The sequence below is a fragment of the Rhagoletis pomonella genome, unplaced genomic scaffold, assembly GCF_013731165.1.
Source record: "Rhagoletis pomonella isolate Grant_MI unplaced genomic scaffold, Rhpom_1.0 Rhpom_scaffold_00010, whole genome shotgun sequence".
Lineage (NCBI taxonomy): Eukaryota > Metazoa > Arthropoda > Insecta > Diptera > Tephritidae > Rhagoletis > Rhagoletis pomonella.
In genome coordinates this window covers 19,285,182-19,354,154 of record NW_023458564.1, presented here as the reverse complement: position 1 = coordinate 19,354,154, position 68,973 = coordinate 19,285,182, and the positions used below count along the sequence as shown (strand labels likewise).

The following is a 68,973-nucleotide window of genomic DNA, read 5'->3' as shown; positions in this document are numbered from 1 at the left end:
TGATAACAAACAATGCATTCAGGGAGCTTCCAAATACACATAAAACGAATGTTATTATACAACTGCCACAAGTTGAACAGAAGTGTAAGACAGTTGGTCAAAATCATTAATGAGTTTCGCACGCCAACGACACGACATAAACAAATTTAATGAATTTATCTATGAACTTAGCTTGTGCGGGAGCGGGAGTAAGTGCGACTTAATATTTATGTACATATATTCCATATATGTAAATTATCAACGACTTGATGATGAGCTTTACCTGAAGAGGCTTAATGAACTTCGGTAATTTGCAAACCCCCTTAACTTATGACCATACATACCTTTGAAACCCTCATAACATAAATATGGGAGGCATACAAATAATATGTCTGAGCATTTTTAAGTTTTGACAAAACGCCCTTGGTGAATGTACGCACACTGTGCATATCAGTGTTGCCGCGAATCATTTTTAGTGGTAGCCAAATTCATTTGAAAACAGGGCTAGAAAAGAGCTAAAAAAAGTCGGGTTTGCTAAAAATGGTAGCTAAAATTTTTTACTTACATATACATATTTATATAAGTATACACGTAAACATTTTCAGTAAGTAATGGTATAAAAAAGCAATGAACTCTGAAAAAAGCTAATATTTTATCCAACCAAAAACCTTTTTGTATTAAAGGTGAAATATACAACACCAGCTTGTTGGCTCCATCAAGTGATTGTTCCATCAGGCTCGAAGCATATATATCTTACCAGCATGCTGGTACAATATTCATTGCTTTACAAATGAGGTCGAGGAAAGATCGAAATTATTAGAGCCGAAATTTCATAATTTTTCTACCACTTTGTTAAATATTGTTTTTTTTTTTTTTTAAATTCACAACTGCAATATCGGGAACTTAATCTTCCACAAACACGGCTTTGACTCATATAGTGCAAGAAATTTCCGCTGAAATATGGGGTATGTTACATGGTCAATCGACTTGATGGGCCATTTAACAAATTAAGCATATTAAAGGCCGTAAAGTTATCTATTTCAAACTATAGTTAAATCGTTAATAGATAAGTTAACGGTCCTAAAACTTTTACAGTGTTTACATATGTATAAAAACGTATGTACATATCAGTCTTTCTTAGTTTAAAAATTCATCTCTTACATAAAAGAAAAAAATTGAGATCAAATTAAGCATATACAACTTTTTCATGCCAAGTATGAATGAATTCTCCAAAGGGCTAAAAAAAGGCTAGGGGCAATTTTAAATTTACGTCGCCGAAAGCAAAAAAAAATATGTGGTAGCTAAATCTAGCCACCAAAGGGCTAAAATGGTAACACTAGTGCATATCCCTGCAGAGAAAACATGAACTAGTGAAACAAATCTCTAATTCCGGACCAGTCCGATAATAACTAGATCTCCACCATTTTAAAATCAGCGAAATGCGGTTCTTAAAAAAATATTTTATATCACTTTTTAAAACTACATATCGCTAGGGAAAAGTTGCTGCTAAGTCCACTTCTTCTAAAAATAATATTTTTTAGCCAGAAGACAGTAAACTTTTAAAGGGGTCGTTTTTCAAAAGATTGAACTACCTTTTTTATTTCTAATATTTCTTTCAGTGATACGCAAATTTGCTAAGCTTAAAATAGTCACAACGAGTCCCAAAGAATAAACAAATACATTTCTATATCTAAGGTGACGAATTTAGAGCTGGCTTGGAACTATAGAAAAAGGGATGCAGAACGAACTACATCTTATCTGTCGAAATTAGAACTAGTTCGGAAATATCGAAAAAGATATGCCACGGGGGGCTTGTTCACTTTACATATATATGTGTGTGGCACGTTTTTCGATCAAATATGCTTTTTTTCTGCACTTCACAGATGATTTTTCATAAATTAGTAATATAAAACAAAAATTTTTGCTAAAATTATAACATCTTGGGAACTCCTGGGATCTAAACAATAATAGCGACCACCACTACAAACTCAGCTAGAGCCAAACGTATGTAAGCTTACTGGTTCGGAACTAGAGAATTTAGGACTGGTTCGGAACTATCGAAAAAGGGATGCAGCGGGGGCAATTGGAACTTCGTTGGACATCGCAATGTTAAATTACCCAGAAGATAATTTAGGTAGGCCTTCTTAAGTGAAGCCATCCTAAGAGGCCTACCCAAGAAGGGCTGAAAAAGTACTTCCTTGCATGCCTTTTAGAACGGCTTATCCATTTACAATTTACGCGAATGCATAAATTTATATTATTTAACATTACAAATGAATTCCAATAAAAATTTTAAGTTACAATAACATATTTGATTTAAACTTTAAGCAAATGGTTCAAAGATGAATGATTTTTATAAATGAAAGAAGCAACTTTAAAGAACTCTTCCAAAAGGTCTTCCCTTCTACGTCCTATAAAGCCCTTCTGGAAGGCCTTTCATGGGTAGCGAAAGAGGAAGCCCTTCAATTTGTGCCACTACATACAAAAAAGAAAGGAGAAAGGAATGTAGAGTGGAAGGCCTCTTGATTCTCAGGAAGGCCTTTCGGAAGGGTTTTTAACTCCTGAAATTATCTACTGGGTAGCTAGTTGCTAGCATGCAAATGAGAATTAACGCGCACTAGTCATGGTTCCAAATTTTCTAGTAAAGAACCAGTTCGGCACTAGTTCACTTCCTGATAGGGTTCTAATTAAATGGATGAAACCTACGTACGCACTAGGAATGTTAGTCCCGGGATCCCGGCCTTTTAAGGTCCCGAAAATCCCGGGACCCTAGCAAGTAATCCAGGGATTTTCGGGATTTGTAATTTGCACTGATGGAAATAATAGAAACTCCTTTTCTTGAACAGTATTGGCTATATTTCTTTTTTTATTTAAGAATTAATATTTTTTTATAGATGTCTAGCTCGTTGTACATATAACACCGCGCGATAGTAAATTTTAAACACAAATATCAATATATTCGCGAAACCATGGGCCAAATATAGTAAAATTGCGTTTTTAGTTTTTCACTCTGACGTCAGTAATTCAAAAATGATTTGAAAAATTCAGAGAAATGTGCTTAGAGAAGAAGTATGGGTATAAAATTAATGAGGGAATCCTGTAGAATTTAAACATATTCAAGTGTCTAGTGCAGAAGGGTTGGTAAATATTGAAAATGTCATTTTAAAATTTTATCCTTTAAATTTCGCAATATTTGTTCGAATTTCGTTCTTCTAACTTTGTCAGCTTAAAAAGTACCTATTCGTCCTGGTGAATCAAAAAATTTAATTTTCATAAATTATAAAGAAATTTCCTATTGCATTTGTTACCCATATTTTTATTCTACATTGCATTGAATTTTTGGAATTACCCATATCTTTGAAATTACAAAGTCCTTCAAAATAAATCCTGCGGTCAGAGAGAAAAAATAAAAACGCCACTGTAAATAAAAAAGAGTTTTGCTTCACATCGAAATTCGTGCTCCCTAATTTTCATTTTGACGCAGTTCAATGTTTATTCTTTTACTTTTATTTGGCTTTGCTTTTTGTTTTCGCTCAATTTAATTTTTAAATATTTTCAAAACAAAATAAAAAACCTTTGTAATTAAGTGAGCCATACAAATTTTGAACTTATTTAGAAGCAAATGTTTTTTTCCGGCTATTGGAAGTTGAATAGGTTCTCTGTAAGATACTTTGTTAAAAAAATATGTGAATATACATATGGTATGGAAAAAGGGATATTTCCAGCAGTAAACGTTTTAGTGTGGGCAACAATGATATTTTTTAAATATGGCAGATCGGAATATGCGCTCTCTGGGAAGAAAATACCTCTAATTATTGTACCATTTTCAAACCCATTTATTTATTATTTATTTCATGGTAGACGAGCTTCTTAAACAATATATAAGCAATTTTTTCGATCCAAGTTGTTGAAGAGTGATGAACAGGGAACGGATTTTAGGACCTAAAAACCTATAAAAAAGGCAAAATAAAGTAACGAAATAGGCTGGAAAAGGCAAAATAAAATAGCGAAAAAGGCAGGAAAAGGCACTAGGTATTCTAAAAAAGGCAAAAAAAGGCAAAATAAAATAGCGAAAAAGGCAAAAAGGGGGGTATTGCAAAAAAAGCAAAATAAGGCACTAAAAAAAGACAGAAAATACGAAGAACAATCAAAAAATAAATTTTTTAGAAATGTTTATATTACAAGTAAAAAGAGAAAAACTATGAATTAGTTTCATTATATGAAAAATTTGTACTTTGAATCTTTGACTATTTTATCCTTTCGAGTTTCTAACTCATAAAACTTTAATCTGTATAGTTGTAGTAACATTGAACCACAAGATGCATTTTGAAGTTTTCTGGCAGCATTTTCATTCAAATTTCGCGAAGAAAAGCCTTGAATGTACTAAATGTGCGCTCGACGTAAGGTGATACAAGTGGAGCCCAATTTAAATATGGAACGTCTGAAACGTTCATATTATCAGGAATAAGAGCGTTTTCCTCGCCCTTTACAATTTTATCCACACCCCTTATTGTCACTAAGCCTACGTTAGCTGAGAAAACGGCTTTGAATTTTTTCAACACCAGTTTGACAAGAGGTCCCTGCGCTTCTATAAGCCGCATGGGCATGTGTATATTTTTTAATCTTAAAAAAATAAAAAATTGTAAATGCTATAATCACTTTTTTAAAGGTAGAAAAGGCAAAAAAAGGCAAATATCTTAAAAAAGGCAAAAAAAAGGCAAATATCTTAAAAAAGGCAAAAAAAGGCAACATCAAATGTGTATATATGGAATCAGGGAAAGCTAAATCGTGGACATTCTTAATCGAATATACTCTATCTCTTTAGCAGAAAAAAAGGCAATTTCCATAAAATCCGTTCCCTGGTGATGAATATCTAAGTCCCGGGAATAATACGCACTTATGCAGCTAGCATAGGCAGCGTAAAATTGTTGAGAACTTGAACCAGACTTGTGATTGGCTCAGCTGGCGTTGTTAGTTATTATACCCCATCGCACTTGTGGACAAAGGTATTATATTATAATAATTACAAATTTGTTCGCATAACGGTTGCTTGTAACAGCCTAAAGGAATCGACAGATATAGACAAGTACAGATCAAAAGGCTCAGAATGCAGCAGTCGATTAAGCCTAGCCCGTCTGTCCGTCACTCCATCAGTCCACATGATAACTCGATCAAAACATGAGATATCTCCACATAGGTTGCCTATTATCCAAGGTACTAGGTTAGTGTTGAAAATAAACGAAATGCAAAAACTACAATATTTCCTCAAATACTGGATCCAAAGTAGAGAAAGTTGAAATGTGAAGTAGAATTTCGGCATACAATATGACAATTATCACTACATAAATCGGAAAGCGGTATATCGATTTCTACCAAACTTGGTGTAATTATTTCATTAAGTCTTTGTTATATTATCGGAACTGCTTGAAATCGGGAAAAATACTGGTGCTAAAAGCACGTTTACATATACATAAATATAATCTCAATCAAAATCAATCACCCCGTTTATAAAGTCAAATCTCGGATTATTAGCTTGGCAGCTTCTTGTGCTTGTTTTTCTCACAATTCAAGGAATTGCTCAAATTATTTCCTCTGCCACTGCCACTAATTTTTTCTGCTATATTGAGCAATTTAAACCAAATTTTTTTTATTAAAAAATTCCTTTACAAACCTCTTTTGCTTTCTAGCGTCCATTTTTGTTTACTTTCACGTTTGACATTTCTTCTATTATTCGCAAAAAAATCGATAGATTGGACACTGAAAATTTATCGGTTTAATCTGAGATTATTTTATTATTATAGATTAACTAGAGAGGAATGAAGATAATCTCTACATATGTACGTATATATTTACGTACTTTTATCAAGTAGTTTACAGAACAGTTAAAAAAGTACATTTGATGCCTGCGCTGGTCTTATAATTCTTAACTTCTGTTGAGTGGTATTCGTTTTATCACTTTGCAATGAATAATACAAGGTTAGATAATTATTGACAGCCGCGGTTTGAAACTCCCTTACAAAAGGTTCCATTTACGAAGGACAGAGAAAGGGGAAGAATGCAATCCCTTGTAGCGAAAATGGTAGTAGAAAATTATGCAAAATAGGCAATTAGTAGTGAAATTCCTTTTGTAAATGATAATGTATTTGCTGGAAATCTGGCATTTTAAACGAAATATTGGACGAAATATTAATATATCTGTGCGAATTACGTAATTTATGTGCTATAGAGATGTATAAAAACTGCAAAAGGACTCAAAATTAAAATAAAAGTACTGAGATTTATGTAAACATCCAATTCAAAAACAATTTATGTGTTTATCAATTAAATGTGCTTCATATCCATATACAAATAAACATATTGCATAAAAGCTTATACTTCTGTTTCACAGCTACACTTTTTCCAAGTAAATTTGCAAAGAAGCAACACGGTGCCACTGCTAAGGGAGCGGTTCGAGAGACAACTGCCATTTTATCGAACCTTGTATTATTGAATCATGGTGGTTATTGTAAATATAAATTTTGAGTGAAAAAGCTTCAATAGTTACTAAAATATCGCGTGGTTGTTGTCCGATTTTGCCAATTTTTAATACTCTCCATCCTTAGCTCAAAAGAAATACATGTACAGACAGTCGCGGCTTAGTAGATTTCTCTTTTAATTCTGAGTATTTATGTATACGTTTGTCTATATCTATCTCGATCCCTTAAGCTATTACAAACAACCGTTATGAGAACAAAGGTATAATTCCTTTGTGCACAAGTGTGATGGGGTATAAATATGAAACAATAGCTTTTCGTTCTTATTAAACAGTAGGAGTCTCAATTTACAGATCTATTCTGCTCATGAGGTGGTAGAAAATTTTTTTTTTGTTCGTAGGAGAGGGAAATGCTTTATACACTGGCCGGGGGCGCTAGTCTCTATACTACCTTCCCCGAGTGTGGGACTCCCACCGAAGCGTGTTGGGCTACCCACTAAAACCCAAACTCCCACCGCCCACGCAAGAACCCCGCAAAAATATTTTTTTAAAAGGTCGCTTACGTGTTTTTGGCGGTTAGGGCTCGATATATTTAATTAATAAAACTCATCGCATTTAAATCCAATGCAGAATAACGCTTGGTAACAAGTGCTACTTTGGACTGAGTAGGCAATTCAGGAGTAAAGTCCTCTCTGGACGTACGAAAACCACGTTCTATAGGTCACTCACCATACCCGTGCTGGTATATGGCACAGAAGCTTGGACAATGACGACATCCGATAAGGCGGCTCTTGGGGTAATCGAGAGAAAGATTTTTCAGAAGATGTACGGGCTTTTACTCGTTTGCGACGACCGCAGACGATAGAACCATGAGCTGTGTGAGCTCTGCAATGACATTAGGGCTGCCAGACGTCTCGGTTTTCCCGGACATGTCCCGGTTTTAGACTATTTGTCCCGGTGTCCCGGTCCAACCTTAAAATGTCCCGGGTTTCGTTTAAGTGTCCCGGTTTTCGATTTGATTGCACACATTTTGAATAAAAATGACCACACTGAGAGAAAAAACGCGATGTATTATTAAGAAAAATTTTATGAATTTACTGGGGGAAATAACGCATAGTAAACATGAATATTTTTTATTTGATTATCGTTTTAAAATGTTCGTATTTAAAAACCATACTTTCATACCACGAACACGTGGTTTTGAATCAAACTGAACATTTGTATGCACATTTACATGTCTGGCTGTAGCTGAGTGCACGAAGATGCTTGCCACAATTTGCTAATTTCCAGAGCGTCAGGGTTCAAATCCCATTACCGGCAGCATGTAATTTAAATATATTTTTTAACTTAATTATGAAAAAGCATCCGTTAAGTGCAAAGCCCTTCATTTTAATATTGGCGTAGGTATTTGATTTGAATATTTCTACACTGAATACTAAAATTTGTTAAATTTATTACAAGTTGGGTTGGTGCTCTTTCAGATGCGATTTTTTTTTAAATTTAGCACGTTTTGCACAAGCAATAGTTAATGATTAATATAAGTATGTACCTAAATACGTTAAAATGACATGCACAGAGTTTTACAATTACACATATTAAGCAAATGCCAGGAGTTTTGAAACAAGTTCACAGCAACGAAACAAATGACTGATATTTTAATGTTACCTTGTATTTAATTTTTTTTCTTTCCTGAAACCTAGATTACTTATAAGTACCGTGCCTTACAAAATTATTGACTCGGAGACTATTTGATCAGATCACAATTTCGAAACAGATCTTTTAGAAAAATTTTGGAAATGTAGCTTTTGAGCCAATTAGTAAAGTGCAAGTCTGAAGTTACCAGAAAATTTCGTTGATTTTTGCAATTATTTATTTTTTGCGGACAGTGTCTTCTGCATACAAAAAAATGTCGAACATAGTTTGTATGGAAGAAACTCTCAGTAAAAACAATACCAACAAGTAAGAGCAGCGCTGTCTTCGACTATGCCGAAGGCTTCATACCTTTCATGAGCATCTGAAAATTTTACTTTAACAGATTACTGCATTTGAAAAAAATTTTATATTCACAGCAGGCATAGATCTCATATATATTCACAGCAGGCATAGTATCTCCTCTAAATATATAAGAAATCATATTTAAACAATAAGAGTGATTTTCACTGCTGTGTGATCGGTATGTAAACCGGTAACACAATTTAATGGGTTTAGCTTCTTACATAAAGGAGATATATCGCAAAAACTGGTATCTGAACAATCAGTGGTATAAGAGATAAAGCTCATACAGCATACATCTTGACGATTTTCTCAGTAGACTTTGTATTATTGTTTATAAAATAGCTTAAGAAATTTATCAGTTTAAGCTGTCCTAATAAAGGAGTGTTACAGTAAAATCCCACATCTGAACAATCGGTTGCATGAGCGCAATAAACAGGTTATAGTGATCCGATCTTTGTTAATTTTACTGTAAACTTTCTGTTGATAATGAGTGAAAATAATGCGAAATTTTATGTTTTTAGCTGCATAAATGGCGGAGTTATAACGAAAGTTCTCATAACTGAACAATCAGTTGTATGGGAGATATATGTTATAGTGACTCGATCTTCGTTATTTTCACCGTAAGTATTCTGTTAATAATGATTGAAAATGGTGCGAATTTTTATGTTCCTAGCTGCATAAATGAAGAAGTTATGCCAAAAAATCTCATATCTGAACATACAGTTGTATGGTGGATATAGGTTATAGCGACCCGATCTTCGCCATTTTCACCGAAAGTATTCTTTTGAAAATGAGTGACCACAGTGCAAAATTTCATGTGCCTAGCTACTTAAATGGAGGAGTTATAACGAAAAATCTTATATCTGAACAATCAGTTGTATGAGAGCTATAGGTTATAGTAACTCGATCTTTGTAATTTTCACTCTGAATTTTCTGTTGATAATAGGTGGAAGTATTGAACAATTTCATGTTCTAGCTGCATAAATGGAGAAGTTATAACGAAAAATCTCATATCTGAACAATCAGTTGTATGGGAGCTATATGTTATAGTGGTCCGATTCTTCCGGATCCGACAAATGATTAATACATTATAAAAATACACCCACCTACCAAATTTGATCCGGATATCTCGAAAACTGAGAGACTAGATTGCATACAAACAGACGGACAGACAGACAGACAGGCAGACAGACAGACTGACAGACAGACGGACAGACGGACAGACGGACATGGCTAAATCGACTCAACTCGCCGTTCTGATCATTTAGGTATGCATTTTAATGGGTCTATCTCTTCCTATTCTGGTACTTACAAACATCGGACCAAAGTTATAATACCATTTCATGCTCATGAAAGGTATAAAAATCAACTAAATTTTTATGGGCTGCGAAACTTCATTTTCAAAATTTTTATAAAAAAGTCTGAATAGAAAGTTGTGAATTTGTATGCAAATTTATTGCATTTTCCCGAGTTTTGCACAAAGTTTGGACATTTTATTTTTATGTTTTCTGATGTATTTAGTATAAACTGTATTTTTATAAGGAACAATAAAGGTACATGCATTGTGAAAAATTCTCTGTGCTTTAGTTGTGATAAATTGTTTTGTTTTGCTGGTGTACGTTGTAATGATCTCATGTTTTTATGTTTTTGTTTTTGTTTGTCAAAATAAAATTTCACTATATCCTTTCGTACGTAATTTTTGTCGAAACGAAAGGGAAGGGAGCGAGAGGCCTTTCCCACCCTTAAGTGTCCCGGTATGGCAACAGAGATATCTGGCAGCCCTAAATGACATGGATATAGTGTAGCGAAATAAAATGCAGTGGCAACGTTGGCGTTCGTATGGACACCGAGACTCCAGCTCTAAAAGTATTCAACTCGGAACTCGCTGGTTGTAGCAGAAGAAGAGGGAAGCTCTTACTGCGATAGAAGGACAAAGTGGATAAGGACTTGGCTTCGACTGGCGTTCATTGCTCTCGCTTAGGCGGTTGCAGCGCCAAATAAGAAGAAGAATACAACTTCTAGCAATTTTTTATTGATTCATTTTTTTTGTTCTTCTTGATATGGAAATATTGTGCTTTTGAGATTGAAAACCTCGAAATATTTTATTGCATTAGTAGGTATTTTCTAGCGATTAGTAGATACTTCCTAGCAATTTCACTTGAAAAAAATTAAAAATGACTGAAAATATGACAAGAAGAGGTAAAAACTTCAGGTATTTTAGATATTCTGCAAACGCCAACTTATGTGCAAATACCGCAATCCACATCAACTGTGTTCGTAATATGTACATATATTTCTAGTTTATACAAATCCTTACCAATTGGTCTTAAATATCGCTGTCTGTTATTATTTTTAAATTTGGTTCATATGTACTTTGTTTTTCATTTGTTTCACTTTGATTTTGATGCACGCTTTTGTGAACGCTTTTTACGCGCATTTTCGAATTGTAAACAACACCAACGTGTCTGAGCGGTGCTGATTTTGTTGGTACATGCTTAGTCTTTCATGTAAGAATTGCATTGAATTTTATATGTACATATGTATGTATGCGCCAGCATTCGTGTAGAAATTAATTCAATTGCTGCGAAGCCTCTAAATTTAGGGATTTTCTCACAGCAACTCTGTTAAAACTTAAACAATCTTGCCGCGATTCTCAGCGTCAGTTCAAATGAACGAATGGTAAAACTCTTCGAAGGTGAACTAGAATTGCCTGCGATTGCATGATTTGGTGTAAAGTTGGACTCTTGCTGATGGGAGAGTTTTTCAAAAGTGTTGCAATATCTTTTGTGTTTTTTCCTCGTTAAAGCGTTCTTCATTGAAAAATAAATAAAAATAGTTTAGCTTTCGATACTTAATATGTCAAACTACTTTCCACACTACTTTTTGCTAGTTAAACTATATAGTTTTGAAAGCTGCGAGCGAGTTCAGTAATTAACTAAATAGTTAACTATTTTTTAGAATAATAAATAGTACCATGTGAACGAGCTTTGAGCGGAGTGCGTATCGAGCCCTAACCGCCAAAAAAACGTAAGCGACATTTTTTTTAAATTTTTTTTTGATGCAGAAACACATCTTGATGCTCTACACTATGAAAAGTGAACGTAAAACCACTACTGAAAAGTGTTTATTTTTCAACCAAAATCTGTGTGAATATACGCATAAGATGTTCAAGATTTGAGTTTTGAACCCGAGATGATTAAAACATACACATTAAATGTTTAAATTGCAAACATTTTGAACGTAAAAATAGATTTTCTACTAATAATACCCATTAAGTGCCCATATTGGATTAATTTTAAACATTTGATGTGTAAATTTGCACTACGCGACAAATCTGGTATGTAAGGATAAACAGGAATTGTTTAATTTTATTAACACGGTGTGCAAAGTTGCACAAATTAGGAGAGGAAACTGGTTACCTCTCTTTATATGTGTAACTTTAAACCAAAATTTTTTAGAGAAAATTTTAAAAATTTTACATATATGTAAACTGTATAATTGCGAGCACTAATGGTTTAAAACTCAACAAAAAAATTGAAATTTGTTCTACTCCACACATATGGTTAGTAAAAGTAAACAAGCAGTGTTTAATATATTTTTCACCAAAATTCTACTTCACATACTAATTTTCATAGTTTTTGCATTTTGCGAAAATGCCTTTATACAAGAAGGGGCGTGGTTATAGTCCGATTTCGCGCATTTTCAATAGCAACCTACCTTTAAGGGCAACCTACATACCAAATTTCGTTGAGATATCGAGTACGGACGGACGGACAGACAGACATGGCTTCTTCTTCTTCTTATTTGGCGCTGTAACCGCCTAAGCGATTTTGGCCGAGTCCAAAACAGCACGCCAGTCATTTCTCTTCTGTGCTAACTGACGCCAATTGAAAATGCCAAGTGAAGCCAAGTCCTTCTCCACCTGGTCTTTCCAACGCAGAGGAGGCCTTCCTCTTCCTCTGTTACCAGCATCGCGGCCCGCGTTGAATATTTTCAGAGCAGGAGCGTTTCTGTCCATCCGAACGACATGGCCAAGCCAGCGGAGCCGCTGAATTTTAATTCGCTGCACTATGTCTATATCGTTGTAAAGCTCATACAGCTCATCGTTAAATCGTCTGCGATATTCGCCATCACCAACGCGTAAAGGTCCGTAAATCTTTCGCAGAATCTTTCTCTCGAAAACTCCAAGAGCCGCCTCATCAGATGCTTTCATTGTCCATGCTTCCGCGCCATACACCAGCACAGGCATGATGAGTGACTTATAGAGTGTGATCTTTGTACTTTGATCTTTACTTCTCAATTGCCTACTCAGCCCAAAGTAGCACTTGTTGGCAAGAGTGATTCTCCGTTGGATTTCAAGGCTGACATTATTATTGGTGTTAATGCTGGTTCCCAAATAAACGAAGTCGTCTACTTTTTCAAACTTGTAACTGTCAACAGTGACGTGGGTGCCAAGACGCGTATGCTCTGACTGTTTGTGTGCTGACAGGAGATACTTCGTTTTGTTCTCGTTCACCACCAGACCCATTCGCTTTGCTTCTCTATCCAATCCCGAGAAGGCAGAACAGACGTAGCCCTTGTTTTTACCGATGATATCGATGTCGTCGGCATACGCCAGCAATTGTACGCTCTTATAAAGTATTGTGCCTGAGCGGTTCAGTTCTGCGGCTCTTATTATCTTCTCCAACATAAGATTAAAGAAATCACACGAAAGGGGGTCCCCTTGTCTGAAACCTCGTTTGGTATCAAACGGCTCGGAGAGGTCCTTCCCTATTCTGACGGAGCTGGTGGTATTGCTCAACGTCATTTTACACAGCCGTATTAGTTTCGCGGGGATACCAAATTCAGACATCGCGGCATAAAGGCAACTTCTTTTCGTGCTGTCGAAAGCGGCTTTGAAATCGACAAATAGATGGTGTGTGTCGATCCTATTCTCGCGGGTCTTTTCCAAGATTTGGCGTATTGTGAATACCTGATCTATGGTGGATTTTCCAGGCCTAAAGCCACACTGATAAGGTCCAATCAGCTCGTTGACGGTGGGCTTCAGTCTTTCGCACAATACGCTCGATAAGACCTTGTAACCTATGCTTAGAAGGCTAATTCCGCGGTAGTTGGCGCGTATGGCGGGGTCGCCTTTCTTGTGGATTGGGCAGAGCACACTTAAATTCCAGTCGCCGGGCATGCGTTCATCTGACCATATTCTGCATACGAGCTGATGCATGCACCTCATAAGCTCCTCGCCGCCGTACTTGAATAGCTCGGCTGGCAGGCCGTCAGCTCCAGCAGCTTTGTTGTTTTTCAGCCGCGTAATCGCTATTCGTACCTCGTCATAGTCAGGCGGTGGGGCAGCTACTCCATCATCATCGACTGGGGACTCGGGTTCGTCTTCCTCACTACTTTCAGCGCTGCTACCATTCAGTAGGTTATAAAAGTGTTCCCTCCACAATTTAAGTATATTCTGGACATCGGTCACTAGGTCGCCATTGTTGTTCTTACAGGAGTTCGCCCCGGTCTTGAAACCTTCCGTAAGTCGCCTAACCCTCTGGTATAATTTTCGGGCGTTCTTCCTGTCGGCCAGCATCTCAAGCTCTTCGCACTCACGTATTTCGGCCTCTCTCTTCTTATTGCGGCAAATACGTCTCGCTTCCTTCTTCAGTTCCCTATAACGGTCCCACATGGCTCGCGTTGCGCCCGATCGCAGCGTGGCCCTGTAGGCGGCATCTTTTTTCTCTGCGGCTTCTTGACATTCCTCATCGTACCAGTTGTTCTTTCGGGCTCGCTGAAATCCAACTACTTCTTCGGCGGCGGTACTTAATGATCGGGAAATGTGGTTCCACTGCTCGCGTACGTCGGATTGTTGAAGAGTGCTCTCAGAGAGCAGGTGTGTGAGTCGAGTGGCGAATAAATTGGCCGTCTGTTGTGATTGCAGCTTTTCGACGTTAAGCTTTCCTTGCATTGTTGGGCGCACATTTTTTGCTGCACAGAGGCGGGTGCGTATCTTGGCTACAACAAGATAGTGGTCCGAGTCGATGTTTGGCCCTCGGAGTGTACGTATGTCCAAAACGCTTGAAGCATGCCTTCCGTCTATCACAACATGATCGATTTGGTTTCTCGTTTTTCGATCTGGAGACAGCCATGTAGCTTGGTGGATGTTCTTATGCTGGAACCTAGTACTACATATTACCATATTTCGGGCCCCGGCGAAGTCGATCAGCCTCAGTCCGTTATCGGACGTTTCGTCGTGGAGGCTGAATTTTCCGACAGTGGCGCCAAAGATCCCTTCCTTGCCCACCTTGGCATTAAAATCGCCAAGCACGATTTTGACATGGTGTCGGGGGCAGCGCTCATATGTACGTTCCAAGCGCTCATAGAAGAGATCCTTGGACGCCTCATCCTTCTCTTCCGTCGGGGCATGGGCGCAGATGAGCGAGATGTTGAAGAATCTAGCTTTGATGCGGATTGTGGCTAGACGTTCGTCCACCGGGGTGAACGCCAGTACTCGGCGACGGAGTCTCTCTCCTACCACGAATCCAACACCGAATTTGCGCTCCTTTACGTGGCAACTGTAGTAGACGTCGCAAGGCTTCACGCTTACTTTACCTTGCCCCGTCCATCGCATTTCTTGGATGGCGGTGATGTCAGCCTTTGTCTTCCCGAGGACATCAACCAGCCGGGCAGAGGCACCTTCCCCATTAAGGGTCCGGATATTCCAGGTGCATACCCTTAAATCATAGTCCTTTATACGTTTGCCGTGGTCGTCATCAGAAAAAGGGGGTCTCATCCGAGGCTGTTTGCTTCTTTTCATTGGGCGGGGTTTTAACGTGGCGGGACCCAAACCCAGCGCACGCGAAGTTTTACGCCTTCTCACTTTAGCTCGCTCCCAAACGGGTGTTTGGTTGCTACCCAGAGGATACGTGGATATAAATATCCGGACGTTGTGAGCTGCGATTTGAACCGTACGCACAAGAATCGCTTCTGGCCACTCCCAGGTGAATGGTAGTCAAAAGTTTTCCACTTCTGCGCACGGAACCATCCTCCAGACATGGCTTAATCGATATAAATTTTCATTCCGATCATTTATATATACATTTGACTATATCTGTCTCGATTCCTTTAGGCTGTTACAAACAACCGTTATGCGAACAAAGTTATAATACCCTGTGCACAAGTGCGCTCGAGTATAACAAAAGTCCAATGCCAAAGTAGGATATACGAGTTGTATACACTATAGAAATTATAAAATTTTAGTTGAATTAATAAGTACACCCTAAGGATTTCACAATTCATTAAAATATTACTATTTTTCAAAAGTGCCAAACGGCCCTGGATATGGGTCTTTGTGTAGTTTACGTTTTTGTACCAGTTCCATTCGAGGCGTTAATTGTTGTAGAAGTGTTGTTTAATATGATTTTTAATATCGAATGGAATTAGTTAACCACCTGCAAAACTGCAAAAATTATGTGCGAAACCAATGGAAGCAAGGAAGGAGCTTACGAATTCGAGAAGTTAGAGGACATCTCAAAAGTATAGCTAAAAACTCACATGAAATTCCGAAAAGGCGTTGGCATCCTTTGTAAAAAAACGAGCTCCAACTGGAACGCTAAGGAACTATCGGTCTATGAGCGGCTCAACGCCGGCCAGATTAACATAACCTAACATTTTTGTAGGTAAATTAAGAAATTCAGGCTTTAAATTGAAATAAGGAAAACATTTCGAAAATATTGCCACGGTATATAACTAAAGAGGGATTTGTACAGTTAGGCAGTCACAGGATGGTGTTGTCTAGAAATCTTTGTCGAGAATGAGTTCAGCTCGATAAAAAATTTCCAAGCAACACCACTCTGTTACTGTGGAAAAGTACAAATCTGTACAAATTTGCAAATCGTGTGATCGCTGTTTTTGTGTTTGTATTTTTTTTGTTCATTCAAAAAACTAAATTCAAACTTTTTAATAAAACAACGAGTTAAACATGACCCTTTTAGACCTCTCTGTCTTCAAGGGATAACTTTTTTTTTTAACAAAAATGTGGAAAAATGAGCATTTAGGCTATAGTGCAACGTGAAAACGGCTCTAAGAAACACAATATGTTTTGCGAAATAAAAAAAATATTTGTTATACTACTTAGTAATCCATCATACTTGAGATATATTTCGCAATTATTGCCAATAATATGTATCAGCGAAAATTTGGGATTTATTAAGTTCGCTACTTAAGTCTTTCAATTTAGCGAGTCATTCAATTACCTCAACGATTTTTTTTTTAATTTCGGCAAATGTTATTGTCAAATTTATTGCAAAATTTGCAGTGATGTTACACTTAAAATCATTAAAGCACATTATTATTTTTTTTTCAATGGAAGCGCTCATTTTTAATAAGGTCACCAGGGCTTTGCAACAAATATTGAATCAAATGCATTCGTTGAGCACCATCATTTGGAGTCCTCAGTGAGAGAAGAGCATTGGCGAATTCTGAGCCATTTTAAAATATGCTATGCAGTTGTTTTTTGTATTTAATGTTTGCTTTGCACTATTAATTGTAGTTGCCTGATGTTGCAGTGTTCGCATCTATCAAAAGCCCCAAAGCGGATTTCAGCGATTGCTTTTTCAAGCGCGTTTGTCTTTGGCGTTTGAATTGCATGTTTTTGTCTTTTACTTTTTTCACTGTTTTCGAGTTTGAATTTGATTTTGATTTTGCTACTTCTGCTTTTTAAATTCTTGTTAGTTGCGCTTCAGCTGTTGCTGTTGTGTCTTAATAGATGTTGGCGGTGATGATGATGATGCTTTTTGGATTTTGCGCACTCATCGCTCACAGCGCATCGCTCGGTGTTGTACGCTTGGCGACTATGCTGAACATATTGGAGGTATAAAATAATATTGTTTGCGCGATTTTTTTAACTTTCGCATCTCGACTAGCGGCAGAGTCACACGTGTTAACGCGCATTCGTTCATTTCCTTCCTTTTGGCACAGTCGCGATAATTACAGGTGTAGGCGTGTTAATTGGAAAGTGCGTATGAGGGAAATATGTATTTAGTTTATTTATTCAAGTGTTTCCAATAATAAAATATGTGTATCTAGAATACATTACAAAATGAAGAGATTATTCTTCGTGTAAAATAAGAAAATACTATAAATGTTCAAAAAGGCTACGCAAATAAATAGTTGACATAATAAATATCAATATAGTGAAAGATTTTAATGGATAAAACCAAACGAACAAAGATATTCCACCTTATACGAAAAAAACATAATTTAATTCTACACAATTATTTAGTTTCCGGTAATAACGTTCTTAAAAACAATTTTTAAAATTGTCGTGCACTTCAAATTTAAATTTAAATATGTGCAGAGTAGACAACCCAACAAAAAAGTTTTTAATACATAGCAGAAATATAAATTGAATTCAAAATTAAAAAAAAAAAAACAATATTAAAATTTGTTAATACAAATCCACAAATAAAAGGAAAATTGCTACATATTAAGACTAAGACCAAAAGAAATTGTAAAAATGACTTCGACTTTTTAAGTCTCAAGTATTTAGATATAAGGGCGATTTTTCACAAAATTTGTATGCAAAGATATATGTACATAAATTGCCTCCATTACGTATTCCTAGATACTACATAGTATATGTACAGTTATCCACATAGATTCAAACTTTGAAGATTTTTTAAAATTATTCGTGGTTCACAAGTAAATCCCGGCTATTTATTGCGGCGTTTCGGCAATTTGTATGCATATACATAATACGTGCATAGATAAATTGTGTTTTATTTTTCCTCTCATTTTCCTTGTTCTGGTCGTTGTAGATAACTGAATTGCATTCAAAACAAATTACGTATACGCTCCATGCTACATTTTGCGTAGTTGAAATACAAGTACATAGCCCAGTATTAGCATAAACACTAACTGCACGATGGCTATGAAAACAAAATCAACACCACCAACAACAGAGATGACTCAGAAGCAACAAAAAGAACAAAACTCCACAAAATATTCACATCGGCGGCATCTTCATTTGGATACATCGCTGCTACAGCTACACGCCGTTGCAATTTCGACGTTTTTTATTATTTTCGGATTACTTTGTGCTGCGATTTGTGTCAGTGGGGTAAGTGTACTTTAAATAAGCGAGCAAATATATGAACATGTGCAATACTTGCATATATCTACATATGTAAATATATGTACATGAGTATATACATACATATACTCACGTACATGTTTCAACCAATTGTTGCATGCAACTAGCCATACCACCCTACGCTCTTGCAGTTTCGGCGCATTATAGCGTCTCTTGGCTTTGGCGTGCATTCATGTGAAAGTGAGGGCGCGCATCCATCGCCATCGCAATGCTATTTCAGCAGATCAGCACATCACAATCACCTTCCACATCCACTTTTTGCCATCATCTGCTCTGCGCCTATCCGTCCCTTTGTGATGATCAAAATTATGTACGTGTGTTTGTTTGTATTAAAGTAGGTCTGCCAACGCCGTCAGTATTATAGGTTTGTTGCGGTGTGTGCCTGTTTCTATTTGCCAATCACCTCTTCATGTTGATTGCAACGATTTACTATTTTTATTCCACCGTGCAACTTCAATTTAGCGCAATTGATCGAATGAGCGAACAACATTCACGATTTCAATTTGATTTCATTGTGTTCCCAACATTTTCCCTGATCAAATGAAAATAACAAGCAATATACATACATACATATGTATGAAACGATGAGCACTTGCAGTCGGCTTCATACAATTTGATCCGCTTGTGGTGTCTGTCTGCGGTTTGATGAAGGCCATTTAATGAATTATCTAGCAATATTATTTGATTTTAATGACACTTAGTGTATATGGTTTTATACTCGGCATCGATAACTAATATATCACTTAAAATTGTAGACTCCAAAGGCCGTTTTACAGTCAGTACCAAGAATATATGGAAAAATTTTTTTTAAAAATTTTGATATGCATACTAGAGTGGTTCAAAACTTTTTTTTTTTTTGGAAATTCATAAACGCTACCTCAAATTATTGTTATTTGTGATAAAAAAAAAGAGAAACGTGTTTTTTTATTTTGAAATAAAAAGTTTTCTTAGAGGTCGCGCTGGTCGGTTTTTTATAAAAACGCTGATGTTCTCAATTTTTTTATTTTCCTGACATGTTAAAATGCAGCTAAAATTTTGTTTTTCACATATAATTACTCTGATATTATTGGGGAACATTCCCTTAATTACATACCTGTCTTGGACAGTTAGAATGGGCCTAGTGCCCGAAAATATGCTCTCGAAAGAGACTAGTAAAATTAAAACGTTGATACCGAACGATTTACGCATTGTCATGAGTTGGAACTTGTTACCAGGGTGCTTCTGGGGTTGCTAATTATATATGAAGTTTTATGAACGTAGGATAACGATAACCCGTGCCGGCTTTTAGTTGAAGTTTTAGTTAATAATTTGAATTAATCGTGCATGAAAGCTTTAGAAATGCGAAAAAATTCGATATCTTTCCCATATTTTAGCGCATTTCTAGTGAATCCACATCTTTAAATTTTTAATAGGACGCTAAGATTTTTACCAAGGACATCGAAAAAAATTAATTAATCCAAAATATCCTTTGAAATTAATTATATACTACTTATATTAATACGTTTTAAACGAAAAATCTTCAAAATGCATTTAAAATTTAAAATCTCGACGGATACTATTTTTCAAAGGACATTTTTGACATGTTCCATAGGATAATTGAAAACAAAAGTTTAATTTAATCTCGGTTTGAATTTTTCTTTTAATTGATACCCATATATCCATGTTTTATGTAAATTTTTGGAAATATATTATAATTTATGGTCCTTTGGAAAAAATCCTGACTACCTGGTAAAAACCTAAAAACGCAGATTTACTAAATATTATGCCCTAATACTGTATGGGGTATAGTAATACCGCCTTATATAGAAGTAAAACAAAGAATATTCTGATAACTTTGACTGCAAGTCGGCACGGGTTGCCGTGGTCCGAATTGCATAACATTTTATTTGGATAGTTTTTAGGACAAAACCAATAAAATGAGTATTAGGGATGTTAATTTTTCTGCTTTCTCCGATCCCGGGATTTTCGGGATGGCGTTGTCAGAATCCCTTGATCCCGGGATTAGTCCAACAAAGGTTGGAAATAAAACAAATTTTGCCTTATTTCCCATTGCTTATTTGTGCTATTTGTAACAAAAACAGTTTACTGACCAGAAGCAAAAAACTTTGTTGTGTAGGAAAAGAGTCGTATTTAATAACTGCTCAGCAGATTGGACATAGCCCCTTTTCATGAATTTTATCTGCATGCTTTTTTAAATGTGTTGAAAACATTGCTGGAAAACCTTAAAATGTTTGCATGGAACCATGGCGCAATAAACAGATGAAGTTATAAACAGCTTTCTCGCTTTATTTTCTGTCATCCGGTCGCCTTATAGTCAAATTTTAAAGGCAGTTCTTCAAATAAGACAGTGTCAAGATCTTTCTTCTCGCTCTAATTACTTCACCTGGTATAATTCCGCCATGGCATGGAAGAAACTAAAGTTGCCGTTCCTGTTCGCAGCATATAACACAGATAATATTGTTTTGAGTTTTATCTTCAGTTAAAATCTCTGCATTATCATCACTTGTTTCACCATATCCGAAATGTGGATTTCGTTTACGAAGACGAAGCGAACATGCGGTACGAAATAGTGATGTAAAAATATGTAAAATTTTACCTACTCTCAGACTTCTAAATTTGAACGTATGCTCGGTACAAGCACGTGGGATGAATGGCGCAATAAACAGATGAATTATTAAAACAGCTTTCTCGCTTTATTTCCTGACATTCGGCTATCGGACGCGAGGGCGACGTCGAACGCAGTGAAAGTTGGTCTTATTGTTCAACGAGAAATGAAATAAAGCAAATTTGTGCTATTTCACATTCAACTGGGAAATAACACAAATTTGCGTTATTACCGTTTGTGTTATTTCACCCCCCTGCTCTCCTACCATGAAATAAATAATAATAAATGGGTTTGAAACCTACTTTTTTATTTAAAGTGGCGTTTTTATTTTTCCTCTCTGACTTTGTAATTTCAAAGATATGATTGATTCCAAAAATTGTTAAAAAAGCTCAGTGCAATGTAGAATAAAAATATGGGTAGCAAATGCAATAGGAAATTTCTTTAGAATTTAAAAAATTTAAATTTTTTGGATTCACAAGGACGCATAGGTAATTTTTAAGCTGACAAAGTTAGAAGAAGCAAACTCGAGGACGTTATCGAGTTTATATAAGCCCTAAACATATAATTTTTCCAAAACAAATATTGCGAAATTTCAAGGATAAAATTTTAAAATGACATTTTCAATATTTACCAGCCTTTCTACACTAGAAACTTGAATATGTTTAAATTCTACTGAATTTCCTCATTAATTTTATACCCATACTTCTTTTCTAAGCACATTTTTCTGAATTTTTTATTTCATTTTTAAATTACTGACGTCAGAGTGAAAAACTAAAAACGTAATGTTACTATATTTGCCCCATAGTTTCGCGAATATATTGATATTTGTGTTTAAAATTTACTATCGCGCGGTGTTATATGTATAATGAGCTAGACATTTATAAAGGAATATTAATTATTAAATAAGAAAAAAGAAATATAGCCAATACTGCCATCAGTGTAAACTACAAATCCCGAAAATCCCGGGATTTCTTGCCAAGAATCCCGAGATCTTCGAGACCTTAAAAAGTCCGGGATCCCGGGATTAACATTCTTAGTCGGTATACGTTAAACAAAAACAACTTTGGTTTTTTGGGACAGTCTAATGTACATATATAAGTTGACAGCTTATAAAATTTAATCTTCTAATATTCTATTTTTTTTTAGGAAAAATGGAAAAAGCTGACAAAGTTTTTTTTTTTAGGAAAAACGGACAAAGCTAAACACTTTGCTAAAAATTAAGAATAATGATAATGATTATTTTTAAAATTTAAACGGCCTGTACATACGCAACCAACTCGAATTTTGAAACGAAAATTTTTGAACTTATTCGCTACCTCCGAAAAGTATGAGTCGGTAATCATGCTAGTATAGCTTTTGTCTTTTTTTGAATAATCATTATTCTTAAGTGAAAAAATAAATCTCAATATTAATTATTATCTTTAAACGAAAAAATAAAAATCATATAATGATAATTATTTTTGATCGGAAAAATAAGGATCAAATATTGGGGTGATACACGGAAATTCGTTCCTCAACACATCCCAAAAAAACTTATATGGGCTATTAAGATTCATATTGAAAAGCTCGAAATTTGAATGAAAATTTGTTGAATTTTTCTAAATTTTGTATAAAGCTTTAAACTTCGATTTATATGATTTTGGTTAAAACATGATCAATACTTTTATAAAAAAAATATCAAAATTTTAATTTGAAAACATTTTCAATAGTAAACAAATTAATTTATTAATTATGAACACACGTACATCGCTAATAGGTCATTAATCGTAGTACCTAAGGTTTTAGTAAAAATTAAAATACAGCAACATTCTCTCAAAGCCAATCTCAATTTTCCTTTCATTTGTGTGTGTTTCGAATTATCGTTTGTAGATTTACGTGTTTTTCGCATGGGATATTCTGCAAATGCAATAATTACTCCAAAACTGTCAACGGTGATAATCCAATACGGCAAACAAAGCCAAGTAAACCGAAATTTATGCAGCATTTACACATACACTTTTGAACACATTTGTAAGTTTGTATGTTTGGTTCGTTTCGAAAAAACTGTAGTCAAATGTACTAGTTTTACACTAGGGTATTACGGTTAATTTTGATATAAAAAATTAGACAAGCAATTAATTTTGGTGATAGTAACAGATTGTCGTGTATTAGTTTCGGCCGGTTTTGGGAAATCGCGATTGTAGTTTGGAATGCAATTTCTCAAAAACGGGAAGATAGATTTTCTCCAAAGCCTCGGAAAATATTACTAGTTCACAAAATCCCTAAATTATTTTTCTTTTATTGTTTATTAATAATCAGTTTTGAGTTTATAAAGGATTTTCTTTAAAAACATTTTGTGGTATGCGTTACTTGTCAACTATTTGGCAGCCACTGTGAAATACGACAAACTGAAATACGACAAAGTGTGATACAAAGTGAACGATACTTTTTACTAAATATCTCGGAAACTAAAGGAAATGGTGCGGTATCAGCCCTGCCAGATGTACGGATTTTTCCTTACGGCACGGATTTGCAAGGGAGAAAATGATTGTACGGATTCAACGTACAGATTTTTAGCTTTCCATCAAGATGTACGGATTTTCGTAGTGTCTTTTTCATATTGTAAAAGTTTTCCTTCTGTACACTTATCTCATAGGTTTCTTATATTTCCTGAACCTTCCATTTTTTTAATTAAAAAATGCGTTGTTTTCGTACTTGAGGGACGTATTTATTAAAAGCTTGACTATTTTTGACCCGATTTTAAAAATCAAACATGAGAAGAGGATTTATAGGCCTTTAAAATTACGTATAACATTCTAGTGGTAGACTGCGATTGTTGGGAAGTTTTGTTGCGTAAATTCTAAAGAAAGTCCTAATTTTCTTTATTTTTTTTACAGACTAGGCTAATTCTTGCTGAATGTCTGCTCTCGTTGGGCGCATATATGTATGTAGTACGAATGAATGGAAGTGTACCTATCCATACATATATATGTAAGCATGAATACCTAGATACATATTTGTACACATGCCGGAGTGATTGCACAAATTTGTCTCTTGTTGGAGTGATAATCATCGCCTGCTGAACTCCCACGCAAAGTTGCATCCATCACTACTGCATCACTAATAGCCTCAGTATAAGCAGCAGCAGAAAGCGACAACAACAAAGACAGCAATAATACATAGTACCGAAAAAAGAAAATAAAAGTAAACTTAACCGTAAAGTAACCGCAACAATACGACTACTGCAATAACTCTAAGCACGAAAAAAAGTTTAATAAATAGCGTCAACAATAGTTCATAATAGCAAAGCAAACAAATACAAAAACGAGTAGTTGTACACTACACACCGTGCAACCGGGCCTTAAAGAAGATGCAAGTGATTTTGAAATATTGCAAGGTATTTGCTAATACAATGGCAAGTTGTTGCCACTTTGACGTATTCTTCTGCTTTTCTTTCCTCAGGCAGGGCTGGCGCGTTTTTCTCTGACCACCTTGTCGCTTCACGTGTCTCACCGAATGGCTCGCGTTGCCGAAAGAGGCTTCCATTTGTTGGTGATGGAGTGTTGCAGCCAACTTTGACGCTATTTTCCTACTTATCAATTCATTACTCAATTGGCCTTGATGCAATTTTCTACACGGCAATTAGGCTGTGGTGAGGTAATCGTGGACAATTAAACTCAATTCGATTCATTTACAACTCAATAAATGATGCAGTTCCTTAAGTAAAAAACACTTCACAATAGTGTATGATCAATGATGGAATAATAAATAGATGTCCATCATGTAACAAGCATCGACAGGTATGCTATTACGAGTACTTATATCTTTTTATCTTTCCCAACGTCGCTTAAAATTATCCATGTTTCTATCGAGTCTAAATAAGAGTTCGACGGAAAGGGTATTTTTCGCTCGATCTCCCGGCAGGCAGTGTTGCTGCTTTTAATGAAGGATCTTATGTACAGAAATTTCTTCACTACTTCAAAGCTATAACTGCCAACCGTTACGTGTCTGCCAATAATAGAGGATTACTGTTTGGGGTTTACATTAGTGTGTTCTTTAATGTGTAAATATTTTTTTTTTTGAAATTTAGGCGAGGCACCTGTTCATTCGATTCTCTGCCCTAAGAAACTATTTCAGTAATTTTTGGATTTTTAAGGTAATTTTTAGGGGTCGCTACCAAAAGTTGAATTTTCTTAAAAAAATGCACAAACTTATACTTTTACTTTTATTAAATTTATACATTCACAATGGATATTTAAATTACAAATAAAAGTGACTGTTAATATTTAAAAAATCTATAATCAAGATACCAGAGTTGATTTTTTTTATCAGGATATTTCTTTCTGTACTATTTTACCAAAGATAGCAAGTATTGCTTTTGATCTTCATCAGTTGTTATCAATTTATTATATTCCTCCACGTGGTGTTGTCCATGTTCAGCAATATCATTCACTACCCGCATAGAAATTACGATTTTATTTGCAGGATTAGGGTCATCCTCCCAAGCTTCAACATCTTTATTCAAAAACTGAGATGAGATACCCAGTATCTGGAAAAATCATAGAGTGTTACTATTTAGTCACAAAATCTTCTATGCTTTTGTCATGGATATATTTGAAATCAGTGCGTTTTATTTTTGGACAGTCCTCTAAACCTTCGACTCTTAGTGCCTCTACCATTTCTTTTTTGTCTTGAATTGAAATTTAATTGTCGAAAAATGCAAATGACACTAACTTTTCTAACAAGTACCATAATTGCCCCTGTATTTTTTTTCATGGCGACTTTAACCATTGCTTGGTTTATAACTTTAGAGGACTCAAGGTCTTTTAATAATTGTAGGTCGTTTTTCGGTGCTAAGTATCAGACTGGAGCCGGGAACCAATATTTTATATAAATAATGACTATAATAATGGCAAAATTTCACAACAGGGTTGAAATCTTGAAATTCCTGTCCGTATTTTGTTTGTAAGTCAAATATGAGTGGCATTGTGCTACTATGATAGCACGGCCGAGCAATCATAGCCAACTTATGTACAGTAGTCGAAAAAATTATAGCCGCACCAAATTTTGACAATTTTTAAAATATTATTTTTGTTGTTATTTAATTTCAGTTAGTTTTTTATAGTTCGTTCTTTACCAACATCCGTATAAATACAAGTTTAAAGGCAGTATCACACTTTCGTTATCTTTAGACTACAAAAAAAAAAATTGTCAATTTTTAACCAATAGCCTAATATAACAAGTAAGAAAGTCTAAGTTCGGGCGGAGCCGAACATTAAATACCCGGCGCAAGTATTAAATATATGTTTTTTCACCTTTCCGAAACCTTCCGCTAGATGGTAAGCCGGGGTGTATCAATTTTGAGTAAATTAGCGTCCTTCAATTTCGAAATATTGAAGTTTCAAGCATTTCTGAAATTTACCGTTATATGAGAAGCGGCCGTTATTTCAGTCCGATTTCAATAATTTTCAACGTTTTGCTTATATGTGGCAAGCTCAATAACCACACCGAGTTTGGTACAAATTGGTAGAACGGTTACCGATATACTTATATGTGATCATAAGTGGGCGGTGCCACGCCCATTTTCCAAAATTTTACCATAAACGTATTTCTTGGTAAAGAATTGTTGCAAGCATCAATTTTGAATAAATTAGCTTCAATATTTACTGATTTATCGAAGATTTTGTATTTCTCTAAATTACCGTTATATGGGATGTGGGCGTGGTTATTGTCCGATTTTAAAAAGTTTCAGCGATTTTTTATGCTGTACCAAGGCCAACAACTGTGCCAAGTTTGGAAGAAATTGGTGCAGCGGTTACCAAGATATACACATGTAACCATAAGTGGGCGTGGCTACGCCCATTTTCCAAAAATTTATAATATTCTTATTTTTCGTCTAAAAATTATTGTAAATATCAATTTTGAGTGAATTATCTTCAGTAGTTCCTAAAATATCGAGTTTTCGTATTTCTGGAAATTACCGTTATATGGGAAGTGGGCGTGGTTACAGTCCGATTTCGCCCATTTTCAATACCAACCTACCTTGGATTAAGGGAAACCTATATACCAAATTTCGTTAAGATATCTCAATTTTTGCTCGAGTTATCGTGTACACGGACAGACGGACAGACGGACGGACAGACAGACATGGCTTAATCGATTTCTTTTTTCATCCTGATCATTTATGTATACATTTGTCTATATCTATCTCGATTCGTTTTGGCTGTTACAAACAACCGTTATGTGAACAAAATTAATATACCCTTGTGCACAAGTGCGCTCGGGTATAAAAATTTACAAATCTGTACATATGTACCAATCGAGTGACACTGCCTGAAAAATGTATGCAATTTAAAAAAAAATTCTACAAATTTTCGTTGAAATTTCGAGTTTTTTAATTAAATTCTGAGTATGCAGCTTTGTAGCCCATTGAATTCTAGTAGAATAAAGTACACGTTTTAAATGGCTAACAAGTAATTTTTAGCAAAAAAAAAAAACCGACTTAAAAAATATATATATATATTTCATGATTCAATGATCGGATCTAAACCAGAATTATCGAAATCGGTTGACCCGGTCCAAAAAAAAATAAAATAAAAAAATATTCCGACGAACAGATAACCTCCTCCTTTTTTGGAAGTCCGTTAAAAATGTCGATTGATTTTTTAGAATTTTTAAAAGTTCGAAATTTGTACGAAAGTTTGTTGAATTTTTTTGAATATTACACAAATGAGTAATCCACTTGCAAATAGCGTTATGTGATTTTATAAGAGTGAGCCATAAATTAAAAAAACGTCTACAACAACAAGTAACATCGAAATTGTATATTTCTCTTTATTATCTGAAAATTTGGATAAACAAAAGCCGAATAACATTAATAAACAATATCGCAGTGTGGTAGTTTGTGCAAATTGTATATATTAAAATTGAATATAGCGAGTTTTGAAACTGTAACTTTTACATAGCCTTCTTTTCTTTAGCTTTTCGCGTTCGCTCTTCCATGAAGATTGGTGTGCTTCTTTTTTACGACGCCTTCCACTAGGCACCGAAACTACCACGTTTTCTTGCAGTTTTCTAAGTTCATCAGAAGATGCAATAGTAGTTAACATTTGATGCTATTTTTTCAGAAAATAGAAAGATTTTGCACTCTATTGTTAGTGGACATGAAACTACTTTAAATACTGGTACGTTACTCACCAAAAACTAAAAATCTAAAAACATTTACATAGCGCCTTTGCAAGTGGACTACTCAAATTTGGAAACATGGATTTCCACGGGTTTTGTTAAAGAATGAACTATATTTTTATTAAAAAAAGATAACAAAAGTTCAATAACAACAAATATAATACGTTAAAACTTGGCAAAAAGTGGTTCGGCTATAATTTTTTGACCACTGTATGTATTTTTTTATATCTTTAATTGGACCTTCACATTGTACATAAAGGAAGTACATAATAAAATTAAAAATATATGCCTTTGTTTAAAGCTCATTTTGCCTTTTTCAAGTTTAAGTGCTTTAAAACGTACATTTCTAATTATCCTTTAATCAAATTTCGAAAAAATTTTATTTCTGCGGTTAAAACACGGCCATTCGTTTTGAATTTCGAGAAATGGAAGTCGTTCAGATAAGAATGCAATATTACTACATGGTTGAGCCGGTTTAGTGCATTGTCGAGCGCAAATAGTTTTTCATCCTAAGCGAAACAGAAAAGCTCCTCTCGTTAGAGGATGACGACCCTAAAATCTGATCTAATTAAGCGTAAAATCATCATTATAAAACGTGACATTTTTTTCACATATACTGTCTCACCAAGAATGAACTTTTCTAAAGTTTTATAAAACGTTGCCGATTTAGTATCAAATTTACTTGTCAGGGAGCAAATAACTTGGTCAAAAATTTCATAATATATCTTCCGAAAATACTCTTTCAATTAAACTTATTTTTCTTCTAAAAAATTGTCAGTTGGGTAATTACCCACCTTTAAAAATTTCAGGTAGGTAGTACTACCCACCATACCCACGTCTTCCGCCGCCCCTGAACATCAACGCTAGTAGTTAGGTGGATACTGATTATATTTTTTCGAGCTCCTTTTTTGGCGGTTTAGCTATTGGGGGTTTCGCTTTTGGGCGTTATGAAGCTTCTGATTCTGGTGGTCGATAAAGAAAGTGAGTGCTTTTCTGTCAAATAAGCGATACTTCCTTTTTTGGATTTCACGCAATTTTTGGAGGCTTTTCTGCTTTCCTTTTCAACTTCTCACTTTATCCTATACTTTTTTTATATATTGTGCAATGTCAATCAAAACTTCTAATCTACGTTGCCAGCCTTGTCCCTTTTATTTTAATGTTTCCGAGCGTTTTTTCTTGTTTTCTTTATTTTCTTCAGATTGAGCCACTCATTAAAGTGATTTCCTATTTTATTTAACGCATGCTTTTTCAGTCTCGTTGGTATACTAGCTTTTTCTAGGGATATCGGTGCATCGAAAATATCATTGTTTTGCTTCGATGCATCGAAAATTTTGCACTCGATGTATAAATAGTCGATGTATCGATGCATCGATGTATCGATGTTTTTTGAAAACTGACATCTAACGGTACATTGAACCGTCATTCCGGTTTTCAATTGTTCAAAAAGAAGAGGTGACTTTGGCCAAAAAATTTAAATGGCTGCAAGAAGTTCCGTTAGAAACATAATTAGCTCAGTTGCAGTAATTTATTTCAAATTTTCTACAATTTTGCTAATAACATATTTTGTTGTGAAACATTATCTCAAAAATCCCATGCAAATCGATGCATCGATGTATGCATGTATGCCCTTCGATGCATCGAAAAATATCGATGTACATTTCGATGCATCGAATCAAAGAAAAACATCGATGTATTTTTGCCACTGACATCGCCAGCTTTTTCCCATACTTTTATGACTTCACATGCAGCAACACTCGCAGAATCACGAAAGTTTTCTTTTCTTCGTTTTTGTAATAAAATAATAAACGTAATAGTTACTTAACCAAGATGGCAACATTGACTGATTGCGATTTGGTGTTGATTGTCCAACAAGCCAAATATCTGTTGGTTTTATTCCTAGTTAGTAAACTTCCGCCACTAATTGTAGACGCCATGACAAGTTGAACCAGGTAATCCGCACAGCTTAGAAAGCTAAATATGCACGCTCTGGCTAAAGACTGAATTCGGACTGAGGGCGCTGAAAACGCAAAATTGAAATGGTTGAAAATTACAAATGAAATGCAACGTATACTGGTTCTTTATTTTAAAACTCACCTCACAACTTTATATTCACTTTTAAAACACAAAACCCTGAGGTATGGAAGACACTTTGACTTCAATGTGTGGAGACAATAACGAAGTGGATGGGGCGGGGGAGTGCATTAAGTTAGTGAGACTATTTGAATGCAATTTCAATTTAGTGTAGTCTAATAAAAGCGTACCATATCCGATACGACGGATTCATAGTTCCCAGAGTCCATTCAATGTATTTTACTGAATGTTTGAGGTATGGTAGCGAACTTTTAAACTTTTCAAAAAATAAATTAAAAAATACGTCTTAATTTTTTAAGGTAGAGTATCGTATGACGGGGTGCCCGACAATATTTTACAAGTGGAAAAGTAAGGACCACCCTAGCTTACATACTTTGTCCTCGTCCCCCGCTAAACCAACGTAGTTTGCCTCCATCTTTAAACGCTCACTGCCCTGATGTGGTCGCAAATTACGTTCTTTTACTGTATACATATATATGGCGCCACCACGGTTCAGGAGCACAGTTCGCACCTGTAGTAAACTTTCCAGCTTCAGATCGAAGAGGTCGAACCAAAGTTAGCTGATTTGTTATACCTGAGCGCCCTTGTGCATAAGGGTATTATAACTTTGTTCACATAACGGTTATTTGTAACAGGCAAAACGAATCGAGATAGATATAGACAAATGTAAACATAAATGATCAGAATGAAAAAAGAAATCGATTAAGCAGTGACTGTCTGTCCGTCCGTCTGTGCACACGATAACTCGATTAAAAATTTAGACATCTTAACGAAACTTATGTAGTACGTGTACTTATTTCGGACGTTGGACGGATGATATTGAAAATAGGCAAAATAGGACAATAACCACGCCTTCCTCCCATATAACTGTAGTCTTCAGAAATACGAAAACTGCAATATTTTAGTAACTACTGATGATTATTCACTCAAAATTGATATTTACAATAATTTTTAGACGAAAAATAAGAATATTATAAAACTTTGGAAAATAGGCGTTACACCGCCCACTTATGATCACATGTATGTTCCACAGTAACCGTTCTACCAATTTGTACCACACTCGGTATTTGTGCTTGCCATATAAAAGCAAAGCGTTGAAAATTATTGAAATCGGACTAAAATTACGGCCACTTTTCATATAACGGTAAACTTCATAAATGCTTGAATCTCCTGTATTTCGAAATTTAAGGACGCTAATCAGGGTTGGGCACAATGCACTAAAAAATGAATGCAATACGCCTTTCACTTCCACTGTCTATTCAGTGATAGTTAAAATAGCTTTGATTGCATTTGAATATTAGTTTCCGTCAAATATTTCATGTTTTCGGAAGCTAAACGTCGCATTTTTATTTTGATGGACAGTAAAGTTGGAATAAAGTACAAGTAACCAGATTCGAAGATATAACTGTTTTTATTATTTCCGCAGATTTCGGCCTATTACATTTATTCCATAATTTTGTACACCTGAGTTAGCAAAATGTAAAAAGTTAATATATGTACATGTTATAGATTTAACCTTACTTCCTTAGAGGGTCATTTTTGATGCTATTTTTTCGTTTATACTAAACTACCCTATAATAGGACCATATATGCAAGGTACAATCTCTGAAAATTTGACTGAAATCTATCCAGTAGTTTTTGAGTTAAGTGCAATCATGGAAACGGCTATTATTTTACATATGTAGATAATATATTAAATTCACAGTAAAGGTTGGATTAAAAATAAAGCTATGTCTAAAGTTGAGCATTTCTATTATCGGTTTTTGACGTATGTATGTTTCTTGGTTGTAAACCAATTTAAAACCTATATTTTAGACATAAATATAAATTTTAATGCAACCTTTAAATATAAAGTGAGCTTTAAAGTGACAGGTTACTTGAGAAAAATGCCTTAAGAGTAACAGCGTTACACTTTTTAGCTTTTTTGGAGTTTTTATTATTTTAAAGTTAGGTACAAATAACGTAACTTTGGATTAGCGTTTTCCACTTGCATATGTAAACTGGCTATCTTCGCTTGGCTAGTTTCACTAAAAGTTTAGTGATGGTGAGTTTTTTCTAACTATCACTAAAGTTTTAGTGATAATGTAATTTGTTTTTCACTATCACTAAATCTTCAGTGATAGTGAAATTTTTTTTTCACTATCACTAAATTTTCAGTGATAATGAATTCTGCATTTTAACTATCACTGAATAAACAGTGATAGTGTAGTTCAGTGGTAGTGCAAAAATGCCCAACCCTGACGCTAATTTACTCAAAATTGATATTAACAACAATCCCTTGAAAAAAGTAACATTATTTGGAATTTTGAAAAATGGGCGTGAATGGGCGCCCACAAGTAACTATATAAGTCTATCTCATTATGTCTAACTGAACGTTCTATCGAAGATGTTTAAAATAGGGGTAAAACCACCCCTGCTTACCGCGTAGCGGTAGCTTTCCGAAAGGTGAAAAACATATCTTCGTTTAAAGTACAAAACCGCGTATCAAGAAAATGCAAAACCGCGCATCAAGATAATGCACAACCTCGTAAATGAGGTTGCATAAATTCTTTTCTAGAGAGTAAAAACACTCATATTTCAAAATGGTTTTTTATAAAGCAATCGCATTTCTGGCTATTGATTCTGGATTGAGCCGGCAGCAAACGTTTCGGAATGACCATATGCGGTTTTGTACTTTAAACGACAATATACTTAATATTTGCGCCGGGTATTTAATGTTCGGCTCCGCCTGAACTTTGACTTTCTTACTTGTTACACCTACGTTTGATTCCCAATCCGTCACTCTGTAAATCCGTACTAGTTGTGCTAGAAGCCCAAATTTAGACATGATGTCGGGTTTTAAAAAGTGGCTCATAGTTGTCATAACATGAAAATATTTTTGCCGTGTTTTACACGGTTCAAGTCATGGTGAAATTGTACCAGGTGAAATAATAAGAGCATTAAGAATGATTTATATTTATTTGATAAGTTTGCCTTTAAAACTTTGTATAAGATAGCCGATTGTCAAGAAATGAATTGAGATAGCTGTTTTATCACCTCACCTGTTTATTGACCAAAGGTTCAAGTATTGAATTCAATTCTGCTTACTGGTGGAAGAGAGGGGGTGAGAAGAGAAGGCGCTTCATGTTTCTTGCTTGGCTTTTGACATTTTCGTTGTTCCCCATGTAAACAACGAAAAACTTGAATTCAACCAAATAGAAACGGGTAAGAGTAAATAGGAAACACAAAAGATAACGAACAAGAATTGCTTTCAAGTACTTGAATCGTGTAAATCGGGTGTATGTAACTTCGAATCAGAGCAAAGGTAAGAGCAAAACTCCACAACAAGCTTTTTAGGCTTTCAGCTAATTCTACTAATTCTAATTATTTCTTGTTGTGGAGTTGTACCCTAAGACTCTGCTTGCGCTATTGTTTATAAAATCGGTAATATCATTTATTCAAAAGTTTGGGGATTTCGTGTTTCGGGATTCTGATTTTGGGGATAATGTATTTTGGGGATTTGTAAACTGTGGATTTTTTGGGGGGATTTTATTAAACAAGTAAAAAAGGCTAAGTTCGGGCGAAGCTTAACATTAAGTACTCGGCGCACGTATTAAGTATAGTTTTTCACCTTTCTGAAAACTACAGCTACATTGTAAGCAGAGTGGTTTTACCCATATTTCTAATAATTTCGATAGTACGTTCAGTTAGACTTAATGAGCTAAACTTATATAGTTATAAACGGGTGGTACCACGCCCATTTTCTAAAATTCCATTGTAATTTTATTTATTTTTAAAGGATTGGTGGTAGTAAAGGGTGAACACACCAAAACTGCGACACTTAGAAATTACTACCAGAAACAAACTAGAAGGCTTTGAAATTATTTTTTTTTGTATTATATAACTTGGAAGTTTAGATGTTATTAAAATGTTAAAATATTAGTTATTATTTGCTCCATATGCAAGTGATCGGTATTTTCATCGCACACGCGCCATCATGTTCTGCACGACTGCATCATCGACATTACGCGACGCGCACAACTACATTGTTTTGCACTCTTCAATAATTTTCACTCTTTCACCTGTTTTCTTCAAGATTCCTTTGACAATTGACCAATATTCCCCAATAGGACGTGGCTCTGGGCTATTGGGTGGATTGCAGTCGTGAGGTACAAAATTGATGTTATTTGCATTATACCACGGCAATGTGTCCTTGGCATAGTGGCAGGTTGCCATGTCCGCCTAGAACGATGGCCTACTCCTTATCTGTTGATAAATGACAGAAGACGCCTTTTGAGGCACTCATCCCGATAAACTTGATCATTCATTGTCCCGGATGGGGAAAAAGGGCTGCTCTTACGGCCGCAGGAACAAATGGCTTGCCAAACCATGTGGTTTTTGGAAATTTGGACTTCATTTTCAGCTTACAACTTTCAGGGGCATCTTGACGACTTGCAGCAGTATAAAAATCTTGACCTGCAATATATTTTGAATTCTTATAGCAGTAGGTTTCGCAGTCCATAACAATGCAGTTGTATTTTTTTAATTTAGAATTCATACAACTTCAGTCTGGCGGTGTTTGAGCTGTAGAACATCTCAATGAAGCTTTTCGCTTTACCTTTTGTACGAAAAACTGCGATCTCCGTACGGATTTTGCAACATCTTCTTCTTCTTCTTATTTGGCGCTGTAACCGCCTAAGCGATTTTGGCCGAGTCCAAAACAGCACGCCAGTCATATCTCTTCTGTGCTAACTGACGCCAATTGAAAATGCCAAGTGAAGCCAAGTCCTTCTCCACCTGGTCTTTCCAACGCAGAGGAGGCCTTCCTCTTCCTCTGTTCCCAGCATCGCGGCCCGCGTTGAAATTTTCAGAGCAGGAGCGTTTCTGTCCATCCGAACGACATGGCCAAGCCAGCGGAGCCGGTGAATTTTAATTCGCTGCACTATGTCTATATCGTTGTAAAGCTCATACAGCTCATCGTTAAATCGTCTGCGATATTCGCCATCACCAACGCGTAAAGGTCCGTAAATCTTTCGCAGAATCTTTCTCTCGAAAACTCCAGAGCCGCCTCATCAGATGCTTTCATTGTCCATGCTTCCGCGCCATACACCAGCACAGGCATGATGAGTGACTTATAGAGTGTGATCTTTGTACGACGAGAGAGGACTTTACTTCTCAATTGCCTACTCAGCCCAAAGTAGCACTTGTTGGCAAGAGTGATTCTCCGTTGGATTTCAAGGCTGACATTATTATTGGTGTTAATGCTGGTTCCCAAATAAACGAAGTCGTCTACTTTTTCAAACTTGTAACTGTCAACAGTGACGTGGGTGCCAAGACGCGTATGCTCTGACTGTTTGTGTGCTGACAGGAGATACTTCGTTTTGTCGTTTGCAACATAACGCGACAAAATCTTCGGATCTCGCGAAAACGCACTGAGGACCTTCCAAGCACTGTTTTTATCACTTTGACCATGCTAACCCCCGCTCCCTGGTTTTCTCGTAACTGTCAGCCCTTATTTGTACCGATTAAATCCTGCAAACTGTCGAATAGTGCACTCTTTAATTTTTTAGCAATTTTACGTGTACTTAAGGCCGGATCATTTATAAACTCGTGCAAAATGGTTTGTCTCGTTTCTAGCTCGGTTGCCATTTTTAACTCAACTAGGAATCAAATTCAAATGAAATTTCTTCTACGTTCAACTAAGGTCATGGTCAACTTATGGTATTTGAATTTCAAAATATTGAATTCGTTTTGGGTAAGTTATAAGCTTCCCAAAGTGTCGCAGTTTTGGTGTGTTCTCCCTTTATACATTTTGAGTAAATTAGCGCTCTTACATTTCGAAATATCGAAGTTTCAAGATTTTCTCCTATTTCAAAAATTGTCAAAATTTTGCTTTTAGTAGAATAACTATTCCGAGTTTGGTACAAATTGATCGTACGGTTACCTGTATACAGGTATGTGTTCATAAGTGGGTGGTGCCACGCGCATTTTCCGAAATTTTGTTATGAACGTATTTTTTGCAAAATAGTTATTGCAAACATAAATTTTGAATAAATTAGCTTCATTACTTACTGATTCATCAAAGATTTTGTATTTCCCTTGTTTGAAGGTTTTGACGCAAATAAAAAAAAAAATTTGTGTCGCGCCGCTGCAGTTTCAGTGCGGTATACCAAAAAGTGTCGCGCCGTTTCGCGTAGTGCCGCTGCAGTGTCGCGTCGCTTACTGCGGTCGTACCTTAAGTCGGGGTGGCTACGCCTATTTTTCCAACATGTATGATATTCTTATTTATTGCCTAAAAATGATTGTAAATATCAATTTTAAGTGAATACGCCTCAGTAGTTTCGTAAATATCGCTGTTTTAATTTTTCTTAAAACTACCCTTACATAGAAGGTAGGCGTGGTTATTGTCAGATTTTTCTCATTTTCAATACCGTCCGTCCTACGTTCAAAAGAAGTACTAAGTTTCGTTAAAATATCTATCTAACAATGTTTGATCGCTTCAAGCAGGGTAGGCAATAATCATGTTAATCAAAATACTATAACCGAAATAATTTCATCTCAAATAAGAAATAGTATTACTCGGTCTTACCACGCAAGCTGAAGTGTAAGACCGAGTAATACTATTTCTGTACTCGTAAGTACACATGTTTTTACTCAAGCATAACTCCAAAATAGTGTATTCGGAACTCGAAACAACTAGGGCAATAGCAGGCGGCAAACAAAAACGGTAACAAAACAATGTACCACTTACAACAAAAGAAGCAAAAAAAAAACACAACAGCTCTTAAAAATAGTACAATAGCGATATTCATCAGCATATATGTAAATATGCTCATTTTGCATTTGTTGTTGATGCTTTCAATCAACCACATATCATCATTGTATTATTACTAAATATGTAGCAACTGCCAGTGGCATGTCTCCATGTGCAGCTACATTTACGGGCAACTAATTAAGAACGAAAATGAGAAAAGCACTATTTTTTAACAAGCTTTGATTAAGATTCACCTAGTCTAATCAAATCATACAATCACTTATTAATTGTCCGATATGGAATGTAGAAATAACTCCACAAAAATGTTTCCCGATAGGTGGCGCAGGAGCGGAGGTATTTGGAAAATCCGTATTTATGGTCCGATGTGTTTCATATTTAGAACTTATAATACTTAAATGATAAGAAATAACTGTACCAAACATTTAGCTGTCGATTCTTCTTTGTTTTTTTTTTTTTGTTAACCACTTATAAAGGATTGTCTTTAAATAAAGTTTTAAATTATTTGCTTAAGTACAGAATGAAATAATACAGTGAAATTTAACATGCAAAGTCAACTTAGAGTAAAAAGTTGTTAAGTCCACTTTATATGAAAACTTATATTTTGATACAGGAGGCTAGAGAAATCAAAAATACATAATTTCGAAAAAGATTTTATTTTTTCTTGATTATATTCAATAAAAGGAAAATTTGCTAAGTCCAAAAGAAGCAACGAAAATCCGAAAAGGGGTAAATAACAAGAAATATTTTAATGAAGATCGTATCCTTCTGATTCTTACTCAGTTTTTCTTTGCTTTAACCCGCACTTGAAGTTTTATATCCCCTCCTGTACAATTTTTAAAATTAGACTTGGCAACTTTTCACTCTAAGCTAGCGATATAGCACAAGCTACGTATTATGTGTCTTGCCCAGAATTAAAAACTTCGTTCTCAAAATTTCAAATATATGTTCCCCCAAAACATGGACTTATGGAATAAACGTTTTTCGGGAACTCATAATATTTTTGGTTGAAATCCCAAACATTAGAATTTATGCATTTCATCCAATTCATACCATTGCTCAAGTTGTTTTAGCATACACACTTTTTTATTTATTATTATTAATATTTTTACCTGAAAGCAGGTTTATTGCTTGCTATTTTCAAGGCAAATAGAGGAAGAAAACAACAGCTTTTTATAAAAACTTTGAATTATTTTTTTTCGGTTCTTGCGACCATTGAAATGGATTCTCTGACGCAAGAACAGCAGAAATATATACTTAAAAACTTTTAAAAAGTCATTGCATACTGATTTCAGGTCAAAAAAGAAAATAGAAATCAGAACTTCTATTGTTGAAGATCACTTTAAAGGTCAAGGTAAACTAGTATCTATTCGCCATCACTTGAGCTTTAAAATACCTTTAAATTTATTTCGTTCTCGAGATAATTGATTTTTTCACACAAACATAAATGATTGATCATGAAATAGGAGCGTGTATAATTAGCTCAATCGTCTGCATAAATTTTACTTAATATCTATATGATTCCATAAAATCTTGAACAGCCCTGCTATTCCTATCAATAAATTGAGTTTACTGTATCATGCATAAATAAACGACAAATTGCAGTAGTCAAGCCTTTGGTTTATCATCAAAAAAGTGCTTGTTACGCAGCATTTTTAATTACTTGACCGTAGCTTTCAGTAGGCGCAAATAAACGAATTTGCACAATGCATTGTTTGTCATTCCTATCCTATTGTACTTCTACTACATACACAGTATTTACGTGCTATGTATAAATACCCAGTAGGCCGCCAGGTAGTGCAAATTATTAATACTTTCCACCTGACTTTTCATCTGCGGAGTATAACAACTTCCATGACTATTCCCCATGACAAGAGTACGAATTTTATTCATTTTAGCTCGTTAGTACCAAGAATAATAGAATACTGTCTCCCTACTACGTTAGTACGTTAAGTACGAGCGCACGCGCTGAGCAGCCAGCGGGCGAGTAAGCAAACAAGGGCAAACATTATGACCGCGGGCTTGTGAAAAATTGTAGCAGAAAAAAAACTTAAAATGTATCAATATGTATCACTTTTTTTTCATTGAAGTATCAAAGCATCAACATGGAATAAAACCAATAATTTTTATGAAAAACCATTTTCCAAAACAATTTAACATTTATTGCGCGAGCAAGTTGAAATTATTTCCCGAGTGCGATTTGCGCAATTTCAGTTGCAGTTACGCCTTGCAATTTTTATTGCCTACCAACTGTTATGTGTGGGCACTTTGATGTCTAGATTTGTATAAGCATTTTCCGCATGACGCCGTCAGACAACATTCTCTCAATTTCGGGGATAAAAAACATTTAAATCTTAAACAAACTAACTGAATAACTTCCTAAAACGTTGTCATAAATAATCCAATAGGGAACAGATTCTTATTTTGATTTAATATTAATATTTCATCGAGATAACCACCAGCACGCTTTTCTATCAAGTGAAAATATGGCTGTCAAACTATCAAATTGCCTGCAATAGATGTCGAGCAATAAGGCGGTATCCATTGGAAATATATTTTGTATATGGTTATCACGACATTGGTGTTTTCCTGTGGAAACAGGGCCGTACCGAGCACCGAATTGCCGAGTACCAAGCCCTAATTTTTGTTATTGAACATAGCGAAAATAAAAAAATGCAGCGCTATGATACTGTTCGTTTGTTCACATTTTGACGTTTTTCGACATGGACCATGAATCACAATACATGAAAGGTTCGTTCAGAGAACGACAATGAACTTTTGGATGTACGTTGCCACAGGTGCACGACATGTTATGTTACACATACAAATTTACAGATTTTTTTCATTTGTATTTGGAAAAGTATCAAAATTGAAAAAAAAGGATCTCTCCAAAATTCATCGAAAAATGTATCAGTTTTGATCCACTTGGATCAAAACGGTCACACTGCCTGCAAACAAGGACCTCATTAGCATGGTTGCCACTCACCCAAATTTTTTTCTACCAAAATTTCTTAAGAAAAGTTACCAATTTTTTTTTATTGAGAAAAAAATATACAAAACACAACTGCTACATTTCATAACATATGCACATATGTGTATATAGTCTATAATTAATAGTAAAAAAAATGTTTACATTAAAACTTTTAATTTTAAAGTATGTGTAAACACATCACATTTAGAATCCAAGTGTTTCAGTCATATAGGTTATATTTAGTTTGTGGTGGTTACCACCCTACACAGTCAATCATTTAACAAAAAATTCAATTAACCTTATTGCATAACAATAGCTTCCAACTAATCTGTAACATCAAGCCATATACATATAAGTATGTACGTAGATATACTGTATTAAAACAAAAAAAATATAATAATCGCATAAATAAAAATGTTATAAACCATTTAAACCATATAGCTAATTCGGCGCCACCCTATAGAAACTTAATGAAGGTAATGTCTTTTTCACTTACATGTGTGTATAAATGTATACGCCAAATTGTGATTTCGTTTGTTGTTATTAAAAAGCTAGGTGATCCTTAAATGTACATAAGTATGTATGTACATTTTTGATTTATTCGTATTTTTTGGTTCTAGGCGCAAAGCCAAAGTATGTATTTTGCTCATTAATGGATTAAACAGTTTGGGAGTGAATGAATACTTCTATATGTAAGTTAAAAAGTGCTATGAATCTCGAATTTGTAATGCGCTACATTCATTCCATTATCAAGGTCTACCAGCTTTCTTTGCCATTGAGTCGAGAACTTCAGACGATCGAATACATAAATACTTACATCAGAAGTATCTAAAAACAAAATATTGACGTCTTGCACTTGAATGGATTACCTGTTATATCAATGCATCGTGCTTCCACTCTCAAAGCTAACTAATTTATCGATGAGATTCTAAAAAAAAAATTAGTTTTATTATACCCGAGCGCACTTGTGCACAAGTGTATATTAACTTTGTTCGTATAATGGTTGTTTGTAACAGCCAAAACGAATCGAGATAGATAAGCACAAATGTATGCATAAATGATCGGAATGAAAAGAAAAGTCGATTAAGCCATTTTTGTCAGTTCGTCCGTCCGTCCGTCCGTCCGTCCGTGTACACGATAACTCGAGCAAAAATTGAGATATCTCAACGAAATTTGGTATGTAGATTGCCCTTTATTCAATTTAAAATGGGGGAAAACGAAAATTGCAAAAACTGCGATATTTCAGTAAATATTTGATGCAAATTGTTGAAAATTAGTACGTGGAGTAGAATTGTGATAAAAAATAATATTGTTATGAAATTTTTGGAAAATGAGCGTGGCACCGCCCACTTATGATGAAATGCTGTATCTCAGTAGCCACCTGCCATATAACGGTAATTTACAGAAACACGAAAATTGCGATAAATCAGTAACTAATTAATCTAATTCACTTAAAATCGATGATTGCTATAACCACTTAGCATAAAATTTGAATATTATAAATTTTTGGATAATGAGCGTGGCACCGCCCACTTATGACAACAAATGTGTATCTCGGTAATCGATTTATCAATTTGTACCAAACTCAGTGCACTTAATAACCTTGATACGGAAAAGCAATTTATTGAAAATTATTCAAATCGGACTAAAATTACACCCGCTTCCGGTATAATGGCAAATTTCAGAAATATGAAAACTCCGATATTTCAATGAGGACGCTAATTTACTCTAAGTTAATAGTTACAACAATCCCATAACAATAAATAAGACCCACTTAATAACTACAAAGGTGTACCTCGGTAACCACTTATTCGATTTGTACCTACCTGGTTTCAATTATGTCATAAAGTCGGGTAAACATCCCTACTTATCATGCAAAGCTAGTTCAGGGAAAGTTGAAACGACGATATTTGATACTTACGCCGGGTATATAAAGTTCGGTTTCGCCCGAACTTATACTTCTTTACTAGTTTTTAGTTAGATTTAAATTGATTGAGGTTTTAGTCCTGATCGAAAAGATCGCATTCTCGTACATGACATAGAACTATCTGTAGTTGTGTTTTCGTATTCTCCAGCAAAAAATATCCAGTAACTTGCCAGCAACCAAATTTCGGAGAGTAAGCCAATATTTACTCCCAATGAGTGAAATTTGCAAGAAAGTACGAAAACGCAAAACAAGCAAGAAGTTGCTAGTTTTATGAACAGCTGATTAATTTGTTATTTTCCGATGCAATTTTCTTAGAAAACTAGTATTTTCCATCTTATTATACATTTAAATAGGTTTATTTTGTCAATTGCAGCTCTAAAAGCACCACAAACAATTATTTTGGTAATGTGAATTACATTAAGCATCATGCCATCAGGTTTTTTTCTTACTAGCAATTAGTGGCTATTAAAAATTCATCCAGTAAAGCTTGCAAGTTAAGCTGTCATTTTTGCTCTCTCATCTTCCCCACCTTTGCTAGTTTCTTGCAAGTGTTTGCGTACGAAAACGACTTTCAGTAAAAAACCAGTAAAATTAGTACTGGATTTACTGGATAGTGCATACGCGAACAGGGCTTATGCCACTGTTTGCGACTATGGACTACCATTATTGCTGTTAACATACATATGTCTACATTCGTATGCCATTGTTTCAGTGACACGCTCATGTCATGTAAACTACATATTTGCGTCCACAAATCCACCCATTAGAAGGGTTCTGTGGCGCTCATACATACATACATATGTATTGTATTACATATTATGTGTACATTTTTTAAATTTAATTATGCAAAAAAATTGAATACTCAGTGAAGGCCGCGAAGTGGATGCTTTCATACGTACTTATGTATGTAAGTATGTTGAGCAATACTTCGTTATTTGTCATAAATACATACGTATATATATGCACACATACATGCAATGCACATGCTCCCATACATATGCTCATGCATACATATAATTAAAAATAATAATAATAGTAAAATTTATAAAAATTTGCAGGTCAATATGCGAACTGACATACTTTTTGTATTTTACCCAGTTTGTGCGCTTATTTGTAAGATTTTTTTTTCTTCATAAGTAATAAACATTGAGAGACAGGAGAGTGATATAAAGAAAGATCAAATAATGCTTCTCTATTAGCTTGGTATCGCGCAATATCATTTGTTACCCAAAAGTCAATAAGATCGGGCGGCAGTAGACAAGACGTCAAATCCTCTGTTCTAGATTACTTTATATAAGTTGATAACCTGTGGTGTAATCAATCTAGACTAGAGCTCACGATTTTGTTCACACATTTTCAAACAGCCCGGGTATATGAGCCGCGAGTACTCGCACACTTGTTCAATGCTCATTACTCGAAAATTTTCGAGCATGAGCTCGAGCAATTCGAGTTTTTTCGAGTAAATTGAGCAATGTTTTTTTTATTATATTGACATTTTTGGTAGCAACTTTTTAAATTTTTCAAATTATTGATATATAATGCAAAGATTGTTACATTGGTATTTAATAATATAATTTATTTAACATGAATTAGAAAGCAGCTGCTGACAAATACAATTTACAAATTTTCTTTTGTTTATAAAATTGTTCAAAAACTCGAAAATTTTGAACAAACATTTGAGCAGTTGAGCAATGAACTAGTTTCGAGCGAGTATCGAGCTACTCGCATTGCTCGATACCGGGGTATCTAGAGCTCTAATCTATACCCCCCGAAGTATTTATGTTTGGTATTGTAATCTCCTGCTCCAATAAACTTACTGCCAAACTTTGGGAAAAAGTAATTAAATTGTTTTCCGCGGTATATAGCAGATACACTAAGGCCACCCAAGTGATCATCGATGTGTGTTGCAATATTATGAATGACCTCTCCACTATTTGATTCTAATTCATAGTGCTCGTTCTGTTACGAATGAGAATGGCTGTTCCACCTCGGGCTTTCCCTTGTGGATGCTTAGTATCATAGAATTTGTACCCATTAATTTGAAAGTTATTAAAATTCGTAAGGTGGGTTTCAGATACAAGAAAAATGTCTATATGAAAGCGCTCTAGGAAAATTTGTAGTTCGTTTTTATGCTGCCCGTTCGCATTCCAAAAACGAATTTTTATATTAATCATGGTTTAGCTAAAATGGCTTGAAATTATAGATTTTGATTTTTAATTTAAACTAGAACACCCTTAATAAACATACACACATCCATACAATGTACATGCTCCCATGCATATGATCATGCATGCATATAATTCATAAATAATGTGGCGTATTCTTGTTTTCGTACGAATCGAAAATCATGAAATTTTTCTATCATTGTCTATACAAAAATTTTAAATTTTCGATTCGTACAAAATCCAGAATATACCTCAATAAGTCCAAAAAACTATAAAAAATGTAACATGGCATATTAAACTTAAGCTTGGCAATAAGCCATTATTCTAAAATTTTTTTTTCTAATTTTTACTTCCAGCAAGTTGATGGCTACACTGCGGGCGTAGATTATCCTGCCTACGAATCGGTGCCAAAAGGACTTTCATTCAAATGCCGGAACCGACTTCCTGGCTACTATGCTGATACGGAGACACGTTGTCAGGTACATACGTAAAATATAAAATACTCGTACACACGTAAAATTAAAGGACCGTAGTGGTTATGATCTTTATAATAAAAATCATAGTTTAATCGTTCAAATTGGATTTCTATTTTGCCGATCAAATTTAACCGTTATTTTAGGATATTTATTTTACGAGAAAGAATAATCGCTATTTTTGGATTTTTATTATACCCGAGCGCGCTTGTGCCCAAGGGTATTATAACTTTGTTCACATAACGGTTGTTTGTAACAGGCAAAACGAATCGAGATAGATATAGACAAATGTATACATAAATGATCAGAATGAAAAAAAAATCGATTAAGCGGTGACTGTCTGTCCGTCCGTCCGTCCGCCTGGCCCTCCATCTGTGTACACGATAACTCGAGTAAAGATTGAGATATCATAGGGAAACTTAGTACGTGTACTTCTTTCGGGCGATGGACGGATGGTATTGAAAATGGGAAAAATCGGACAATAACTACGCCTACCTCCCAGAAATACGAAAACTGCGCTATTTTAATAACTACTGAAGATTATTCCCTCAAAATTGATATTTGCAATAATTTTTTAGACGAAAAATAAGAATATTATACATTTTTGGAAAATGGGCGTAGCCACGCCCTTTTATGATTACATGTATATATCTTGGTAACTGCTCCACCAAGTTGGCCTTGGTACAACATACCAAATGGCTGAAAATTTTGAAAATCGGACAATAACCAAGCCCACATCCCATATAACGGTAATTTAGAAATCTTCGACAAATTAGTAAATACTAAAGCTAATTGTTCAAAATTCTTTAGCAAAAAATACGTTTACAATAAAATTTTGGAAAATCGGCGTGGCATCGCAGACTTATGACCACATATGTGTAACTCGGTAACCGTTTTATAAATTTGTACCAAACTCGGTATGATTATTGTGCTTGTGAAATGCGACTAAAATTACGCATATTTGTCATATAACGGTAAATTTTAGAAATGCTTGAAACTTCGATATTTCGAGATTTAAGGGCGCTAATTTACTCAAAATTGATATTAACAAAAATCCCTTGAAAAGAAGTAGTATTCTTAAGGAATTTTGGAAAATCGGCGATGGAATCGAAGATGTTTGAAATATGGATAAAACCACCCCTGCTTACCATGTAGCGGTAGTTTTCGGAAAAGTGGAAAAAACTATAATTAATAATTGCGCCGGGTACTTAATGCTCGGTTCCGTCCGAACTTAGACTTCTGTACTTGTTTTTTCGATAAATTTTGTATCGCAAGTTTAGATTTTCATTTTTGCGTTCATATTATAACCGCTATTTTGAGATTTGATTTTTCGGATCATAAAGATTTAAAACGTTCATAAAAACGCCCTTGTGAGAGAACCGTCCTAGTAGCGTTTGACCAGCAAAAGGCGTTTGATACCGCCTGTTATTTCACGCCACTATTTAGATGACATTGAGACTTCCTATGTTCCACAGGGACTCAAACGGGGGTCGGCGTATTATACGAGTGGTCAACACTCGTCAGTAACCTTTCCGGATCAAACTTCAAAACCAATAATGGGTACCACAGGGGGTGTCCTCTGCCCACTACTGTTTAACTTCTATATCAACTATTCGATACTAGCATCCGAGAATGGGATTGATGACCTCTACTCGAAAGTAAACGGTTACTTCCCTAAACATTCTCGCTTTTTCACTATACAGAGTCTAACCACCTGGACGAAAGAGATCAATCTTCAACTAGGTACTTACGTCGATGGCACACAAATTCCGACGGTTAACAAACCGAAAAATATGCACGCTGTCTTAACTTACATCGACCAACCACTGGACCCGACAGCGTACGGATGAGTGATCAACGGCATTCATTGGCAGAGTTGGTTACCATCTACCACCATTCTCGAGCTTAGAATTCCGTGATCGAAGCCCAATCTCCACTTATCGTTCAGAGCATCTACTAACACGCGAGACCCATCTACCGTGTGGATATTGTTTGTAGCCGCCGAAATTGTTCGTTTCATGGGCGCTAGTGGAGCCAATGATTTATGAGCAAACCGACTTAGGCGGGGCTTAGCCAGGCGGCTATAGGGGGCCCTGGACGCTATGGTGGTTTGCTCGAAATTGGTAAGAGAATGTCTGACCTCCCTATCAACCATTTCATAGTATTTTCCAATAAGGCACACTTAAAACGCTATTACCGGTTATGGAGCACTGGGGATGGCTCTGTCCTCCTGTGGTTCACTCTTGGACTGTGAGCTTCATGTAAGCTCAGCGAGCGCTGGGTAAAACTAGGGCATATGCAATTGCAAGATCGTTCTAGCCTAGAGTAGTCTAAGGAGCCCTCCATGGTTGCAAAGCTTCAACTGTTACTGTTGGAAGACTTCGGATATGCCATTGTGCGATTGGTATACACGCAGTAAAATTAATAATCTTAACTGATCCCTCCGGTATTACCTGTTAAGAGGATGACGAAGTTAGCAGCATTCGTAATACCAAAGCATTCGTAAGACCAAATAATGGTCTCCATTCAGTTTTCGTGGTATCACAAAGACTATCTCCTGATTGTGAGTATATACCACAGTAAAAATGAGTTTGAAATATTTAAGAAGCCTACACCAACTGTTAAGGCAGTGTCACACGATTGGTACATTGGGACGACAATTATTTGAACAATTTTTTTTTGTGATTGGAGTAAGGAAAAATATTTCGCCACCTGAGTGGAGGATCGACCTATCTCGGCAGCCCTATCTCAGAGTTCGGTTCAAAAACGCCCTATCTCAGCTGAAAATACATTGAAAATGTGCTAAGATAAGGCATTTTTGAATCGGCAGCTGAGATAGGACGTTCTTTAACCAAATTCTGAGATAGGAGGTTTTTAAATCAAATTCTGAAATAGGGCGTTTTTAATAAAATTCTGAAGTAGGGCGTTTTTGATAAGTTTTCTAAAGTAGGGCGCTTTCGAACTGGTTCCTATTTTTAAAACCTCGCTTGATTTTTTGAGTAGTGTGTTTTGGGACAAAGTTCGCAAAAATTCCTCAGTGAAGAATAAAACTTCCATCTTCCTCCTCACAACAACTAAATTTAAAAAAGAAAATGAGCTGTTCAACGTAATTTATCTTTCATATAACGAAATTTTTTGGCCCAGATTTACATCATGCTCCCGTGCCACTTAAATAAAACTTCTCGTAAAAGAGAATTCCTTTCATTTGCTTGCCTAGCTTTCTTCTTCTTCTTGTTCTTTTTCTTCTTCTTCTTATATGGCGCATAAGCGATTTGGGCCGAGTTGAACAAAGCATGCCACTTGTTTCTCTTCTGTGCCAACTGACGCCAATTGCAAACCACCAGCGGGTTTAAAGTTGAATACATTCATAGCTGGAGCGTCAAAGTCCATTCGATCGTCTTAGCCAAGCCAGCGAAGCCGCTGTATTTAATTCAATGCACTATGCCCATGCCGTTGTAAAGCTTATACAGCTCATCCATCGTCTGCGGTACTCGCCAATGCGTAAAGGCCCCTAAATCTTCCGCAAATCTTTCTTTCGGATGTTCTCATTGTCCATGCTTCTGCACCATATGCCAGCCCGTGCGTGAGTTACTTATAGAGTGTGATTCTTGTACAACGAAAGAGGACTTTACTTATCAATTGACTATTTAGTCCAAAGTAGTACTTTTTGGCAACAGTGATTCTCCCGGTGATTCTTCCCAAGTCAACGAAATTTTCTACTTTCTTGAAATAATAACTGTCAACAGTGACGTGGGTGCCAAGCGAAGGCGCAAATGTGCTGACTGTTTGGTTGATGACAGGAGATACTTTGCCTTATCCTCGTTTACCACCAGACTCATTCGCTCCGCTTCCTTACCCAAACTCTAAAAGACAAAAAAGCTTCGCGGGTTTTGCTCACTCTTGTAGTTGAGGGGCTCAATTCCGCAGGTCTTCTTATCTTCTCCAACATCAGATTAAAGAACTCACATGAAAGGGAGTCGCAATGTCTAAACAAGATTTGCCGATAATGCTCCCTTGGCGAGATCTATGCGGGAACTTAATATATTATCGGAAAGACTCATAATTGATTTCTCTATGACAAAACAAGCTTTTTGAATCTCCTTCACAATACTTAGTAATGTTAATATTGTACTAGCATTAGCAAAACCATTTATCTACTAGTCTGTAAGAAATATTGTTTCATAGACTAAATAAATAAATAAATAAATAAGTTAAACCCCGTTTGGATCAACCTGCTCGGAGAGTTTTTTCCCGTCGTTTTACAAAGCCGTATTAATTTCGCGTGCATATCAAATTTAGACAACGCGGCGTATAAACAACTCCTTTTAGTGCCATCGAAAGCGGCTTTGAAGTCGACAAATAGATGGTGAGAGTTGATCACGTTCTCGCGAGTCATTTCCAAGATTTGGCCCAATAAGTTCATTGACGGCGGGTTTCGGTCGTTCCCGCAATACTCTCTATAAGACCTAGATGGATTTACGAGCTCCGTTTTAAGAATATCAGCGACTGTTACTTTTAAAAACTTGCAAGTGAGTAATAACATTAATTTACTTTTAAATTTCTCATCAGATTTTGCAAAAAATTAGGCTTTGTGGTTAGCGTATCACCATTAACTTCAACAAATTTCGAATATAAAATTTGCAATGTATGCAAAGAACTTGAATTCGTCTTGCGCAGACCGCCCTCCGATAAGCAATTAGCACCATTCATATTATATATATAAGTATAATTTTGATCACTTTCTTCACCCGTTCTGAAACCTAGTTTCGTCAACCCTCTTTTTGAGATTATGCATTAATTTTCAGGTTCATCATATTCGACATCTTTAAGTGGACTGATGAAATCTTCTGCTTAAAAAAAATATTACTACTCGTGATCAGGTAGCACGAATTTAATGAAATGTCATAATTTTATTAAAAGTCAATTGGTTAACAACAACAACGAATGTCATTAAATGAAACTACCTTCTTTTCTGTATCATGCATAGTTCAGATTTCTTCACTCGAAAATGTTACCTCAAAGAGGTGTCATATATTCATTCATATATTTGTGTATATTCCCTGCAAACCAAAGTTCCCGAAATCTTAACGAAATCTTTACGAGTATCTGATTTCTGTAACGATTTTTTTCCGAATCTTCAAAGAAAATTATATGAAGTGGTTGACACGAACTCGTAAAGAAATTTCTGTACGAAAAATAAAGAAAATTATGAAAAAAGTGTGCAAGAAATTCTTCACATAGCAGCATTATTTTCATTTCTTCACCGATTTTCTTCCGAAATTTCGTAAAAGAATGGAAGTGTGCGTAATTTATTTCATTTTAGAAAATACGGAAAAAAATCGGATGGGATCTTTCCGAATTCGTTAAAATTTCTTTACGATTCAGAATACTCTGAAGAAATGGTTTGCAGGGTTAATACATTCCTTCCAACTGAAAAGTATTTTCTTGTATACCCAAAACAAACGCGAAAAATACCTCCCATAGAACCTCGTTGAAAATTTTTCGCGATGAGTTTATCGCGATAAGCTGTTGTGAGTGATCGCGAATGGATTACTTGCATCGTTTTCCTCATTTAAGAGAGGCCGAGAGGAAATTTCTTTGCTTTTTTCGATCGCGAATGAAAAGCAGCGGAAATTTTTTTTTTCAATCGCATTCCGAATGTAAGAGATGATAAATTTGTTTGCATTTTTCACTCGCGATAAAAGAATGCAAAAATAGATTTGGAATATTATCGATCGCGATAAATCTCATAAATGAATGAAAACGAATAATCATAAATGATATTTTCCGAACCCTGGGTCTAACGCTCAATAAGTTAATAATTGTGAATCTAGTTTTCATACTAACGAGATAAATCATCAATTTTGTTTCACACCCCTTCCAGTATTGAACAGTAAAATATATTTGTTTTTACCCACAGATACAACGATATTATCGAAATATACTAGAATTAGATAATACTCATTTCTCTGAAAGTCATGAGACCCATGGGTTCCAAAGTATATTCCGTTTTCAAGTTACTTGATAGACATGCACAAAGACAATATCGAAATTGTAATTTCAGTGTCTGAAATATATCATAAATAATTGTATCCGATATAGAAAACTGTAATAGTCCTGGCTAGATGCATTGTGAAACAATCAGATGACATAATGACACTAAAAGTTTTTAAATATGTCCACTAAAATTTTATTAATGTAAAAATAAAGACTTTGGCAAGTAGTTATCGAATTTAATGTAAAATGTAAACGTTTTTAAGAAAAGATATTAATTATTTTTAAAAGGTAAATTTTAATACAACTATTTTATTTATACTCCCAAATTTAGGATAAAAAATTAAAAAAAAAACAATGTTGAAACAAATAATAAATAGAAAATTGCCTTTTTCATCTTCCTTAAAAAATATATTTTCTTTTTTAGATCTGGCATTGGTGTCTGCACTCTGGCCATCAGTACTCTTTTATATGTCCCAACGGCACCGTTTTCAACCAAGCAGTACGCGTTTGTGATTGGTGGACGAATGTTAACTGTCCAGTAGCTGAACAATTGTACAAAAACAACGATGAGCTATACCAAACCACCGAACCGAATCCTCAGCAGTACCTCTGATATAAGGCCAATCATATAAATCAATCCAGCTTATTAAGCCAACATAATCAAAATTATCAAACCCAACAGCCATCAAACCAACGGCAACGACAGCAACAGCTGCAATATTCACGACAACAACATCAAAAACTACAAAGACAAAGGAAGCCCAAAAAATTTCATGTGGAAGATGCATATTATGATGCTCGCGAAATTAATGGCCTGAGTGAGTTAACCGGATCAGAATTTGCGCGAACACAAACACGGCTTAATAAGCAATCTCAACCACAGCCACAATCCCAATATCAGCAACAGTTACACCAAAACTCATTGCTGACCACTCATAATTTACCAAAAAGTAGTTTTAGAGGCAACATCAAATACTCTCAAAATAGTAGTGGAAATAGTAACAATGACAGCAACAATAATAATAGCAACAATAAAAATAACAACTATCAATATAAGAGCAATAACAATAGCAAAAGGAATGAGAATAAGAATAATATCGGCTACGGTATATCAAACCAAAGTGGTGTATCATCAAATGGTCGCAACTTGAACAGCCGAAATAATAGTAATCACAGCAACAGCAATAGCCGCAACAGCAATAATTCGCAGGGCAAGCATAACAAGAATAAAAGTACATCAACCAATGCCAATAATGTGGATAATGATGAACTTAAAGACTACAAGAGTAAAATCAAAAACAAATACAACATCGACTACGACCATTCACTGGATGAGGAATATGAAATAATCGAGGCCATCGAATAAATGCATCTAATCGCTAACTCCAGTGAATGATGAACTTGATGATCTTGCCGACGGTGGCGTTGGTGCTGCTGATGACGAAAGCGATGGGTAGAACTTAAATTGAAGTGCCTCTGATTTTAAGCCCCATGCTCCAATGTCCTCTAATCAGCTTTTTAAATGCATATGTATGTAAACGCATGTGTATGGCGAAATTGATGAGTTATTATTGTCCAGATATTTGAGCCACGAAATTGTTTTTTGTTTTCTTTGTGTATTTTTTATTGATGGATTGATTTATTAGCACTAAGTTGTGAACTTTTATACATTTTTTATATGCGATAATTAATTAAATTAAAATTTATGTTTTATAATGTGATAAGGAACAAATTTAATAATCAAAACTGTGAAAGCGTTTTAATCAAGGTTTTATACATATATTCCACATGCATACTTAGAGCTAGTACCTTAAGTATTATTATAGTTACTACGCCGTGATCGAGTGATTTAAGGTGCGCATTAACACTCGGTAGGTCCAGGTAGGTCCAGAGCTCGATACCTCAAGAAAAACTTTTTCCAATAGCGGTCGCCCTCGGTAGACAATGTCAAACCTCCGAATGTATTTCCCCTCATTGAAACCATTTTGGAATAAAGAAATAGTGTAAATGCACTGTTATTCGATAATCATAGACAATCCCTTAATCTATTATAAAAATCTTTAGTTCTCTTTAACATCTTTTTGGATCACGAACTTATTCGCGAAAAACGCAATTTTATAATGACAGTGTAGGTACTACAATTGTTTACAAATAGTGTATGGTGCACTTGGACTATTATTAACAAAATCCCAAAGAAATTCTTGTAATATTAAAATAACGTTAGAGTACTTCATTATATTGCTGCTAACTTTCACAGGCAGCTTCAAAATGTGAATAATAAAACAGTGTAATATCGACATACATCAATTAGTTTTTCTGAGTATGCAAATAAATAAAATAGTGTACAATGATTTCATATAAAAATGTTCAAAGATAAAATAGTGTATAAGCAGATGCTTTCAGAAAAATGGGCTCAAATGGCATTTCCTAGTAAACATGAACCATATTTTTTGTGAATTATTAGCTAAGGAGTGTGGTGTACTTGAAATGTGAATATTTTGAATAAGAAGCGCACATGTAAAGTTTAGGTTTGGTCGGTTGTATTATAAAAACTTATAATTCGTTTTTCCCAAAACTATATTTTGCATGTTACACTACTTCATTAATCCAGCTACGATATAATTGAATTAAAAATTGTGTTATTAATTTTAAATTGAGCCGGAAATCGTATCACACCCTAGATTTAAAGTAAGCCAACTCAAATTTCAGATTCGGAAATATAACTGCTTGTGGATCGTACAGATTCAGAAATTTCGTCCACCTCTTCGCATATTACGGTTTCGGATGTAGATCATACACTGCACAAATTCTGGGAGATCGAGGAATCCAAACCACCTCTGTCAATGGATTCCGATGATCTTTTGGTAGAACATCATTTTCAGAACACAATATCCCGCCAGACGGGTGGCAAATATTCTGTTGATCTTCTTTTTAAAGGAAAACCATCGTATTTTTCAGTTTCTAGGTTTTATGCAGTAGAACGACACTTGTTAAAGACACGCCGTTAAGAGATCTGTATATCGTCGTTTAAAGTACAAAACCGCGTATCGTCATTCTGCAAAACCGCGTAACTGACGTTTGCTGTCAAAAATTGGATTTGCTCACACAAGCTCTTGGCTCAATCCTTATCCATTCGTCCTGAAATATACTAGCCAGAAATGCGATTGCTTTATAAAAAAGAGAACCATTTTGAAATATAAGTGTTTTTACTCTCTAGAAAATAATTTATGCAACGTCACATACGCGGTTTTGCATTATCTTCATACGCGGTATTGCATATTTAAGTAATTACAATCCAGTAGGCTATGTTTGGTCGGAAAGGACAGGTTTCCCAGCCGCACTGACCCTGGGGATGGGTGGTCGGTCTGAAAGGACGAGTTCCAGAGCCGGCATTGATATATTGCGGATATCCACATATATTATATGGCTCATTAGAAGATCTCTTGCCAGCCGAGTTGGTTGGTTCCTTAACCGTACTGAGTAACTGGTGCTTAGCCCTCTTATGTCCTCATGCACGTATTTACATTAAGATCTATGTGAATATTAGTATTTTTATGTACTCCGCATGTGGTGCGTAAAATTTTCGACCGCAGTCTTTGAAGTCTTTTCAAAATGGATTTGCACGCTGTGCCCCAAAGCCCAAGTCCATATGCCCAATATGGTTTATTCATCATATTAAAAATCAACATCTTGTTACCTAGGCTTAATTTAGATTTGTGTCCTTTAACCCATTGAAGGCTTGCTTGTTTTAGTTTCGCTTGAGAAATTTTGTTTTCTATATGCTTTTTCCAGGTAAGTATTCTATCTAGTGTCATCCCAAGGTATTTGTCACTATATTTTTGTGGTATAGCCTTGCTGTTAATTTTTAGTGGTGGGCAAGATTCTTTCTTCAGAGTAAATTTTGTCTGAACACACTTGCTCTCGTTAACCTTTATCCTCCAAAAACCTAGCCATAGCTCTAACTTTTTCAAATATTATTGCAGTTTGGAAGAAGCCTCTTTTTTACTTGAATTGGATTGAAATTTTTGTGTTAGAAGGAGACAGTCCTATGACCAAAACGGGAAAACTGGAGCGATAAGATATCAACTTTTCAGCAAAAAATTACAACTGTTTCAAGAAAATGGATAATTGAAAATTAGTAATTGTAACTGCTACGTCGAAGGTCATTAAACACAATATGCATGCCGTGTGTGAATTGAGCAGTTTTTTGAGAACAGACAAATATTTAATCACAAGAAAAGGGAAGAAAATATAATAAATATGTATGCATGTATGTTCATATTATGTATGTATGTATATTTCAATTGATTTAAAATATCCGGAAACCTATCCGAAAATAGAAACAATTCCGTATAAAAACCTGATGTTTCATCCGTTTTCGGACGTTTTTCAGATCACTAAAGTGTTCATCCGAAACGTATGTGCAGAAAACTATCGAAAATGGTTGTAAAACGGATGCGCTTTAGGCTGTTTTCCTGAAATTTGTCTGAGTCAATTTTTCGTTGAAAACTATTTTATTATGAACTTCGCAGAAACTTTTTCATAGTTACAGGAAACCAAACAAAAACCAAATTTAAGATTTGGAAACTATTTCAATTTGAATAAATAATTTTAATGTATTGCTTCTAACGAGTAATTGCCAGAAGCGATCAGATACAGATAACAGATCAATTAAGCACCAGAGGTAACAAGTGACAGAACACTTTGCAGTATCACCGACGATATGCACAAGCGCAAGAGTCAACATCTGACTGAAAAAAATTAAATAAAATTGACCACCTCTTAGAGCTTCGCGTCCGCTTATGGGATATTTTTTTCATAACTGGATATTTTTGAGTGTCCGCGTCCGTTTATCGGAAAGTCCACGTATGGGAGAGCATTTTGAATTGAAAAAAATAAATAAAAATTGTTCATTCCCAAGAATTTGTCCGCTTAAAGGAGATGCCCGCTTATTACAGCGGTCGGCTATGAGAGCTTTCACTGTACATATGTATTCATGCGTATGAATCACCTAATTAACGTTTATTTTAATTTGTTGTTAGTAGGGTCAAATTATTGTGAAAAAATGTCCTTTATTTCACATAAGTATGGTCGCTATAAGTGATCATATACAGAGACGATTTTTAAAAATAAAAATGTCAAAATTTTATATTGATACAATTACTACTGAAAAAAAGAAATTATTCTACTACAAAATCTGCACTGATATGTAGTTTGATTTTTTTTCGGAAGATTTATTTTTTTTGTTGAAAAAGGTATAATTTTCAGGTCAATTCAGTTATCCCCAAAAAAAAATTTAATTACCAACTACCTGACTCCTACTTGGCCAAAAATCTTAACAAATACATTACAAATTCGTGCAATAAATGGGAACCACTATTCAAGTTTTACAGCATAATTTTAGGCCTAATAAAAGTAAAAACAAAGCTTTTGGGTTTTGTTGTGCTATGTGTACGGATCATACATACATACATAGGTACATATGAACTTGAAACAGACGCAGGTGATCACTGATCACAGTATAATATATATATATTTTATACTGAGTATATTGGTCAAAGAGCGCGTACATTATTTGCTCTCATTCTCAACTAAATTTACGTACATACATATGTATATGTATACCAGTGATGGAAAATCAAAATTTGAAATTGGGCCGCATTCTCCGGAAAAATGTGCCTAAATGCAGGTCAATGTGCCAATAAATTGAAGATCGTCGAGAGGTACTTATTGCATGTAAGAAAACAGAAATCTATAGGAAAACCTTTCTTTAATGCAACAACAAAAAAACGCAACAACAAAAACCATAAAAATTAAAACTTAAAACTTTCCAAGAAAAATGTTCATGCAAATTTAGAACATTGTTGTCAGATATTTTAGAAAACTTTCGGGTATACAATTTTATAGTCCATTAAATTTAAGGATTACAAAGTGCCAGTGCGGCTAAGAGTTCGAATTTTCAATATCTTTTTATTTTTGCATTTTCTTTATACATATTAGATGTACAAAAAATTTGAGTATGGATGAAAAAGTGCAACACCTTCAACGAAAAAATGTCCCAAAAATCAACACGAATTAAATCGTCGTTTAAAGTGCAAAACCGTGTATGAACAAAATGCAAAAACGCGTATGTGAATTTTTAGAAATAATTTCCTAGAAAGTAAAAACACTCATATTTCAAAATGGTTCTCTTTTTTATAAAGCAATCGCATTTCTGGCTAGTATATTTCAGGACGAATGGATAAGGATTGAGCCAAGAGCTTGTTTGAGCAAATCCAATTTTTGGCAGCCAATGTCAGTTACGCGGTTTTGCAGAATAACGATACGCGGTTTTGTACTTTAAACGACGAAATGAATCATAAAACTGCATAGCCGAAAGTATGCCTAGTTAAAAAAAAAATACGTATAAACAAAAATCATCGCTCAATCACTAACCCTGAATTACGAATTGTAAAAATATAAAGCATCAGTCCTCCTAAAGTATTTGCAGATAACAATGTCCAGCTTGCACAAACTTGTAACTAGCATTCACGCATTGTTGCGGATATTGGACAGTTCCATATGCTGTGGTCTAGAAAATGAGAAGACCTGATTCCTTGTATATTTACATTTTGGAATTCAGGGTAAATTATAATTTAGTAAATTTGTTCATTTTCACGGAGATCATTGTTTGTGCATATTATTATAACGCAGTACTTTTTTATATCAAAATCAATGATATTCGTATCATCAGAGCTTACTGCCTTTGGCCCGAAAGCCGTAACGGCTTTTAAAATTGCAGTATCAAGGTGCTCTTTCTTAAATCTTGGCAAAATTTAGCTTTAAATTTCAAAGCATTTTTAATTTCATTTTCTGCAGAATTTTCTTTAGTAAGAAATATTTCGGCCATCTTCTTCTGCATGTGTTTCTATGTTTATAACATTTATCAGTTTAAGCACATCAATCACGATCAAATGTAAAAAAAAAATATTTTTAATTGCGGATCCGAAAGAAGTATATATTAGTTTCACTGAGTTACGAAAAAATAGTGCCGAAAATCAATCCAAAATGGCCGAAAATGGCTCAATGCACACTCATTTTCCATCACTGATGTGTACATACAGTATGCATGCATACAAGTAGGTACATAGTAGGTATGTATGTATGTGCGTGCATAAGTATATTAAGGGCCGGTTACTCAATGTCTGGTTAACACTAATCTCCGTTTAAGCATCATTATCGACGTGTTCGGCTCCATGCATATACTAACCAGTGCTCGGCCTACTGAAACTCGACTCAAGACTAACCGCCCAATTCTGTTGATAAATTATTTGTAAAGAAATTTTATCAAATAAAAGCTATCATCGCATTCTGTGTTAATACGATTTCCACATGAGGGGAACTGATTTCCACATGAGTGTAATTGATTTCATTGTCACATACATAGTATGTATAAAAAATGTGAATTTAAAAGCAAAAAAGCGTTTGACTGCCGTAGGTAGGTAGATATATCGGTTACAATTCTGTGTGTCGCAGGTTTAAATGCCTGCACATGCAGTATTTAAATGACAGAAATTTCGATTTGTAAGCGCTTGTCAATGGGCGCGTTTATTAGACGTTGCAGTTGCCCGACCGTTGGCTATTTGTCTTAGAAACGCACAGTTGAGTAGTTAAGCTCAGCCCAACAGTTGGCAAATTTGCGCCATTTTTTACCAGCGGAAAATTTTTACGCTACCTGCACTCAACGTGTTGGGATTAGCCTTAACAACTGATCGAAATGACTTACGCCGCTTATATTAAATTTAAAGCCGCTTTGTCAGGTGGCAGTTGCAAAACAAATTTATTATTTTTTATATTACTGAAGTGATAAATTAACTAAAATATTTTATAATAATACTACGTTTATAAATATATGTTTTTAAGATGTTTGCTATATAATTTTACACTGTTTAATTCATTGTAACATTGAACGATTTTTTCAACACGGCGGCAGCTCAGCGTTGAATTCTAAATACTATCGGCGCAACTATCTCTATTTGTTGCAAATTCATTTGTTTAGATTTATCAGCTGTTCATTTGGCAGCATATTCATCAAGCCGTTTCTACGACGTAATTGTTGGGTTCAACAGTTGCCATCAGTTTCGTAGCAGATGAGCTAAACAGCTACGTCTTAAAATGCGCCCAATATCATTTTCCATGATACAAAAAGGAAGGTAGTTTCAATAAACAACTTTTGAAGGATAATACAATTTTTTGAAGTTTCATACATTGTGAGTATTATCATCGGCCTTGCCGCTTTGATAATATTAAAACGATAATCGGAGTATTTTCCTTCCCATACTTATACCAATGTAATAATATTTCAAATGAAAAACCATTATCAGTGCTTGGTATTTTCTTTACGCACTATTATTAGTAAAAATATATAAAATATGGACTATTAAAGAAGACTTCATCGGAATTGGTCTTTTCATTTCATAATAAAAACCATTTTGAATGCAATCTTGCGATCTAAAAATCTAATTCTAAAGAATGTTCTTTCCAAATAAAACAATTTTATATTTTGGTTTAAATTTACTTTTAAATTTCTAATCAGATTTTTCAAAAAATTAGCTTTCACAAATTTAGAACTTAAAGTTTCTAATGTATGCAAAAAACCTGAAGTCGCCTTGAACAGACCCCTAAACATATCGTCCCCTCCGACTCCCTAAACATATCGTCGTATAAAGTACACAACCGCGTATCAACAAAATACAAAACTGCGTATGCGAGCATGCATAAATTATTTTCTAGAGAGTAAAAACACTCATATTTCAAAACGGTTCTCTTTTTTATAAAGCAATCGCATTTCTGGCTAGTATATTTCAGGACGAATGGATAAGGCTTGAGCCAAGAGGTTGTGTGAGCAAATCCAATTTTTGGCAAAAATGTCGGTTTCTTCTGCTTAAAAAAAAAATATTTTTACTAGTGACCAGGTAGCATGAATTTGATGAAATGTCATAATTTTATTAAAAGTCAAATGGTAAATGGTGTCGGCCGCTGTGGTGTAGTGGTAAGCCCTGCGCGCTTTCACTCATCAGCACCTGGGTTCAAGCCCTGGTCAAAGTAACATCGCAAAAAAATATAGAAAAATGTTTTTTCTTAACAGCGGTCGTCCCTCGGCAGGCAATGGCAAACCTCCGAGTGTATTTCAGCCATGAAAAACTGCTCATAAAAATACAATCGCCGTTCGGAGTCAGCGTAAAACTGTAGGTCCCTCCGCTTTGTGTGACAACATCAAGGCGCACGCCAAAAATCGGAGGAGAAGCTCGGCCAAACTATTATTATTACTATTACTAATTTATCCACTAAAAAAATGTTGACCGAAATTTCCCTATAAAATAAAAGAGTTGCCGCCAGGAGGCCTCTAACGTCAATTAAATGGTGTAAAGCTACACGCGGATTTCAAGAAGCAAATATTAAAAATACATACGTTTTTTATTTTCATATATGTACATATATATATGGATAGTAAGAATAAATATTTTGGAATAAACCTAAACGCAGGGTGTGTCGACAGTACTCCAAAAAACTTTGTTTTAAAAATTTAACAAATAGTAGCTATTAATGGAAAGAAAAAAATATATATTTAAATTATGTTTTTTCTATTTAAAAGTACGTTTTCATAACTTTCGAAGAAGAAAATAAAAATGTGAGTTTTTTTTGCACTTCCTGAAATATTTTTTTTCCAAATTCATAAAATCAGTTTTTCATGTATCGTTAATGCTATCAGATCTACATGTAGCCCCCTATTTAAAAATTAAATTCCATTTGAATTAAGGGAATAAGGTAATTTTTGGTGGGATGTTTAATGTTTTTAACAAAAAATAAAGTAACCACACGTAATTTAAGCAAAAAGGCTAATTATTTCTAAATTACAGCAATCTCTGGATATATTGGACATGTGGCTTTTCTACATATATTTTCGATAAATGTTCTTATTTTACTTAAATTTAAATGAAAATTAACATCCATTTAACCAAATATGTAATACTCCTATATTGGCAGTAAGAGCTAGTACCGTCCGAAAACACTACAGTACAGATATATCAATAAACACGTACGAAAGACAAGGAACACATACGTTTATAAATAAACATGTACACAACACATATACAAAAACGGCACTCAAGTACACAATACATTGACAAAAACGGTACTAGACTATCTCGCTTTGATTTCGGAATGCTTACACATTGAGAAGTTAGCTTACTGCCAATATAGAAGTATTACATATATGCATTTAACATATAAAAAAGCGATTTGTTACCAAATATGTATTTACCGATATTTAAATATGTTTGTGGACCTTTTCGAACTCTTTTTTATACGCGGTTACTCGCGGGGTGTCGCATACAAACCAAGCCAATTTTAAAGCAATTTTTTCTAAACCAAATGTGCGGAAACAACCAGCATGTACTAGCTAAAAAAAGTGGGTCAATACACTCAGTTATTAGAACGGGCGCGGTTCAGATACAAGTAAAAAACTAATAAAGCCAAAATTATAAGTAGAGGGTAGGGTTGTAAATCACAATAAGACTATCGATGTTTCGAAAAATTACATCGATGGTAGTTAGATGTATCGAATTAAAACGTCGATGTTTTAACCGATATTTCTACTTACATACATATGTACATTAGAGTGGTCCAAAATAAGTAAAGTCGGAATCTTAATGCTCTCACCCCTAAGATTGTTATATATCGAAAAAAGTATACCCCTATTTTTTTATTTTAAAATCCAAAAATAATTATTGGTCGCTCAAAGCGCTGAGAATATCTGTATTTGTTTCACCATGGGATTCATAAAAACAGTGGCAAACATCGATGTTTGAAGCCACGACCATCGATGTTGCTCGATACATCGATATTTTTTTACATCCCTAATTTATGGTGCACCCCGCGCGAGTTTGCTTTAATCAGTATCTGCATTTTTAATTTACATGCTTTGAATTCTTTACTGAAAATTGTAAGTTAGCTGCCGAGAAATGGCCCAACAAGACCAGAACGAAGTAGATTTTAAAACTTTTCAAAAACTGGAATAAATCTACTCCGATCGGAGTAAGGTCCGAACGCTAGTATGCAAACAGGGAAGTAATATATATATATGCATATATATGCAAGCTTTTGTTAACAAGACTCCAAGTAATGCTCTCTGAGCTCAGCAACAAGTATGCTCAGCTGGAGTACGTGGCGTTTGATAAAAACTTTCCAGTTGCCAAAACATGACATCCAAAATCGGTTGATAGAGTGGCTCTCCTAAAGCGCAAGGGAAGTAAGAAATATTTATCAGAGTTGTTTGGATATTGGAGAATTTCTTAATAATTGAAAAACACTTATGTAAACAAAAATAAGTTAAACGAATTTTCTTATTTCTCAAATTAATTACGTTGCTTACCCGGTGTTGTATTAATTGTGTTAGAAAGTAATACCATTACAGTAATTTCGAAGAACTAATCAAAAAAAGCAGTGCAAATGAACGCCCGACTTTGTACATATACATAGATTCACATGCATGATATATGTACGTACATGTATATCATACATAGGGTGCATTCCAAAATGTCAAAATACAAACCATCAATAGCTTTTATTTCTAAACCACTGATGGGCACCGCCTTGCCCGCGGGTAAAGCTCTTTTAGCTTTCCATACATTTTGTATAGGCGCGTTTAGAGTAAAAGCTCTCTCTGCGCATTCCTGTTCTAAACCGTACTAAAAGAAAGAGTATTACTTGCGTGACCTGGTTGAAAGCACTGGTTTACAGCAAAAATTTTCTTTCGATGTCACTATCAAATTCCTATGCAGAATTGCTCGGTGATTCCGAAATCGAGTTTATTATTTTTTTCTATAGATATGTTTTCGCGATATTTGCAATTTACCGCTATTCAGCTTAAAAAAAAAAGAGTGGGTAGTGGCATCTGGAGAACAAAAGCCAAACTATAGTTGCGTTCCCAAAATTTTCTGGGTTGAAATCCGTAAAACTGTCAAAAGGCAAAAGAAGCCAGAGAACTGAGTACGGGAACGCCTTATGGCAAATTCCTGTAAATTCTTGCAACTTCTTGCCAGTTAGGGAACGCAACTTATTTAAAACTTGTGATCCAGTGAAATTATCTTCTAACAGTGGTTGCCCACATTTGGTATTACAATCTGCCGAGGTTTAGAAATAAAAGAGACTTTGCATTGTATTTTGAGATTTTGGAATGCACCGGTACTAATTATTTGTGAACAAGCATTTGAATTTTCAACACAATTTACAAATCCGTATACTGCAAACCTATGACCATAAAAAGATTTGTATGCAAACAAAAAAGTGTAACATAAAGATCGGTTCATTGTGTGGGTGGTCGTGTTGAGCTCAAATTCACCTGGACTGAATACAACAACTAACTATGAGCTAATGAACTTATGAAGTTTTATGTACACATGTACATACATATGTATGTATGTAATTTTTTGTGCGAATGCATAATTCCTCTTGAACTCTTTCCACACCTTTAGTTAACTTAAAAGTGACACAAATTTTAACTACGTGATCGGTGCCTATTAGGACACCAATATTTCTTCAATCAAACCGGTAGTGAATGTGTTCACGCTTACTGCCCAACTGCGCATGTGTAGCGTTTTAATTCAAATTAGCAGAGGCAATGTGCCAATCGGTGTTGCCAGACTTTTCGATGCCAAATCTAGACTTTAATTTTTTTCGTGGCCTTGAAATTTCGGGTCTAGCGAAAACAAAAATAAAATATCAACGTTACTCTTAGTCACTTGAAACTTGCACTTTACCCTCCTGTAATATACTCAAAACACTATGGGCCAAATATAGTAAAACTGCGTTTTTAAAGATATGATACATTTTAAAAAATTATTTGAAAAACTCAGCGCAACGTGGAATAACCAAAACCGGTACCAAATGAATGAAAAAAACTCTGTAGGATTTAAAAAAATTAACATTTTTTGAGTTCACAAGAACGAACAGGTATTGAAATGCCCTTTTAATCAATTTTATTTTTTTAAGCTAATAAAGTTAGGAGGACTATATTCGAGGCCGTTGTCGAGTTTATATTAGTCCTTAACATATATCTTTTTCAAAATAAATATTGCAAGGATATTCAAGAATACAATTTTTAAGGATATTTTCAATACCTTATACACCAACAAATTTAATCTGTCCTTTGTCTACAGAATTTTCTCTTTAATTTCATACCCATACTGTTTTCCTAAGTAGATTGCTTTAAATTTTTTAAACCATACTCTGAATTGCTCATACTAATAAATTTTCAAAGTCTTTTTAAAAAATCCTGACGTCACCGAGAAAAGCTAAAAACGCAAATTTACTGCTTATACATATTTAACCCAGATTGCCTGTCGCAAGGTGTTATGTGTTAGCTAGACATATATAAAAAAATATTAAATATTAAATAAACAAATGAAATATCGCGAAAATTGATCAACATAAGGCATTCGATTATTGCTACCATTGCAAATTACAAATCCCGTAAATTCCGGGATTCTTGAGGATTTTTTTTTTTTAATTTTTTTCTTCGGAGATATGATCTGGCTTATCATGTACTTCTTCCAATCGTTATATCTCGGGTTCTGCTTATCGTACAGACTTCATCTTAACGTCGTTTTAACGCTAAAGAATCCTTTCTATATATAGCATGGTCGAGATTGTCGTAAAGCTAACTTAAAGTGCGCAATATCCTTTTTGTGTGGCTTTTGAGGTCAGGCCATATCTGAAGAAAAATAAAGAAATCGTATTTTTAGTTATGTTACTATATTATTCAGAATTTTTACTACCAAGTATAAGCTTACCTTCTTCTATTATCCCGCCCCATCGCTTCTGAGCCCCGGCTCGGTCAGAACCAAACTCTGGCACTCCTCTTTCAACATCCGCTTTTTGGTCCATCTCTTGAATCAGCACCTAAAATTGTGTTTTTTAAGTGGTGAAAACTAAAATATTATTATTTGTTATATTGATTAGGTATACTTATTTTGTTTGAAATTTATAAATTTTTTACTGTACTTACGATTATCGTCTCTCTTTTGTCCCCTTTTCGTGTTAGAAAATTACAAACTAGACGAAAGCAAGGTAATGATCAGCTGTTTTCGTGTTGCCAGACGAAAACGAATTACAAAGCACCCACGGACGAACGATTCGTGTGGCAGATGATCGTTAAGCGATCGTAGAATACATTAGGGCTGTTCAGGATGTTGTGGAAATGGTCTTTGATTTGCAGTCGAAATGGCATTTGCAAATTTTATGCTAGGCTGCCGTGGCAGCCGCGTAAATTTTATTGTTTGAATTTACAAATGCACCACATATGAAAATGCAAGTGCTTATGCACAAGATCCTGAACAGCCCATTTGTGTAACGAAGGTTCCGTTTTCCTATAGAATGACCTTGTTCTCGAATAAAAGACCTTATTCTTTCCACGCTCATTTCCGAAAGCGAGACTTGAACAAGAAACTTGTTTACTAACCATTTTCGAATTTTTGACCAAGCCCATTGCTTACTGGGCAGATTTTGAAAAAAAAATTATATTGGAAAACCGCATTAGTTTACAATGATATAATTTTATAGCACATATTGTGGAGCTAGTAAGTGCGATGGTTTAAAATATCATTATTTTAAATTTTTCATTACTTACTTCTTGCTCTTATTTATCAACTGATTTCGATGAATAAATTAATATAAGAAAAAAAGAAAAATAAATATGTGCCAGCGACAAGACGCATTGCCGGTGCCAGTCTGAAGGTAATCGACTTCAGCGTTTTGCGATCTGCAAGTATTTCTGGCAATTTCCGACCGGTTTCGAGGCTTTTATTTTTAAATTTTCTTGTACAACTAGTTCTTCTTTCGAGACAATGAGTTTCTCAATACCAAATTAAAATCCTAAATGTTCGTTTTGTGCTTTTTTGTTGGAATTTAAGCAGATGCATTTACATATGTCTGTATCTACATGCGTATGTACATATTATATTTATGGTTTAGTTTGTTTCATAAAAACAACATTAAATTTAAATGAGTGGAAATGAATAAGATAATTGGATCAAAGTAGATTTTTTGTTGTTTTTACCACAGAAAAGAAGAAAAGGTTTCATTGAAAATATGTTTAAGTCCCTAACAACTCATAATGATCCATATTTCCTATAATATCCCTGCAGTATGGCGGAGCGACTACAGGACTTATGAATCGGTAGCTACCTGGTAAACTCCATCAATTACCGACTACTTGCAGTGTATTTGATCGATTATTATTGCAAGGCAATACCCTAGGCCAGGTTTTCCCAAAGTGGGCTCCGCGGCCCCCAGCGTATTTTTTTTTTAATTTTGGCCATCTACTGTAGACTTTCGATATATTAAGGGAGCGTGGCATCACCCATACATATCGAATAGTTCATTTTGCATCAAATGGCACCAAATTTTGAGTATGCAGTTTTATAGTTCACCCCATTTCCGCTGATGATGTTGCGCAGTTTCTCCGTATAACGAATGCGTAGGAGCTTTTTTGTATGGGAAAAAATGCCCACGAGTGTCAGTATGTAAAAGACTTATTCTGGTGGCTTAACTCCTCCTAAATGACCGAAACGATTATAATGATAATTTTTAGTGGCGCTGGAGTCGAGTTATTGCTAAAACTCGTCGATTCCGAGGCACCATGGATCTAAGTCAAATTACCCCCTTTAAATCAACCCTCAGGACCATTGCGGTCTTTACTTTACGGTGACTAAACAGAAAGTGGACCAATGATACTCACCAGTTTGGAAATCGCCACCAACTATACTATACAGATTCAAGGACGATTCACTATCGAGGCGCAAAGACTTCCTCCCGGTATAACGCTTTCGTCAGGTTATTTAAGACGGCAATGAAAGATATGCCTTCTGTCGACCACAAAACCAAACGTAAACGTGAATTGCTGGCGTAAACGTTGGACGTATATTCGTATCTAAAGGTAGTTGCAATAGTTTTACGACTGAAGAAGTATTAAACTGTAGGGAGTTAAAAAAATAATAATAATTTCGTTTTCATAAAATACTAGCAGACCCGGCGAACTTCGTCCCGCCCAAAATTATTTTTTTCTAAAACTAAAAAAAATAGTCTCTGCAATAAACAAAGTTCGGTAATTCCCTAAATTCAGTAAAGAGAGGCAACCATCTCTGCAACAGAAAATGTCTATATACTTAAACAAAGTTAATTGGTTCACCGAAATTTGTCAAAATAGAAAATCAGCTTCGTGACAGTTCGTTGGGTTTCGATCTGTGTTTTTTTTTCACTTTAAGAAAAATGAATGAATCAAAAGTATATGATTTTGTATTTATACATTTACATTATTTCTTTATTATTTCAAAGTATTATATTCTAATAATATGGACACTCGGTTATGATAAACAATTTGACGCGGTCCCGTTGAGTCCGGATTGCACTGTATATGCTAATCTAGGAAAAAGGTTACCTACGTACCAAATTTCAAGCAAACCGGACCATAAATAAGAATTTTTCGAATATAAGTATCGTTCCCTGGTTCACCTTCCGTAAAGTAATTTTTTTCCCCTTGACATGGTGGTTGCTGAAAGCTATTTATAAACAAAATTTCATAAAAGCCGGATCGCAAGATAACCTGTTACAAAAAAGGGACTTCTCTTTATGTAATTTGTATAGCATTTTCAGTTTAAATGAAACCATTTTCAAATTAAGCGAAACCCTTTTCAAATTAAATGAAAGCTTTTTCATGTTAAGCGAAACCTTTTTCAAATTAAATGAAACTTTTTTCAGATTCCGTGAAACTTTATTCAAATTAAATCAGACCTTTTTTAGATTCAATGAAACTTTATTCAAGTTGAATGAAACTTTTTCCAAATTAAATGCAACTTTATTCAAATGAAATGAAACTTCTTTTTTGGATTACTTTGAATTAGCTGTTACGTGTTGCTCTCCCTTACGGTCAAGGCATGTTGAATACAGTGTTGCCGTTTCGGTCCAATTGAACCAAAATTGGTAGTTTCATTTCTTAAAATAAGGATTTGGTAGGTTAGTTGGTTTGTTGCGCTTTTCGAGGGGTTTTGGTAACTAGAAACATCATATAATTTATTCATTTTATAAAACTTCAAATATCTCTGTTTTCGGGAGTACATGTAAGGGATGATGTGAAAAGGAAAAGAGAAATGGGACATGTCAAAATTTTCCACTATCACTAAGCTGGTGACAAATAGTGAAAAATATAATTTCTCCCAATATATTTACTGCTAGTGAAATGCCTAGTGCAATCAAAATTAAGTGCACTACCCCCAAATCAACACCAGGGTGAGCCGAAATACACAACGCGAAAAATTATACACAAAAGAAAAAGGGAGCAAAAGTCTGGGCAACATCCTGCTAGAGAACAAGGCGTTATGAAAACTTAACGTTAAGAATGAGAGGGGTGTCTGCGTGTGCGGAGGAAAACGAGCGAGATCCACGGATGTCTAAGCCAGAGGAAAGTTCGATCATTTCAACTTCCAGATCGTTTATCATTATGGTGAACTGTCCATTTATAGAACAATTTTTATTTTTCTGTGAAAGAAAAGTTCGTGTCTTAAGTCTTTCGTTAACTTTACTTGCATAATTATTTTTCAGTTCTTTTTTAATTAACTTTAATATTCAAACAATTTAAAGTCATGGAACGCTATGAGATAGTTCGGAAAAGATTTGTTCCTTTTTCGTTCTCTGTAAGAAATTTCCTGCGACTTTAGCTCCCAAATTGTTTTACGAATGAAAGTTTCTTAGAATTTTGTTCCCGTATTTTTTTCTTTGCCAAAACGTTCAGGAGAAATTTGTTAGCATTTTGTTCTCTTAGAAATGTTCCAAAAAGTATTGTTCACATCTCGTTTTCTCTCTTTGTTCTACAGGGTTTTGTTCTTATATAATTACCTATGAGAACGTTCTCGTCACTGTTGTTCTCATTTTGGTTTTGGTTTTTACACGTTCTTGGGAACAAAACTACGAGAAAGACATTTAGTTTCGATCAAACATTTTGTTCTCGGTCCCTGTTTTAAAATACTAATATTTAATATTCTTTTAAATATACATACATACATACATATATATGTACACATGCATGCATGTATATGCGTTTACAAAAAGTAGAAGTTTGAATTTAAGTACAGAAACTAATGTTTTAATTTATTTTTCTTGTCTTCGTCTACTCAAAAAAATTATGAAAAAAAATTTTCTCACTGAAA

General features: G+C 35.0%; 2 protein-coding genes across 2 annotated transcripts; both read left to right on the top strand.

Annotated features, from left to right (window-relative positions):
• Positions 1-17,075: 17,075 nt before the first annotated feature.
• On the top strand, positions 17,076-51,451 carry LOC118746127. The gene is made up of 4 exons (XM_036479913.1): positions 17,076-17,450; positions 18,253-18,554; positions 44,618-44,740; positions 51,156-51,451. Exons 2-4 carry the CDS (start codon positions 18,360-18,362, stop codon positions 51,342-51,344), a joined length of 507 nt encoding a protein of 168 aa, XP_036335806.1. The 5' UTR covers positions 17,076-17,450; positions 18,253-18,359; the 3' UTR covers positions 51,345-51,451.
• Positions 51,452-51,513: 62 nt separating this feature from the next.
• Positions 51,514-52,097, top strand: LOC118746536 (putative uncharacterized protein DDB_G0283051). The gene is made up of 2 exons (XM_036480381.1): positions 51,514-51,543; positions 51,615-52,097. The coding sequence occupies exons 1-2, from the start codon at positions 51,514-51,516 to the stop codon at positions 52,095-52,097; spliced, it is 513 nt and encodes a 170-aa protein (XP_036336274.1).
• Positions 52,098-68,973: the final 16,876 nt, after the last annotated feature.

Excerpts from the sequence above, each read along its gene's own strand:
- LOC118746127 (XM_036479913.1), top strand. The coding sequence starts at position 18,360 with ATGGCTATGAAAACAAAATCAACACCACCAACAACAGAGATGACTCAG. Across the intron at positions 18,555-44,617 it reads CTGCGATTTGTGTCAGTGGG|CAAGTTGATGGCTACACTGC; the intron begins GTAAGTGTACTT and ends TTTTACTTCCAG. Across the intron at positions 44,741-51,155 it reads ATACGGAGACACGTTGTCAG|ATCTGGCATTGGTGTCTGCA; the intron begins GTACATACGTAA and ends TTTCTTTTTTAG.
- LOC118746536 (XM_036480381.1), top strand. The coding sequence starts at position 51,514 with ATGCATATTATGATGCTCGCGAAATTAATG. Across the intron at positions 51,544-51,614 it reads TGATGCTCGCGAAATTAATG|CCACAATCCCAATATCAGCA; the intron begins GCCTGAGTGAGT and ends TCTCAACCACAG.